This window comes from Girardinichthys multiradiatus, chromosome 8, assembly GCF_021462225.1.
Source record: "Girardinichthys multiradiatus isolate DD_20200921_A chromosome 8, DD_fGirMul_XY1, whole genome shotgun sequence".
NCBI classification, from domain to species: domain Eukaryota; kingdom Metazoa; phylum Chordata; class Actinopteri; order Cyprinodontiformes; family Goodeidae; genus Girardinichthys; species Girardinichthys multiradiatus.
Genome location: NC_061801.1, coordinates 42,067,761 through 42,139,177, shown reverse-complemented (window position 1 = coordinate 42,139,177; position 71,417 = coordinate 42,067,761). Strand labels below are relative to the sequence as shown.

The window sequence follows — 71,417 nt, the reverse complement described above, 5'->3', positions numbered from 1 at the left end:
TCTCACTTTGCTCGTCAATAAGCAAGAGAAAATGAGTCAAAACAAATTAGAAAGTGTCACAAAATGAAATAACTTTGTTGCGCTGTAACTGCAGAGATGAAAAATCGAGAGAAAACCAGACCTCTCTCTCTCTCTCCGGGTCAGAACCTTATATTCAGTGGTGACTGGACTTTAGCTCTGCTGCTGCTGCAGGAGAGGAAGTGCCGCAGATTTCCATGTCTGCTTCCCAGGATTTAGCGGCAGGGTTTTCGTCTGTTCACCTGCTGGGGTCAGCGCGATACAGAGGATGAGGAGTGTGTTTTCATCCAGCTTTTTTCAAGGAACAATCAGATCTGCAGAGAGAATCTCCAGGGCTGACCTTCCCTCTATCCAGGACTTACACAGGTCAAGGGTCAGTTTCTCTGATCAACATAAAGATCACCTCACACCCTGAGTACTCAGCTGCTCTGCTGGAAACAAAAAAGCTTATTTGCACTATAACACTTTTTTTTAAAGTGTTTTTACACATTTTGCTTGTTTGGATTAAAGTTGATGTAAAATGTGAGTTCTGGAAACAGAATTCCTTGTTTGTGCTCACAAACTTGGCCAATAAAGTTTCTGAAAACGCAGTTGTTACCCCCGTCAAGCAGGTTAAGTTTCTGTTGCCGTTTGTCTGTTTAACTGAAAAAGGTCTGAAAGGAGTTGATGCCATGTTGAGACAATGTGTTTATTACGACAAACAGGTGATTAGACTTTGGTGATGATGTGGAGCACCATCTGGGTCCGGTTGCATGTTTTTAATGGATTCCTTATCATTGCCAGACATGGCGGATGGTCTCTTGAAGTTCCCACAGGGTTCCTCATCCTTTCAGCAGCTGACAAACGGTGGTGGAGGTCTGCCCCCTCTGGGTGCTTTTCTAGTTAAATCATGAATTAACTGTGATTAAACAAATTTTTTAGAAAGCTGAGCTCAATTTGACATCCAAACCTAGATTATTACCAGACCTACAGATATAATAAAACATTTAAATAAATAATCATTTAAATAATTTCAATAAATAAAGTTCTGATTCCGATTCAAGATGCTATTATTTTCCTCCACCAGGGTAGAATAATGCAGCAGTTCTGGACCAGTTCTGGACCAGTTGACTTTCCTTTACTAATTGTACCATCTGGTCCTTTAACAGAGCATCTGGTCAGATCCAGAACAGGTTCTCCAGTCTCCAAAGCACTGATCCACAGTCAGGTTCTCTTAGTTCCACATGAAAACGTCATAACTTATGTATAGAAATGTCATCCTCATATCCATCAGATCCCAGTAAAGGAGTTAAACTGGGAGCATTTTCCTCTGGCTACAGATAAGGTAAGTGCAGAAACCAAGAAAATGGACCATGGAGTTCTGCTACTGTCGCTGAGCTCAGGTGGGAGAATGTTAACGGTTGGAGGAAAATCTCAGATCCTAAATGCTGCATTTATAACTGCACGGAATAAAACAAAGGAATGAGAAATATGTGTCTTTATTTCTGCTGTGATGTTTTCTGAATGTTTTAATCAGTAAAATAATTCATGGAGATCATTTTTCTGACCATCCTGGACGCCTGCAGGGAGAATATACATCTGTCCAGCAGGTGGTGCTCTCCTCCTATCTTAGGATCTTAAGGAGAACCACATTTGATGGTGTCACATGACCGCTCTGGGGTGACCCTGAACTTTGACAGGTCATGAGAACCTGGACTCCAGTTGTCCTAAAGTGGGTCACAATAAAACACTGCTCAGAACCTGCTCCAGGTCAGGATGCTGAGGTTAGATTCATGTCAGGTTCAGGCCAGGTCCGGTTGCTGAGGTCTCAGGGTCCGGGTCAGGAACCAGCAGACAGGAAGGTTTTCTGTCCTTCAGCAGGTTTCTGTGAAGTCCTCCTTTAACTCCAGTGGATACATCAGGGTTTGATAAACAGGCAAATAATGGAGAATAATTGATCAACACTTTAGGTTCTTCACCACGGACCCATTAGTTCTGATGTGGTCTGCAGCACATCTGATCCTGACAATGTGGAGTGACCTGTGAGATGAATCAGTCTTCTGATGTGTTTTATAATTCATGAGTCATTTCAAAGACAGACACTGATGCTGTGATTTTTGTTCTCAGACTGATCTTGATGTTGTGCAGCAGCAGCATCTCTGTGATCATCCTGTTAGACCTGCAGCACAGAACGGGTCCAACCGGGTCCCAGTCTAAAGCTGCAGGAGAATGTCCATCATTTAATCTGATAGAAAATAGCAGATTTTTAATGTTTCCACCTGCTAAAAAAAAAAGCTGCTAAAATGTCTGCAGACCCCACACACCCTGCACATAAACTGTTCAGAGTTTTACCTTCAGGTGGCGCTACAGAGCACTGTTCAGTAAAACCAGCTGCCACAGAGACAGTTTCTTCCTCCAGGCTGTTTCTCTGATGAACATTTAACAGAGTACCAAAGTTGCAATTCCACCTTGTATATGTGTACATTGTATATATGTATTTATGGACATAAAGATATATGCAGAATATATCTTATAACGCAATAAATAAACCCAGAGAGCAAAGGGTACCGGAGTCAAATTCCTTGTTTGTTGTATGTACGAACTTGGCAATAAAGCTGATTCTGATGATTCTGCTGAAAACCTCTGGATCTCCTGTCTGAGGGTCATTATAGGTTCAGTGTCTCAGTGTTTCAGTTCAGAGACCTTTCTCTCTGCTCTACACTGCTGATTTCAAACTGTTGCCACATCTCATTATACATAAAGAAGCTCTTGTTTAGATAAAAATGTGAGGCATTATTACCCTCTGGCAGACAGTGGTTTTTATTTCCTATATATTTCTACCTATCTCTGTAGGTTCCTGTAGGAGCAGACCGTATTTTAAATGATAAATCTCTGGTTTTGACATTCAGAGCGCTGCATGGGCAGTCTCCTCCCTACATCTGTGACTTGATCCAGCCTTAGACCCCAGCCTGTAGCTTGAGATCCTCAGAGCAGAACCTACTGATGGTTCCTGGCACTCGCTTTAGGACCTGAGGAGACAGATCCTTCCAAGCTTTTGGACCAAGACTGTAGAATGAACTCCCCCAACACTTGTGATCAATGGACTCTGCCGACGCTTTTACAAAGCAAATCAAGACATTCTTTGTTAAACAAGCATTTTAAACTCACTGGTGCCTGGGCTGCTGTCCCAGGACTGTAGGTTGATATTGTTGTTATTGTTGTTTTTATGGAGGACCGATCCTGCCATACTTAAGAATAAATATAGAAATAAATAAAGGTCTCAATAAAATAATTCATGGGCCAAACATTAGCTAAAAATATAAATTAGTGTGCCATTAAATGCAAAAACATAATCAAAAGAAGAGATTTATTAAATTATTGATCAATGTATCAATCTAATATACCCCCGTTGTATTTTTTTACCCAACGGAATTCCCTGAGCCTATTTATTTCCATCTTTATTGGTCGCCATGTTGTCTTTTCCTCCTCAACGTGAGGAAGAAATGTAAATCCGAACAGGGCGGGACTGAGACAGAGGGGGCGGTTCTTTGGACCAGCGTCACCACCGCAGCTTCTCTCCTATTGGCTGAGGTCCAGCTTCCAGGAAGTAGCTGCTGAGCCTCCGCCTGGCTCTGAAAAGGAGCTAGCATAAACGGCTAACTTAACTTCCGTCACGTTGCTGAAGAAGTCAGGAGTTTGTGGATTTGGTGGTAGATAGCGCTGTTAGTTGGGATAGTTTACTGTATCCTGTTAAGTTGAACTGAGAGAATACTTCAGTTTGCTGACGTAGTAAGAGGAAGTCACATTTTTGGACGCGCTTTCAAAGTAAAAGCATCACTCAATGACGGACTTCTCACAAACTAGAGGAAACATACTACAAGAACTTCAACGTTAAATTAGCATCTTTAAACATTGATACAATGATACTTTCTGAATAATATTAACATATAACATTTTCCACAATAAATCCTAGTTAATATGGCCAATATTATTCAACATATGAACCTTTTTAAAGTAAACTGTCATTCAAGGATGATTTCTGTCCTGATTAAGAGTTCAGTTTCTATAAATGTCACTATGTTTTATTCATATTACATGTGGCATTTTTAAATTAAAGCCTCATAAACATGGGAAAAATTACCTACATCAGCATTTAATGTGGGATTCCAGAATTAAAGCAATACTAATATGCCAATATCTCCTAATCTTTTAGTGTATTCATAACAACACAAAAGAAAATCGTATCTTTGTAGAATTAAGCTTCATCATCTCTGTATGTCACTTCATTCATATCTGATGTGGAAATTCAAAACGAGACCTCTGGGATATTCTAATATTACTTATATTTACACTATAATGATCAGCTTAAAAGAGAAATGTCTGCCAATGATCAACTCCTGTTAGGAGTTAGCTTACGAGTTGACCATCAGTCACTAAAAGAATACATATCTGTTAAAATCTGAAGCCGTATTTCTCAGCATACATGCAACATTTTGTCCAGAGGTGTAACACCTGTCGGTGCCAATAGGAGAGAAGCTGTGGTGGTGACCCTGGTCCAAAGAACTCTCTGTCTCAGTCCCGCCCCATTCGTATTTAAATTTCTGATAGGTATTATTTAATCAACTCAGAGGTAAGGAAAGACACCGAGACAGTTTTACTTGCAAGGGTAGCTGTGCACTACAGACTACGAAGTATTAGCCCCCTCTCTCTTTATTTATACATGCTTGGTCACACACAGTTCAAACATCATTCAGGATGGGGTTGTATGTGTGTGTATGTGTGTGTGTGTGTGTGTGTGTGTGTGTGTGTGTGTGTTGGGGGGGTCAGAAAGGTTAGGGTTCATCTGTCTTGATTATAAACAAACAGAGGAAGTGGGAAGTGGGCACCTGGGATGATCCAAACCACACTGAGATGGATGAAGACAGGACAGACTGAATGATGGCAGTGGAGAAGATGACCAACAGCTCCTGTGGAAGGTTGAATTTCTTGAGTTGCCTCAGGAAGTACAGTCTCTGCTGGGCCTTCTTCTTCTGAACATTGTCTATGTGTGAAGACCATCTCAGGTCCTCAGAGATGGTGGTTCCTAAGAACCTGAAGTGGTCCACGGCCGATACAGTGTTATTGAGGATGGTGAGGGGGGTGTATGGGGGTGGTGTTCTCCGAAAGTCCACCACCATTTCCACAGTCTTGAGTTCCAGGTGGTTCTGAACAAGGAGTGGACCAGCCGATCCACCTCCTGTCTGTATGTTGTTGTGGTTAAATGTTGTTTAACAAAGGAAGAGATTGATGATCTTCAATCAGCTTTTTATAACCGACCTTACAAAGGAGAACAGCTGACAGCACCAAACATGCACCAGAGGTGTCCTGTCTCTGCTCTGACTGACAATGGAAAAGGACTCCTCTCTCTTTTCTCATCTAGCCTGGGCCCCTCAGGAGCAGCAGAGGTGGGAACTGTTGTAATTCTTCCACAGACACGTTGGCTACTCTGCACCAAGTGTCCTCCTGACCTCATATTTCACAGGCCCAGAACCATCTGCAAGACTGGAAATTCTGTCCCACCAAGTCATTGATATTATGGACACAGTGACTCAGTGAGTGTAGTGGACTAGTGGCTGGTGGTGACACCGAGCTGAGAACTTGTGTGGCATCAGCATATATATGGTAGGAGATGCTGTAATGCTCTATAATCTGAGCTAGTAGGATCATATAGATGCTAAAAAAAAAGTGGCCTGAAATGGAGCTTTGAGAAACCCCACAATTCAGTTTTATTTGCCAAAATTGAAAAATATAAAATTACAAATGGAGACAAAATAGATCCTGCCTGACAAATAAGATCTGAACCAACTTAGGAAGTTAAACTCTCTTGACAAAAAAGGCCAGTTAACCAGAAAGTCTGATGGAAATCTAGTTTATATCCATTCGGAACCTCATTGCTCCAACACAAGCATTTATTCTCTGAGGGGATGTTTTCTGTATATCATCTGCTATAGTTTTCATCCTCCCTCAGCTGAACGCTTCCAGCTCTGCAGCTTGTTTCGGGTCGGTTCTGGGGACATTATCTGTTGGTGGTCTAAAGAAAAGTTGTTCTGACACAATGAGCCTGTTTTTATGTGTAAAATGTTTGAAGATCTGTTTTCATTCTCCTAAACCCCTCAAAGACTCTCTCCACCACCTGAGCCTGCTGTAGATCCCAGTGTAGAACCGTGAAGGTTCTGAGTTTCTCGGTGATGTAGAACTGCTCCAGGATGTTGATTTCCAGTCTGATTAATTTAATGGCTTCAGCGCCGACTAATTCCCTCCTAAGATCTCCACAGGAACACTTTACTCTTTCCAGGGAGTTCTTCAGTTGTTTCACAATCAGTCTGAACTCTTCTGTCAGTTTGATCATTTTATTAACATGAGGCTGTTCCAATAGTTTCTGCTTTATAATAAAACAAAGCAGAGCAACAACGCCACAAACAGCAGCAGCTCCGTACACAGCAACACTCACACCATTTGTAGCTGAAGCTCCTGCTACAGCCAACAGAGCTCCAAATGCTGCAACAGCAGCTCCGACCATAGTCCCAGTTGTTGTCTCTTTCTGAATGCGTTCCACTGTAGCAGTGATGTCCTGAAGCTGGTCCAGGATCCGTCTCATGCTGGCTTCATTGCTGTCACACAGTTGGATGAATGAAGCTGTGTTCTGGGACAGGTTCTGCCTTGACACACAAAGGTTGGATGGTTTTCTATTGTCCAGTATTCCCCCAAAAAATAAATTCATTATCAAAATAAAGAATCAGGACTCTGGTAAATAAAAATCTGCTCTCAGATCAGCTGCTCTCAGACATCAAACCTTCTTCCTGACAGGTTTAGATCTTGTCCTGTTCTGAGCTCAGTAAAGAGTTTCCTGTGTCTGAATGTAGGTGTGGCAGGATATAACATCCACACCCTCAGAGAACAGCTGGCTGTTTCACACCCTCTGCAGGTTAAACCAGACGAGCAGCGCTGCATAAAGTTGAGAAGAACCGCCAATGCATACTTGAACACGATGAGCTATTTCCTCTGGTTTGTGATGTTGTGTCAGTGAACTGAAAATGAACCTGTCAGAACTTTTATTGTGCAGATATCAGCTGCAGCAGGTTACCTTTCATTTATCTGTGTCCTCGAGTTACCTGTGATCATTCAGAGTTCTGCACGTCCAGAACTCAGCTGGAGAACAGATTTATGGCAGAACAGGATTTACCAACAACCTGTGTGACTACAGAGGTCAGAGGGCAATGAAAGAACTCAGCAGATTATAGTGATCAATAAAATCCACTGAAACTAAAATCAACAGAGACTGCCCAAAGACCAAATAATAAGCAGTAGGTTGACATCAGTGAACTTTGCCCTCTGTGCAGCAGGTGTGTCAGCTGTGCCTTCAGTGGCCAGGTCTGGCAGGGAGACAGAAGGACGCACAACACCTGCTGGAAAACTAGCCTTTAGGTAGCGTCTGTTATTTAGAGTAAAACAATGAACAGTTATTACTGTAAATACAACAGTTTTCATTGTAGTAAATCCTTCCAGTCTGTTATTTCCTGTTTCTGAGTCTTTTCATCAGCTTTGTTGAACATCCCTGAACTCATTCATCTCTGGGTTTTAGCTTTAGAAACATTTATTCCTAGAAATGGACTATCACTGAACCAACAGTCTGATCTCTGTTAAATTCCTGTATGATAAACAGACAGAACAGATTTATTCATGTATGTGTTTCTATTCCAGCACCTGAAGGACTTCATCTTCTATACTGCTGATTCCAGTGGGTCATGGGGGAGCTGGTGCCTGTCCGAGGGCAAGAGGCAGGGTAGACTCTGGACAGGTCGCCAGTCCTTCGCAGGTGTACATAATTATTTTATTTGATTCTATTATTACCACTTGTTTTTGCACATTTACCTTGTTCTTTCAGTGCACATTTGTTCCTAACTATCTGCACCTTGCTTGTGTGTTACTGAGAGCTGCTGTAACAAGTTAACGTCTCCATTGTGAGATTAATAAAGTCTATATTATCTTATCTTCTGCTCTTTGTGTGTTGGTTCAAGTTCTCATTTTAATGTTAGTCTTTAGCTTTTTGTTGAGATTCAGGTTCTCAACTGGCTGCAACACACTTTCCTGATTAGTTTTTTTTGGTCCTCATGTCACCTCTCCAGGAGTCAGTTTTTCCTCCTCCTTGCCAGATCCTTCCTTTGTTCATCATCTGGATCCGTCCGTGCAGCTCGCCTGTAATCTGGTTGCTTTCAATCAGAAGATCTTCAGTTCCCCTCCTGCGTGTTCCTTCTAATAATCCTCTTCCCCTGCAGGCTGAGTCTCCCGTTCTCTACGTTTGGCCCAGAAAATATCTCAGCTCCTTGAGGTTTCAGGGAGCTTTCCAGGATGTAGAGATCTTCTCTGGGTCCGTTCCCACATCCTTTTCACATACCCATCCACTACAGGACTACATTACCCAACTGCCCTCAGGACGCAGACATACAGGGGGGAGAACAAGTATTTGTATGATTTTCTGGATTTTTGTTTTAGGTTCTGTCACTCACAGTAAGATAAAAATTAAAGACTTTTACATGATTTGCAAGTAGAACAACTTGCGAAATCAGCAGCGTATCAAATACTTATTCTCCCTACTGTAGGACAGTGAGGTGCAGAAGGGAAAAGCCCAATGCTAGCGGCCATAGCTGTCTTAAACAACAGGCCCCGCTCAGGCTGCGTTTTATGGGGATGTAGTGCTCTGTGCAGTATTATTATGATGTGTTCTGGGTAGTAAGATTATTTTGTGCCCTGTGCTGTATTGTTGGGAGTGCAAGGTCTGGACAATAAAGACAATAAAGTCTAACGTCTAAACACAGAGCTGTTCTAACCACATCCTCTCCTGCAGCCGCCTGGATTATTACATTTAACACAAACTCAATATTTTAACAACAGACTGCATTTATTTAAATAACTCATTCAGTTATAAGCATAATCATATTTAAACTCAGGTATAAATCAATGTTTAATTACACAGTGTTTGCATGGGAGAGATACTGATGCATGCTGTAGAAACAGAAATCTGAATAAATGCATAAATAAACTGAATTTCATTCAATCAGATTTGAAATGACTTATGGTGTAGCTGGAAAATAAGATGGTGTTTATTGGATGTTTTTTTTTATTAAATACTGAACTTTATCGTGTAAAAGACAAGCCAGACATCTTAATGAAATATTACAGTTTTTTATGACGTTTATTGAATAAAGTTCAAATCAAATCTTAAAAGATGACAAGTTTATCCACAAGTTTCTATGAAGTAAATGTATATTTAGCCGGAAGCTGTTGGGTCCAGGTTTTCTGTTCTCTAAATATAAAACTGACCCGGTGGGGGCGCTGTATTCACACATAGACAGGTGTCTGCACAGGTGAGACAGAATGTCAGCAGGTAAGAGTAAAACACCTTCACTGGTCCATCTGCTCCTCCTCTGCCTCACCTTACGTGTTTCCATGGAGATTCTTTCCATAAGTCAAACATCACCTTTTTAGATTTAAAAGAGGAAGAAGAGTTTAAGATTTTATTGATGTGGTTAATCTGAGAGAGTTAAAATAAAGTGTGAACTTTTTTCTCACCTTGGTTTTGTGTTCAGCTGCAAGACATTTTTCTGGCTTTTTCCAGACTGATCATGTCGTTTTATTTCTTTAGGTATAGATGGCAGTCGGACTTAAAGAAAACGATCAAAAAATGATTTCCTCCAATCTAATAAGGCAGAAATAAAAAGAAAGAGTTACTGTTTTTACTCAGTTTCCTTTCTGTAATGAATATTTCTGTCAGACCGTAAGAAAACGTAGAACCCACTGGAACAGTGGAGCTCATCTCTGAACCGTTGCCCTGAAACAAAAGACATTTTTTAGGATTGAAAACTTTAAATTATCCAATTAAATTCATTGCAGTATGTGACATTATAACTACAGCACTAAAGCACACCAAATGCTTCCTGAGAAGGTTTTAATTGAACACTAACGAGTCTGATTTATATCAGCTGCAGGCAGAAATATGTCAAATTAAAGATGTTTAATAAATGAAACAAACAGAAAAACTTAAAGCAATGAACAGGAAACAGAAACATGGACGAGGCAACAGAAGGAACCAGCAAGGATGTTTGTCACTCAGAAATATTTTGGGTCATCAGACAAATTTAAATATTAGACAAAGAAAACTCCACCGTGCAGCATTTAAATCAAGGTATTTATTTTGAAGGGAAAAAAACCCAAAACAACCAGGTTCTGTGAGAAAAAGTATTCACCCCCTAAACCCGTCTAACTGATTGTTCCTCCTTGGGCAGCAACCACTGCCACCAAGTGTTCATGACAACTAGTAACCAGTCTTTAACATCACTGTGGAGCAATTTGGACCCATTCTGCTTTGCAGAACTGGTTTAATTCAGTTACACTGGAGGGCTTTTCAACTGGGTCAGGCTTCAGCATCTCAATCAGATTCAGGTCAGAACTTTCTCTACACAAAGTCCAATATATCATGACAGCATTCATTTCAGTCCCAGAAATGTTCATATTCTGTTGAAAATGTCCAGAGATCCAGTTGAAGTTCTAGTTTAGGCTGACATCTCCCCACTAATCCTACTGGGACCTCCTCCTGAGGTAGCATGGCATTTTAAAGGACGAAGCTCTGGGACAATTCCACATCTAGCTGGAAATAAGTCATTTATATTTTTGTCATTTACAGGTGAGATATAAATAGATGTTCTGTGTTTTGAAGAAACCAGGTTTTCCACCTGGGCTCCATTTTCTAACAGCATCACTGTAAACATCCTGGTTCTGAAGAGACGAAGCTGATCCTGTTCTGATTTAGATGTTTGTGTGCACATGCTGAACATGTAGTTTAACCAACATCATCGTCTTTTGCTCTGACAGCTTTGCTTACCTTCACAGACAAAGTTCCAGTTTAATTCAGGTTGAAGGTAGAGGTTCTCGGACCTCCACTTCAGGCCCACCTGCAGCTGGACCCACAGTGGCACCTCCTCTCATGTCTGCACTGACCTCATTTAAGGTGCTGATGTTCTCCAGCAAACAGCCTCTGCTGATTAAATCTTTCATACAGGTTCAACAGAAAGGGGTTAGTTAGTTAGTTAGTTAGTTAGTTAGTTAGTTAGTTAGTTAGTTTGTTAGTTAGTTAGTTAGTTAGTTAGCTAGTTAGTTAGTTAGTTAGTTTGTTTGTTTGTTTGTTAGTTTGTTAGTTTGTTAGTTAGTTAGTTAGTTAGCTAGTTAGTTAGTTAGTTAGTTTGTTTGTTTGTTTGTTAGTTTGTTAGTTAGTTTGTTTGTTAGTTTGTTAGTTAGTTAGTTAGTTAGTTAGTTAGCTAGTTAGTTAGTTAGTTAGTTTGTTTGTTTGTTTGTTTGTTAGTTTGTTAGTTAGTTTGTTTGTTTGTTAGTTTGTTAGTTAGTTAGTTAGTTAGTTAGCTAGTTAGTTAGTTAGTTAGTTTGTTAGTTTGTTAGTTTGTTAGTTAGTTAGTTAGTTAGCTAGTTAGTTAGTTAGTTAGTTTGTTTGTTTGTTTGTTAGTTTGTTAGTTTGTTAGTTAGTTAGTTAGTTAGCTAGTTAGTTAGTTAGTTAGTTTGTTTGTTTGTTTGTTAGTTTGTTAGTTAGTTTGTTAGTTTGTTAGTTAGTTAGTTAGTTAGTTAGTTAGCTAGTTAGTTAGTTAGTTAGTTTGTTTGTTTGTTTGTTAGTTTGTTAGTTAGTTTGTTTGTTAGTTTGTTAGTTTGTTAGTTAGTTAGTTAGTTTGTTTGTTTGTTAGTTTGTTAGTTAGTTAGTTAGTTAGTTAGTTAGCTAGTTAGTTAGTTAGCTAGTTAGTTAGTTAGTTAGTTTGTTTGTTTGTTTGTTAGTTTGTTAGTTTGTTAGTTAGTTAGTTAGCTAGTTAGTTAGTTAGTTAGTTTGTTTGTTTGTTAGTTTGTTAGTTTGTTAGTTTGTTAGTTTGTTAGTTAGTTAGTTAGTTAGTTAGTTTGTTTGTTAGTTTGTTAGTTTGTTAGTTTGTTAGTTAGTTAGTTTGTTAGTTAGTTTGTTAGTTTGTTAGTTAGTTTGTTAGTTTGTTAGTTAGTTAGTTAGTTAGTTAGTTAGCTAGTTAGTTAGTTAGTTAGTTTGTTTGTTTGTTTGTTAGTTTGTTAGTTAGTTTGTTTGTTAGTTTGTTAGTTTGTTAGTTAGTTAGTTAGTTTGTTTGTTTGTTAGTTTGTTAGTTAGTTAGTTAGTTAGTTAGTTAGCTAGTTAGTTAGTTAGCTAGTTAGTTAGTTAGTTAGTTTGTTTGTTTGTTTGTTAGTTTGTTAGTTAGTTAGTTAGCTAGTTAGTTAGTTAGTTAGTTTGTTTGTTTGTTAGTTTGTTAGTTTGTTAGTTAGTTAGTTAGTTAGTTAGTTTGTTTGTTAGTTTGTTAGTTTGTTAGTTTGTTAGTTAGTTAGTTAGTTTGTTAGTTTGTTAGTTAGTTAGTTAGTTAGTTAGTTAGTTAGTTAGCTAGTTAGTTAGTTAGTTAGTTTGTTTGTTTGTTAGTTTGTTAGTTTGTTAGTTAGTTAGTTAGCTAGTTAGTTAGTTAGTTAGTTTGTTTGTTTGTTTGTTAGTTTGTTAGTTTGTTAGTTAGTTAGTTAGTTAGTTAGCTAGTTAGTTAGTTAGTTAGTTTGTTTGTTTGTTTGTTAGTTTGTTAGTTTGTTAGTTAGTTAGTTAGTTAGCTAGTTAGTTAGTTAGTTAGTTTGTTTGTTTGTTTGTTAGTTTGTTAGTTAGTTTGTTAGTTTGTTAGTTAGTTAGTTAGTTAGTTAGTTAGCTAGTTAGTTAGTTAGTTAGTTTGTTTGTTTGTTTGTTAGTTTGTTAGTTAGTTTGTTTGTTAGTTTGTTAGTTTGTTAGTTAGTTAGTTAGTTAGTTAGTTTGTTTGTTTGTTAGTTTGTTAGTTAGTTAGTTAGTTAGTTAGTTAGCTAGTTAGTTAGTTAGTTAGCTAGTTAGTTAGTTAGTTAGTTTGTTTGTTTGTTTGTTAGTTTGTTAGTTTGTTAGTTAGTTAGTTAGCTAGTTAGTTAGTTAGTTAGTTTGTTTGTTTGTTAGTTTGTTAGTTTGTTAGTTAGTTAGTTAGTTAGTTAGTTTGTTTGTTAGTTTGTTAGTTTGTTAGTTTGTTAGTTTGTTAGTTAGTTTGTTAGTTTGTTAGTTAGTTAGTTAGTTAGTTAGTTAGTTAGTTAGCTAGTTAGTTAGTTAGTTAGTTTGTTTGTTTGTTAGTTTGTTAGTTTGTTAGTTAGTTAGTTAGCTAGTTAGTTAGTTAGTTAGTTTGTTTGTTTGTTTGTTAGTTTGTTAGTTTGTTAGTTAGTTAGTTAGTTAGTTAGTTAGTTTGTTTGTTTGTTAGTTTGTTAGTTTGTTAGTTAGTTAGTTAGTTAGTTAGTTTGTTTGTTTGTTAGTTTGTTAGTTTGTTAGTTAGTTAGTTAGTTAGTTAGTTTGTTAGTTAGTTTGTTAGTTAGTTAGTTAGTTAGTTGGAGACCCAGAGCAGGTATCTTTGGTCTGTGTGTGTTTGCAGCATGTTGATCTCCTGATAGATCTTCTTCAGGAACCCGTTCAGTTATGAGATCCAGCAGCATCAGATCCATGAAGCTGTACTTAGTGGTCGATGAGGATTTCTTTTTCTTGATCTTGACCAGAGAAAACATCTCAATTTTATCATTCAGATTTTCGTTATACATGAGATCCTTTTCTGCACCAGACATCTGAGAATATGTTTCGTCTTTGCAGGAAACATCTCCTGCAGACAGAAAATCTGAAGTAATTATTTAAATATGATATTTTTTTATCTTCTCTGCCACTTTTTCAGTGAATTGCAAGTTTGAGGTTTAGAAACTGCAGATCCCATTGAGCTCCAGCTGCTGTCAGTCTAACCTCACTGACCGTGCTGCGGTTGGAGGGACTGAGCTTCACCTGCAGCTCAGAGGAGCAGCTGCAGCCTTTCATACTTTCTCACCTCTTCATCATCACAGTGAGGCATCCTGTAAAACATTCCTGACACACATCCTCCCTTCGCTGGAAAACCAAACGCTCACAGAAACTCCAGTCAGACTGGAAGGTATTCTACTCACCTCGACCTTTTACTAAAAACGTGTTGTTACCCCTGCCTATTATCTCTGGTTGTAGCTAATAATGAAAGTAAGAGTGCAGTTTGACTTTTTTGCAAAAGCCAATCTATAAAATGATCAATCTGACCTTCTGACCTTTCTACTGCTTGTTATTTTAACCATCTAGTGTCTCAGACTTTTTTCTCCTCGTGTGTCTGTAATAGAGGCTGACATTTTTTCGGGATTCCCACGGGATTCCCGCAGGACGGGAGACAGCATCAGTAAATTGGGACGGTACAGGATAAAACCTGAACTGGAGCAGACGGGAGCGGGAGCTAACTAATAGGAGGGAAAATAAACTAGGATCAATTGTCTTTGGAAATGTAAAACTGAGACTTTGTTATAAACGTTAAGAAAAAAAAAACTTGGATCAACGCCGCCATTGTGTAGTTTTTTTCCAAGAAGCCTAAACTATAATGCGAGTCAAACAAACTACATGACCCACAAGCCAACAGTGCTTCTGATCGATGTTTTCCACCTGCGTTCAGGATGGAGGGAACAAACGCAGGTGGAGAACTGGACGTGGTAAAATTATATTTGTAACGTAAAGTCAGAAATAAGGACTTATCTATTAAACTCATAGAGTTGACAGGAAAGTCTCAAATATTACCGAACTTCAGGAGAGTTGAATGTAGCGGTTTTAACACGCAGTCTGCTGGTTGTAAAACGTGTTTAGTTGTAATCAAGTTCACCAGAGATTAAAGGACACTTGTAAAACATATTCTGGATTAAATCAGTCCTGCATCTCTTCATTCATCAAACCAAAAGTACCATCATGTGTCAAGTCTCATCTGACCAACAAAACTGCTGCACTAAAGATTTAAGAGGTAAGGTACGGAAGCCCATGAGGGGACATGAGGAAATTTATTTATTTTACATTCGTCATTTTGGAGCAACAGCACAGATGATAAACTGCTCATAAAACAAACACTGATATGTCATTGATATGGTTTATTTATCATATGCAGGTTAACACGCAGTCAACAATGTGATTAAATGTTTAGGATAAGAAGAACCGTTCAAATCACGATAAAAACAAAAACACTAATGGTGTACAAAGAAAAGTACCCATCATGCAGCAGTAATAAGGAAATAAAGTGTCACAGATGTGGTTTCATGTAGTTTTATTGTTCAGTAGTTTGTTTGACAGCTTGTGGATAAAAACTGTCTTTTAGTCTGATTTGAAGATCATTTTATTTAAGGCTGATTTCAAAATAAAACTCAATAAATCTCAAAACGGGTGTAGTGTTTGTTTCATTTTTGCAGTTATCTGGTTTGGAAATCATCCCACAAAGTATTGCGAAATAACGTAAAGACTATTGCGTGGGGACACAAAAAAGAAAAAAATTCCCCCATGTCCCCTCGTGGACCTCGTAGAAAGACTTCATCAAGGGAAGATATTAAATAAATATGTTGTGAAATAGAAAAAAATGTAATGTACCATTAAATGTACAATTTATTTAATACAACATTAAATATTAAGTGTACCACTAATTACGTCATGTCGTCTTTAAAATTATACTTAATTATTCAGTGGCACATTTAATTGCATAATAGTCCATTTCATGATATAATGGTACATTTATTGTTTCTAATGATGTATTAAATAAATAAATGGTACCTTTAATTTAATGGCACATTTAATGTTACATTTCTTTCATGTTACATTTACTTCACTTATGAGACATTCACAACATTTATTTATTTAATGATGATTTTATTGTATTAATTTTGTCCAGTTTGACCCTCCATTCTTGATGCCTGTATAGGAGGTCATGTTAGAATTTAAATCAGGTGTTCTGGAGCAGACAAACATCTAAAACCTGCAGGGAAGGGGTCCCTGAGGAGCAGGACTGTGAACCATTGAGGTACAGTTTCTAAATTATGAAGGTTTTGTCTTTTTGTCCTTTTGTTCAACAAGTACAGTTCTCTTACTAGGTGCATTTTTCTTTTGTTTCAGCAACTTGAAACATAAAAGTGATGTCATTATTCAAAGGAAACAATCACTTAATAAATAAGTAAAATACAACTAAGATAGACATGGTCTGTTTCCTTGTTTAATATTTTATTATTTCTTCATTATTATTCTTTTTACTTTAACTGGCCTTTACTACAGCTAAAAACAGGGACCTAACTGGTCCTTCAAAGAAACAAATTACCAAAAGACTAAATGAAGAAAACTAAACTGGGAGAGTCACAGGAGTGGGAGTCAATTTACCAGGAGTGGGACGGGACAGGATTTTTTTCATTATGCTGGCCTGGGATTGGGATGGGACAGGAGAGAAAATACACTCCCGTGTCACCCTCTACTCTGTAACCACTGTTAAACCCAGAAGGTTCAGACACCGTTCTGGAGGTTACATCAGCTTCGTAAGACCAAAGATGAGGCTTTCTACAGTCCAGACTCCTACATTAAGAAATTAAAAAACAGCGTCTCAGCTATCGACAGCACTTCAGTGTGAAGGAGTTTGTGTATTACCAACTGTTGTGGCCATTTATGTTGAATTTTGTAAATCATAAGTTCTATTTACTTATAGGTTGTTAGAATATATTTCAGTTGGTTTGGAACGATGATATGAAATTAATTATTTGGAATTATTATGATTTCTTTGGTAACTTTTAAGCCCCTCCCAGTAATTTAAGAGATTAAGAACACACTGTGCGGCGCTTGTTGAAAACAAAATGTCTGGTGTGATGACGGGAAGTTTTTTACAATTACTTTTCTACCACTTTTTGTCCTTGTAAGATGTGTTTAAGCCAATTTTCGTTTACATTAAAGTTGTAAGAATTTTTTGGTTATTATTTCGCCTATAATTTTGCAAGAAATAAAAGGATATTTGTTCAAACAATAAAGTCGGAAATGCGTTCAAGAAATTAGACCACCTGTTGCCACCGACGGCCTTTTTTTGGAACTATTTTGGCTTGGAAACAGAAAGGCCGTGACACCAACTATAGGAGCCCTACCCTCCATGCTGTGATGACACACCGCCTGGTTGAGGATCTCAACCGTTTCTTTTGTAGGTTTGATTACCAGCCCTTCACCTCTTATCCTCACACAAAGGGTAAACCTGTATCTATATCACAGCCCCCCTGCTGGACCCCTGCAGTTTGCTTACCAGGCAAACGGGTCAGCAGACAATGCAATCTAGGGTCTACCCTTCATCCTGCACCACCTCGACCATCTAGGGACATAGGGCAGGATCCTGTTAGTGGACTTCAGCTCGTCCTTCAACACCATAAACCCAGACATCCTTCATCAGAAGCTCACCCAGGTCTCAGGGCCGGCTTCCACCTGGATCACCAACTTTCTGACCGACCAGCAGCACCAGGTGAGGCTGGGAAGAATCATCTCCTGCTCAAGAACCGTCAGCACTGACGCCCCACAGGGATGTGTTCTCTCCCACTCCTCTTTTCTCTGTAATCAAATGGCTGCACCTCAGTGGACCCATCTGTGAAACTCCTGATGTTTACAGCTGACACCACTGTTAGTGGTCTGATCCAGGAGAAATCTGCATACAGACAGGAGGTGGACAGGTGGGTCGCTCACCTATCCCTCTTTTTTCTCAGCGGTATTCCATGAACTTCTGCCAAAGAAACCCTCTCCTGGACTAAACATTCATCCTTCATTTCATAAAATGTGTTTTCTAGTTTTTATATCATTTTAACAATGCTAAATGTCCACAAACTGACGCAGTGCACAGGTGATATATTTGCTGAAATTAAATGTCCCTGTGGTTCAGATTACAGCCAATAAATGAAAGAGCCTGAAAAACTCAGATATACGTGAGACAGACGGCAACTCAGCACAGAATAATAGCATTTTGCTCCAGACACAAACAGATGGCTGCTTTTCTTCCGAGACAATGTGTTTCCTCCAGTGAGTACAAATGTCGTTTAAATATCAGAAGCCAAATGTTCAAATGCATGCTGGGATGGAACAAATCTATTTCTCACTGAGCAACCTTCTCTAAATCTGGCGTGACTTCCATGAAATGCTGCTTTGGCTTCAAATAAACGTCACTGAGAGTCAGAAACAACAAAACAGAGAATGGAGTTTATTTCAGTTTTATCAAACAAACATAAAAACTTTGCCTTTATTCACCCACCATCGTGAACATTTCATTCAACTCAAGTCACCAGAACTTGATTTATGGCAGCTCCATAGTCAGAAATGTGGCGCTATAGAAATGTTTAGGCATCAATCCCGATCTGAACTGATTAAGAGAAGCATAAATACAGTAAGATTGAAAATTGTTCCTTTAAAACTTTACTGAAGAGTGGGATTTACATGTGTGTCCCATCAGAACACAGTAAGACAATAACGAAACAAAAACACCACACAACTTCCTGACAATTAAAAAGTGACGAGTGAAATCAAGAAAAAAACGACCGTATTTTCCGCACTATAAGGCGCACCTTCAATGAATGGCCTATTTTAGAACTTTTTTCATATATCCTGTACAACTCAAGCTGAACTAACCCGGTCGTAAACAATGAAGCTCAGAATTATTCATACCCCAGGCGGATTTTGATTTAAAATCTTCATTCAACCAAGAAATTCATACGTAGCTGCGTTCATCTTTCCCTCCAGGCTGGCTGCTGTGTGCCTTTTATTAAGGAGACGCTTTCATCTGGTCACTATACAGGCCTTATTGGTGGCTTTCTGCAGAGAGCGTTGTCCTTCTGGAGGTTCTCCTCTCTCCACAGAGGAATGCTGGAGAGCATGAGCGACCAGGGGGTTCTTGGTCACCTCCCTGATTAAGGTTCTTCTCCCCCAATGAACTCAGTTTAGACGGCCGGACAGCTTTAGGAAGAGTCCTGGTGGTTCCAAACTTCTTTCATTAATGATTGATGGAGGCCACTGGGCTCACTGGGACCTTCAGAGCAGCAGACACTGTTCTCTATCCTTCCTCAGATTTGTTCCTCAAGACATTCCTGTCTCAGAGGTCTCCAGACGGTTCCTTTGGCTTCATGCTTAGTGCCTTTCCTAACCACGTCCAATCAGCTGAACTTACCACAGGTGGGCAACATTTCAGCTGTAGAAACATCTCCAGGTCGATCCTGGTGAAGGCTGTGAATACCTACATGAATGTGATTTATTAGTTTCTATTTCTAGTAAATATGCAGCAATCTCCGACTTCTTCTACATGCTCATATTGGGGTGTTGTGTGGAGAACTTGGAGGAAAGAGATGAATTTGATTCCATCTGGAATAAAACTGGAACAGAACCTAATGTGGAAAATCTGCAGCGTCCTCAATACATTCTGGATTCTCTGTAATGACAAAAATGCCTCCATGTTATTCTGGCAGAAATAATGTTGGTGATCCTGAAACAGGAAAGTCAGATTCAACATCAGACTGGAAGAGGAAACAGACATGTTTCTGTTTATATGGAGTCCTGTATGTAAACTTCTGGTTTCAACTGTTTTTATATTAAACAGCACTTTAAGATCTTTCATTTATTCATATCACAAAAAGAGAACTGCTGCATTTCTTCACCAGTTTTTATTTTCTGACAGAACAACGTTAGCAGAGATCATGAGCAGAAATACTCTGAGCTCCAGAACTTCACATCACCAGAGGCACCATGAGGAACAGACAGTAACAGGAGGAGCTGCTTCTACAGGAAGGAAGCCTTAAATACAAAGTCATGTGATTAATTAACCCATATCATACAAAACATGTATCATACATATATACACAAGACTGATGAAGATCGTTCCATCATCTTCTGTTCTGCTTGCTTTGTTTTTCCTGAAGCTCAACAAGACAAATGATCCCATGAAGATGTGAAATAATTTGCCTTTTCTCTACAGTAACTTCTTGTTTCCATTAAACAGTGGCTGCAGAAATCTGGAGTCCCTCAGGGCTTTGTAATGGGCTCCTGTTTTTAGGTTACCATCAAAGCAGTCAAAATGCAACCGTTAACAGAGCGTTTTAACGAAGTTAGTGTCAAGTTTTAGGTTTTTACTGAGTTTCTGATCAGATTAATGGAAAAAGGCTGAGAGGAGAATGAAAATAGGCAGAAAAACACGTCAAAACTTTCATTTTTAAAGTCATTACAGTTACTCTTTAATGTGACGTGCACAGAGTTCACAGTCAGAACGCCACATGATGGGCTGCAGCAGAACCTTCGGGACTGCAGCAGAACCTTCAGGCCTGCAGCAGAACCTTCAGGCCTGCAGCAGATGGAAGCCTCTCTCCCAGTAAGTAATTCATACATTTCAGCTCAAGTGCAAACAGTTTTAGAAACATTTTTACAATTAAATTACTCTACAACATGAACATGGAGGAAATAACTAAAAATATAAATAAAGTATAATGTGACCTTCATCAGAGAGCAGCTGCTGTACATTTGTGAGCATGCTCAGTCACTCAGCAGCAAGTTCAAGAGGAAATCAGCTTCATTCATAAATTACAAAAACAGCAGTAAAATTCCTTCACAGCGCCTTCATGGACCTGCAGTGATGCTGGAGGTGATGACTGAGCAAAGTGTTGAGAAGGTTTCCCTCAGACAGTGCTGAGATGTTGGGTTGTTAACATGCATGTTGGGAGGAGAGGTGGGTTCATCTCTGCAGGCAGCCAAATCAGACGTCGTCGAATATGCGGTTCCGAGACGAGGACATGGACAGATAACGCCCTCCTGCAGGCCTGAAAACACAGAATAAACAGCTGCTGGTTCTGTGTTCATGATGGAAACTTCAGGTCCGCTAACGAGTTCTTCTCTGAATCAAACCGGTCAAGAATCAAAACTGGGTTTCCTGTGTGGAGGATTTAATTCGTGAAATACAGAAATGCTAAAAATCTGGACCTAAATATATTTAGAGAAGTTAAAGGAAACATTAGAAACATTTGCTGACATTTTGTTACTTTACAGCCGATAACTTCAAGAAGGAAAATGATCCAAGCTTCTCAGCATGTTTTACCAGTACAGGTCCAGGATCATGGAACAAAATGCTTCAACACAAAACACATTCAGTACCACAGAGTCCAAACGTCTGCCAGGCTCTGATCAGCAGCTGCACCATTAAGACCAGGTGTGTGTGTGACGGACGTCCCGTTTACCTGCCGGATTCGGCGTCCAGAGGGTCGTCTGTCAGAGCATCGGCGTTGAAGTCCAAAGGTTCGGCATCCTGAAGCAGCTCGATGCAGTCCCTCTCCACCCGGGTCCCGGAGCGGGAATATTTAGCCTCTGATGGTCAGAAACAAGGAATAAGTTCTGTTAGGGTTCTAAAGAGGCCTGGTGTGATATATGCCTATTTTCTTCTTTCTTCCATCACTCTGTGACCTGCAGCCTTCTGGGTAATGGCGTTAGTGTCTGTTGCCAGGAGACTCTGTCCAACTGGCTGAATATGACATTAGCATGAACAATGCACTTGGAATATATAAGCCAACCGTGTCACGTTCCAGATATGAATACAGCCATGAGGATCTCCAGATCTAACGGGAGTAAAGACCCGACTCACGTCTGTCCCTGCTGGACTCGGAGTAATTGGTCTCCTTCATCTCATGGCTGCTCCGGTTCCTCGCAGTAAAGTCCTCCCTCTGGTTTCCATAACGTTCCTTCCACTCCTGAAACACACCCACACACACACACACACACACACCGTGGGCTGTCAGACCTACACTGAGCAGCTTAACGGGCTGCTTCAAGATCTCAACAGAATCGTTCAGCTATCTTCTCCACTAGATGGCAGCAAAACATCAACAGCTGATGTAAAGCCCGGGTTTAACCTGGTTCTGAGTTGGAACTTTTCTATTATCCACTCACTCTCCGTCGGTTCTCTCCATCTTCCATCCTCTGCCGCTTCCTCCTCTCTGTGGGAAACAAAACCCGGTTTATGGATCATTAACAGTTGGTTTGGTTCTGTCCGGACACAGTGATCATTATTCCGGTCTCACCGCGTCGGATCAGCTCCTTTCCCTCGTCGATCAGGTCAGAGGTCATCTCACTGTCGTCCATGAACTGCTGGAAGCCCAAGAGGTTCAGGCACCGTGTTCCCAGACTGATTCAGAACAATGAAGAACATCGTTAGTGGATCCTGGCTGCTTTATGCTTTTAGGAGAATTTTGTCACATTTGAACCAAAAACGTACAAATTATTCATCTTAATAATATTAATTTCTGCCTTTAAAGTCTCACTGAAATCTGAAGACCTGCTGACCTGAAGTATGTGGCGATGCAGAGGATGACGATCAGCATGGGGTAGTAGATGTAGAAACCGTTGGCGATGAAGGACAGAACTCGCATCGATCCCATGATCTGAAACACAGGATCAGAAGAGCTAAAACTGGATCACGCAGGTTCTTCTAATCATTCATGAGACTTCATGGGTTCTTACAGAGGTGTAAGCCGTCTGCAGCTTCTGCTGGTGGGAGATGGCTGAGTCCATGTGGATCAGACCCAGGAAATTCAGGCACAGAGGAGGAGTCAGGCGGCAGAAGAGCCTGAAGATAAAACAGCCTAATTAATTCAACTTATTTTACCATGTCTGGTTCTGCTCCTCCTGTAATCGGATCACAGACATGTCTGTCTCATTCAGAACCTGCGTTTATGGACAGCACCAACATGTGACTGATTCTGTTCATCTCTAACATGTAAATAGTTTCCTCGTGCTGAAACTACTGCAGGGTGACGGCTGCTGCACTGACATGCCGCTGAACTGCAGGCTGTAAGCGTCCGTCTGGTGGTGGGAGGCCAGGTAGTAGTAGTTAAAGACCCGGATCCGGAACACGGTGGAGTAAACACAGGTGCAGAGGAAGAAGATGGTGATGAAGCACGCCATCTGGTGGAGAAACAACAGATTACTCCTAAGGAACCACCTGAACAGAGGAACTATTACAGGTCCTTCTCAAAATATTAGCATATTGTGATAAAGTTCATTATTTTCCATAATGTCATGATGAAAATTTAACATTCATATATTTTAGATTCATTGCACACTAACTGAAATATTTCAGGTCTTTTATTGTCTTAATACGGATGATTTTGGCATACAGCTCATGAAAACCCAAAATTCCTATCTCACAAAATTAGCATATCATTAAAAGGGTCTCTAAACGAGCTATGAACCTAATCATCTGAATCAACGAGTTAACTCTAAACACCTGCAAAAGATTCCTGAGGCCTTTAAAACTCCCAGCCTGGTTCATCACTCAAAACCCCAATCATGGGTAAGACTGCCGACCTGACTGCTGTCCAGAAGGCCACTATTGACACCCTCAAGCAAGAGGGTAAGACACAGAAAGACATTTCTGAACAAATAGGCTGTTCCCAGAGTGCTGTATCAAGGCACCTCAGTGGGAAGTCTGTGGGAAGGAAAAAGTGTGGCAGAAAACGCTGCACAACGAGAAGAGGTGACCGGACCCTTAGGAAGATTGTGGAGAAGGGCCGATTCCAGACCTTGGTGGACCTGCGGAAGCAGTGGACTGAGTCTGGAGTAGAAACATCCAGAGCCACCGTGCACAGGCGTGTGCAGGAAATGGGCTACAGGTGCCGCATTCCCCAGGTCAAGCCACTTTTGAACCAGAAACAGCGGCAGAAGCGCCTGACCTGGGCTACAGAGAAGCAGCACTGGACTGTTGCTCAGTGGTCCAAAGTACTTTTTTCGGATGAAAGCAAATTCTGCATGTCATTCAGAAATCAAGGTGCCAGAGTCTGGAGGAAGACTGGGGAGAAGGAAATGCCAAAATGCCAGAAGTCCAGTGTCAAGTACCCACAGTCAGTGATGGTCTGGGGTGCCGTGTCAGCTGCTGGTGTTGGTCCACTGTGTTTTATCAAGGGCAGGGTCAATGCAGCTAGCTATCAGGAGATGTTGGAGCACTTCATGCTTCCATCTGCTGAAAAGCTTTATGGAGATGAAGATTTCATTTTTCAGCACGACCTGGCACCTGCTCACAGTGCCAAAACCACTGGTAAATGGTTTACTGACCATGGTATCACTGTGCTCAATTGGCCTGCCAACTCTCCTGACCTGAACCCCATAGAGAATCTGTGGGATATTGTGAAGAGAACGTTGAGAGACTCAAGACCCAACACTCTGGATGAGCTAAAGGCCGCTATCGAAGCATCCTGGGCCTCCATAAGACCTCAGCAGTGCCACAGGCTGATTGCCTCCATGCCACGCCGCATTGAAGCAGTCATTTCTGCCAAAGGATTCCCAACCAAGTATTGAGTGCATAACTGTACATGATTATTTGAAGGTTGACGTTTTTTGTATTAAAAACACTTTTCTTTTATTGGTCGGATGAAATATGCTAATTTTGTGAGATAGGAATTTTGGGTTTTCATGAGCTGTATGCCAAAATCATCCGTATTAAGACAATAAAAGACTTGAAATATTTCAGTTAGTGTGCAATGAATCTAAAATATATGAATGTTAAATTTTCATCATGACATTATGGAAAATAATGAACTTTATCACAATATGCTAATATTTTGAGAAGGACCTTTATTAATAAAACTAAACGTATAAATATTAAAGAATCTTTTATTTTATAATGGAGGGAAATGAGAGATTATCCAGAGATTTAAATATATGTATATATTTTATATAAATTATATAATTTATATAAAATATATTAAATATATTTCACATGAATTGATCGATAGAAAGGAACATGATGCATCTCATTATAGGTCCAGTGTAGAACATCTCACTGAGCTGGAGAACATCTCACTGAGCTGGAGAACATCTCACTGAGCTGGAGAACATCTCACTGAGCTGGAGAACATCTCACTGAGCTGGAGAACATCTCACTGAGCTGGAGAACATCTCACTGAGCTGGAATGCCAAGACAGAAAGACATCAGCGATGGACAGCTGTCCACGTGTCTCACCTCGATGTAAAGGTAGTTGTAGTCTCTCTCAGCCAGCTGGATGAAGACGGCAAATAGAGACAGGACGGGTCGGGTGCTGAAGAACGTGCACTCGGACCAGACCACGGCCACGCTGAACAGAGTCAGAACCACTGAGAGCAGCCGGTAGAACCAGGGCTTCAGGAGACACTCCCAGTACCACTCTGGGACAAAAACACAGGCAGGTCAGACCCGTTAATGAGCTGTGGGTCTGCGGACGGGATAACCTCTGGTGTTTCCCGTCTGCCAGTGCCGACCCACCTACGGTCGGTGTGTAGATGTATCTGCAGAACCAGCCGGCTGGCTCACAGGACGGGAAGCTGTGGACAAACTGGTGGCTCAAACTGGTCTCGTTCTTGGCTACGTCCTCCAGGTGGATGGCCTGCTGCAGGAGGATCTGCCACTGGACCCGGGTCCGGTTGTGCCTCTGGACCACGTAGATGACCTGAGGACAAAAGGGTGGTAATAAGATGGCAGACACCAGAACTGAACTGTCAGACGTCCGGTCCAGGTGTGTCTCTCACCTGTTTGTGCAGCTTCACCAGGCTCTTCTCAGTCGGGTAGGTGTTCTGTTTGTCATCAAAGTCTTCATAATCATCCATGTTCCGACCCATCTTCTCCTGATAATCCACGGGACACTGGAGGGGAAGGGGGGCAGTCAGCTGATTAACACAGACTCCACCTGACCCACCTTCATCATGAACAGAACCGATCTGTCCTCTTACTTTTCTCAGAATCGTGTCGATGCATTTCCTCAGCGGATGGTTGTACTTGATGGACTCGCTGACCTTCCTCACCTCCTGCAGCAGACCACATTCACAGTAAAACCCAGGACCCAAACATCTAACCAAGCTCTGACCTTCACAGCTGCTCACCTCCATCACGTCCTCCAGGTTCTCCTCTGCGTCCGCCTTCTCGGTCATCAGCTTGGAAGCCTTGAAGTAGGTCTTCATGAGGAGGTGTCCGTGTCGCGAGGCGTTCCAGTAGGAGCGCGGGATCTCCACCAGTCCGTAACCCAGCAACAGCACGAGCAGGAACAAACCCCAGGTGTTGGCCGCCGTGATGCCGATGGTCTGCAGCTCGTACCTGAGGGACACGTGGGGAAGGAAAACTGGGTCAGCAGCAGGTTCTAGTCCTTCTCCCAACACTGGAAGCAGTTCTGTGTCTGATGGTACCAGCTTTCTGGATGGCTCCACCAGAACCTTAGACTCAGTCGTTCCCACCATTGATGAGGTCCTGGTCATTTCATCATTTAGTACCTTTGTGGTTTTGGACCTGACTTGTTTTATGTAATGGTGCCGTTTCATACTGACTGGGCCTCAGTTCATACATTTTACTCATAGTCTGCAGCCGGGTTCTACATGTGGCTCCGGAGCTGCGAGCGGTTCTTTGGACTGAATTTCCACAGCAGCGCGATACTAAAAGTACCAGCAATATTTTTTAAATCATTTCTTTCTCATCATCAGGTTGGAAACTTTTTATATCCAGGATTTCCATAAACATCCTGGTCCCATAGAAGGAAATGTTTCCATCTTGATCTGGTAAAACTTTTATGGTTTTTTTGGTTTTAAAACCTAAAAACAGAAATAAAATTATTTTTAAAATGAAATTTCCTACAGTAGATATTTGAGTTTTCAGAACATCCTTTAACATTAAAATGAGTTTTATTTAGCTGGATTGCTGGTTACTGTATGACTAATAAATAGTGTCTAGTTTCTTCCTGTTAAAAGGGAGTTTTTCCTCTCCACTGTCGCTACATGCATGCTCAGTATGAGGGATTGCTGCAAAGTCAACACCAGTGACTGTCCACTGTCTCTACATGCTCATCCAGGAGGAGTGAATGCTGCAAGTCACTGACTGGATGCAATCTGCTGGGTTTCCTTAGATAGAAAAACTTTTTATCCAATTTGAATAAATAACTGAATCTGACTGAACTGTTCAATGATTAGGATTAATTGGAATGTATGAACCTGACTGTTGTGAAGAACCTTGAGACGACATGTGTTGTTAATTGGAGCTATATAAATAAACTGAATTGAATAGTAGTCAAAGTGGCATTTAATACTCCCTCCTTGAACCGCCACCTTAACGTGGTGGAGGGGTTTGAGTGCTCAAATGATCCTAGAGGCTATGTTGTCTGGGGCTTAAATGCCCCTGGTAGGGTCTCCCATGGCAAACAGGCTCTAGGTGACGGGTCAGACAAAGAGTGGTTCAAGAATCCCTCATGACGACTACTAAATCGAGCCACGTGACGTCGCCCGGTACGGCAGAGCCGGGGTCCCACCCTGGAGCCAGGCCTGGGGTCGGGACTCGTCGGAGAGCGCCTGGTGGCCGGGTTGCTCCTCGCGTCTCTCGTCCGGGCCAAGCCCGGACGAGAGACGCGGGACCATCCCCCAGTGGGCCCACCACCTGCAGGGGGAACCGTGAGGGACCGGTGCAAAGAGGATTGGGTGGCGGACGAAGGTGGAGACCTCAGCGGCCCGATCCCCGGATGCTTAGGCTGGCTCTAGGGACGTGGAATGTCACCTTGCTGGGAGGGAAGGAGCCTGAGCTTGTGCGGGAGGTCGAGAGATATCGACTAGAAATAGTCAGGCTCGCCTCCACGCACAGCGTGGGCTCTGGAACCCATCTCCTTGAGAGGGGTTGGACTCTCTTCTACTCTGGAGTGGCCCACGAGGAGAGGCGGCGGGCTGGTGTGGGTTTGCTTGTTGCCCCCCAGCTCAGCAGTCTTGTGTTTCTGGTTTACCCCAGTGGATGAGAGGGTCGTATCCCTGCGCCTCCGGGTTGGGGAGAGGTCTCTGACTATCATTTCAGCCTACGGGCCGAGTGGTAGTGCAGAGTACCCGGCCTTCTTGGCGTCCCTGTCGGGGGTGCTGGATAGAGCCCCTCCCGGGGACTCCATTATTCTGCTGGGGGACTTCAACGCCCACGTGGGGAACGACAGTGACACCTGGAGAGGCGTGATCGGGAGGAATGGCCTCCCCGATCTGAACCCGAGTGGTGTTTTGTTATTGGACTTCTGTGCTAGTCACGGATTGTCCATAATGAACACCATGTTCAAACATAAGGGTGTTAATCAGTGCACTTGGCACCAGGACACCCTAGGCAGGAGGTCGATGATCGACTTTGTTGTCGTATCATCAGATCTTCGGCCGCATGTTTTGGACACTCGGGTGAAGAGAGGGGCGGAGCTGTCCACTGATCATCACCTGGTGGTGAGTTGGATCCACTGGAGGAGGAGAAAGCCGGACAGACTTGGCAGGCCCAAGCGCATAGTGAGGGTCTGCTGGGAATGCCTGGCGGAGCCCTCGGACAGGGATGTATTCAACTCCCACCTCCGGGAGAGCTTTGACCAGATGCTGAGGGATGTTGGAGACATAAGAGTCAGAGTGGACCATGTTCTCCGCATCTATTGTCGATGCTGCTGCCCATAGCTGCGGCCGTAAGGTCTGCGGTGCCTGTCGCGGCGGCAATCCCAGAACCTGGTGGTGGACACCGGCAGTAAGGGATGCTGTTAAGCTGAAGAAGGAGTCCTATCAGCTGTGGTTGGCTTGTGGGACTCCTGAGGCGGCTGACGGGTACCGTGAGGCCAAGCGTGCTGCGGCCCGGGCTGTGGCAGAGGCAAAAACACGGGCCTGGGAGGAGTTCAGTGAGGCCATGGAGAAGGACTACCAGTTGGCCCCGAAGCAATTCTGGCAAACCATCCGGCGCCTCAGGAGGGGGAAGCAGTGCTTCGCCAACACTATGTACAGTGGGGGTGGGGAGCTGCTGACCTCGACTGAGGACATTATCAGGCGGTGGAAAGAGTACTTCGAGGATCTCCTCAATCCTGCCATCACGCATTCCGTGGTGGAAACAGAGGCTGGGGACTCGGGGTTGGACTCTTTCATCACCCAGGCTGAAGTCACCGAGGTGGTTAAAAAGCTCCGCCATGGCAGGGTTTCGGGGTTGGATGAGATCCGCCCACACCTCTTCAACATTGCGTGGCGGTTGGAGACAGTGCCTTTGGACTGGCAGACTGGGGTGGTGGTCCCCCTACATAAGAAGGGGAACCGGAGGGTGTGTTCCAACTACAGGGGGATCACACTCCTCAGTCTCCCTGGTAAGGCCTACGCCAGGGTATTGGAGAGGAGAGTCCTGCTGATAGTCGAACCTCGGCTTCAGGAGGAGCAGTGTGGTTTTCGTCACGGCCGTGGAACACTGGACCAGCTCTATACCCTCTACAGGGTACTCGAGGGTTCATGGGAGTTTGCCCAACCGGTTCACATGTGTTTTGTGGACCTGGAGAAAGCATTCGACTGTGTCCCTCGTGATGCCCTGTAGGGGGTGCTCCAAGAGTATGGAATCGGGGGCCTTTTATTTGGGGCCGTCCGGTCTCTGTACGAGCGGAGCAGGAGTTTGGTCCACATTGCCGGCACTAAGTCGGACTTGTTCCCGGTGCATGTTGGACTCCGGCAGGGCTGCCCTTTGTCACTGGTCCTGTTCATAACTTTTATGGACAGGATTTCTAGACGCAGCCAAGGGCCGGAGGGGGTCTGGTTTGGGGACCAGTGGATTTCGTCTCTTCTTTTTGCGGATGACGTGGTCCTGCTGGCCCCCTCTAGCCAAGACCTACAGCATGCGCTGTGGCGGTTCGCAGCCGAGTGTGAAGCGGCTGGGATGAAGATCAGCTCCTCCAAGTCCGAGGCCATGGTACTCGACCGGAAAAGGGTGGATTGTCCTCTTCAGGTTGGAGGGGAGTTCCTGCCTCAAGTGGAGGAGTTTAAGTATCTCGGGGTCTTGTTCATGAATGAGGGAAGAATGGAGCGGGAGATCGACAGACGGATCGGTGCGGCTGCCACAGTAATGGGGGCGCTGTGCCGGTCCGTTGTGGTGAAGAGAGAGCAGAGCCGAAAAGCAAAGTTCTCGATTTACCGGTCGGTCTACGTTCCTACCCTCACCTATGGACATGAACTTTGGGTCATGACCGAAAGAACGAGATTCCGGATATAAGCGGCTGAAATGAGCTTCCTTCGTTGGGTGGCCGGGCACTCCCTTAGAGATAGGGTGAGGAGCTCGGAGTAGAGCTGCTGCTCCTCCACATCGAGAGGAGCCAGTTGAGGTGGCTCGGGCATCTATACCGGATGCCTCCTGGACGCCTTCCTCGGGAGGTGTTCCAGGCACGTCCCACCGGGAGGAGGCCCAGGGGACGGCCCAGGACACGCTGGAGGGACTATGTCTCTCGGCTGGCCTGGGAACGCCTTGGGCTCCCCCCAGAGGAGCTGGAGGAGGTGTCTGGAGAGAGGGACGTCTGGGCGTCTCTGTTGAGTCTGCTGCCCCCGCGACCCGGTCCCGGATAAAGCGGAAGACGACGAGTACGAGACATTTAATATAAAGTTTTCAGATAATTATATACAACTGATTGAAATTTTACATGATATTATAGATCTGAGCTTTTCTGTCCACAGTTTATGGGTTTCAGGCACCAAATAGTTTGTTTACAGGAGGTAAGGATATGAAAATGAGGAACAAGCTGAAATGAGTCGCATTAATAAACAATGAATGTCTTCATGGCTCCACTCATTTTTATTGTCCCGTTTATCCAGAAGATGCCATCAGATGTGGGAAAAGATTTCATTACAGTTAATAATCTTCTTTAACTAACTTTCTTTAAAATAATCCATAACCGACTAGAACTTCTAAGGGATTAAACTGGGAACCTGGTTTTTATTCAGTCGAATGTTTGAAACGACTGAATGAGAAAAATTATCCCTGTATAGATGGTTAACATTTCTGGGTCTGAGAAAAAGTCTGACATCTAATCAAGACATTTTAGAATAAATGATAGAATTAGTTTATCATTGGCTTTATAACGTCCAACGATACCTAAAACTCAGACGAGACGAGATTTTAATCAAACTTTCAGGTCAAACATCGGCTGAGATGCAAAGACATTTTCAGCATTGTTTTTCCTTTCTGAATTATCTTCACAGGTGCTGTCATGGTTCTGAAGGTGTTGTGCCATTGCTAGCTGCAGTTTACCCTATCATCTTTTACCTGCGCTTACATATTGCTCATGTCTTGTCTGTCACCATTTACTGTTTCAACTTGAAACCCAAAATGCTGCCAAACACGTGATTTAAGAGAAGTTGGGGCTTCTTCTATTAGAAGGTCATCAGGAGAGGCCCTGCTGACCACAGCTGGCTAGCACTCGCAAGACAGCAGTTACCTCAACCAGAAACATTGTGATGTTTTACTATCGCTATAATGACAAATGCAGGTTTTAACACCCCTAAAAACATGGCATAGCTCTCATGTTATCCCAAGTCTGTTTCTGATTGGTTGATCTATCCCTGTGACGACTCCTTCCCCAGAACCACTGAGCCAGAAAAGATGAGTAGGGAATCACAAGCCAAACCTAAGGCTGTATTCACACTTGCCACTTTTGGTCCGCTTTAAACGGACCAGAGTTCATTTCCCCCCTTGGTCCAACCGGTCCAAGACCCACTTTTTGAGGTGGTCTCAGTCCGGACTCTGGTGCTGTTCGCTTATGGTCTGAATACAAACCGGCCCCGATCCGAACCAACTACAAATACGTACGTCTCTTTGGACATAAAAAGCCACCATAGCCAATAGCAAAGGTGTGTGTTGTAAGGTAATCATACCTGATGAGCTGTGTGTTGCTTAGCAACGCTACCGGCTTGTTGCACGTAGAGAACGTCGGCGTTCAGCAAGCAATTCTCCGACAGGTTCCAACATTATAAATGGAACAAAGTCTGTTGAATGAGCTGCTCTTCAGCCTCACAATAATATTGCATCTTTAATAACGGCATAAATATGCAGAACAGAGGAGCTGAACGCAGAACGTCTACAGATGTTTTCCTACATTACAGATTCACATATGGTCTGTTGAGGCATCAGTTCCCTTTCAAATGGAGCGCTTCTGCTGTTAGTTTGCACTTTCTGTTTTCCATGTTTTCCCTGTTTGACCCCAATGATTACTATCTTTTAACAGGCAACAGAGACTTCATAATTCATTTTATTTATGGTTTTTGGTTGTTTATGTTGGATATTTAAAATGTCTTCCAGTTCCTGTGGTAAATGTTCTTTAGAAATAAAAGTTTATTGATCTTGAGAGGGTGGAGCTACTCCCATTAATTATCATTATATTAGTTTAAAATGGCCTCCAAGCCATCCATGACCTGGGCCAGAACTGGAATCCTGTCGTCACCAGAGGGACCTCCTAGCTGACAGAACCAGCTGTTTGTTCAGTTTGTCCTGGAAGCTAAATGTGGAAACCGCTAAATCACCAAAGTTGAACCCCTTGTTTTACTTGCAGTGACAACACTGACATGTAACCAATATTCAAGAAACCCAGTCTGACTGCAGAGATCTCAACACACTGTTACCAGGGTTAGGGTTAATGGCCTCACCAGGAAAGGTGCCACTCAGGATGGACCGCCACGTAGATGAGCAGAGAGCCGAAGATCAGCAGATAGGTCCCGTAGTAAATGGCATTCTCGATGAGCGCTGTTTTGATCTTCCCAGTGATGGAGAACCCTCCGGAGCGAGCGTACGACTGCATGAAGGGCAGCAGCAGCCTGGGAACAGCAGCAGAAGGTCAAAGTAGGTCCTAAACCAACCAATAGGTGATGGTGAGTCAGGGTCCAACTGACCAGGTGAGGCACTGAGAGGTCCAGTACACCACTCTCCAGAACACGGGCATGATACCTTCAGGAATGTAGCTCCACGGCTTGTAGCACAGCGTTGGAACACTTCTGAGAAACATAAAGCATAAACATAGAGCTGTTCTGATGAAAATTAAAAAGAGAGATCATATTTCTCCTATTTTAGCTTCCCTTCATTGGCTCCCTGTTAAATCCAGAATATAATTTAAAATTCTCCTCCTCACATATAAAGCCCTTAATGATCTAGCTCCATCATACATCAGAGATCTGATTGGTCCATATGTTCCTAACAGAGCACTTTGTTCTCAGACTGCAGGTTTACTGGTGGTTCCTAGAGTCTCTAGAAGTAGAATGGGAGGCAGATCCTTTAGTTATCAGGCTCCTCTCCTGTGGAACCAGCTCCCAGTTTTAGTCCGTGAGGCAGACACCCTGTCTACTTTTAAGGCTAGGCTTAAAACTTTCCTTTTTGATAAAGCTTATAGTTAGCTCAGGATAAACTAAGCCACTCTATCTTTCTTATTTTTTACCTCCGCCTTCTTCCCTCCCTGTTGGTTGGAGTAAGGGGGAGTCAGGTTTAGCCTAAACCGGCTCAGTCATGGTTGAGGTGCAAACACACCCTCCATTTCTGCTACCTGTATGACCCCTTCTCTTTTCCAATGGTTATAATCAGTCTGACAGAGAGGTATCCCCAATCCTTGTGGTTTTTAGTATAACAATGACCATCAGTGGGACCCTTTGTGGGGTTCCTTGAGACGACATTGTTGTAAATAAGCGCCGTTTAACTAAATAATTTGAACTGAAACTATCTGTGTAGTTATGCTGCTATAGACTTAGGCTGCTGGAGGACATAATGACCACTTTCACCCTCTTCGCTACATTCTCATACTACTCTCCAATTTTGCATTATTTGCTGTTATTTCAGTTTTTAACTTTGTTCTCTCATTTCTCTTCCTAGAAGCTACACCTGGCCTTCCCATAGAAAGTACTCCTGGATCAGTGCTTCTTTGTTCTCTTTGTGTCTCTGCTCTGTTCTCTCAAACCTCCAGTCGGTCGTGGCAGATGGCCGCTCACACTGAGCCTGGTTCTGGTTCTGCTGGAGGTTTCTTCCTGTTAAAAGGGAGTTTTTCCTCTCCACTGTCGCTACATGCATGCTCAGTATGAGGGATTGCTGCAAAGTCAACACCAGTGACTGTCCACTGTCTCTACATGCTCATCCAGGAGGAGTGAATGCTGCAAGTCACTGACTGGATGCAATCTGCTGGGTTTCCTTAGATAGAAAAACTTTTTATCCAATTTGAATAAATAACTGAATCTGACTGAACTGTTCAATGGTTACGATTAATTAGAATGTATGAACCTGACTGTTGTGAAGAACCTTGAGACGACATGTGTTGTGAAACCAGCGCCGCTTCAGCCTATGAACCTTTCATCCCGTTGGGTTTATTCTTGATGAAAATAAAACAGATCACTGCTGTATTTACTAACCAGGAGCCAGATGACTCATCTACAGCTAAACCTAAAGAGTCCACTAGATGTCTCTGTTACCCCGCACAGAGTGAACCCTGACCTTTTAGTTGGAGCCATGGTTGCGTTGGGTGTGGTGTGGTTGGTCGGGCTGATGGTGGAAACAGAAATATGTTCTTCATGGTCTTCGATGCACTGCCTGTAGATAGTCTGTAGGGGGCAGAAAGACAAAAATCACCTCAGGGTTTAAAAGAGCCCAAACACTCGTCTTCATCACAGCCGTTTCTCCATGTTCTGTTAAAAGCTGAAGATTATTTTACTGTTTAACCACAGAGAATTATGCACCAGTAAGACTTACTGGTTTAATAGAACTGAATTAGAGTGACTGCATCAACTAACTGGAACTACTTTCCTGAAACCGCTGAACCTTCTGCAGGTTGGTACTGACCGTGCTGACGTCCAGGGGTAAGATGAAGACGATGAGGAAGCACAGGTACCAGGCCAGCAGCGTGCCGAACAGAACCATTCGTTGCTGCTTCTTGAAGTCTCCATACCGGTGCAGCAGGAACAGGGCCAGGAAGAAGACCAGAACGATCTCGATGCCGAGCGCCGCCCCGCTCATGGTGCTGCAGCGACCCCAGCAGGTCCAACAGAAACCTGCAGGAGGTGATACAGAGAGAGACCAGCAGAACCAGTCATAGATCAGCAACCGAGTAACTGGGTCAGAATGAGAACATCTTAGCTGTTGCACAAACAGAACCAGGACCAAACTACAGAGTTTCTGACTTTTCTGTCCAGGAGACATATTTGTGTCTGACTGGGCCACAGTTTAAGAAAACTGGTTAGATTCATCTCTCCTCTGGAAACCTGACCCGTTTCAGGGCTCAGCAGGTTCCAGCATCAGTTACCATGGTGAAGGGAACAGATAAGAGGTTTGTAAGATGGACCTTCATGGTGGCACCTGGAGATCTGGACCATGAGAGAGCAGAGCTGTGTCTTCACTCCACATTTCCCAGTGAAACCAGTTCAGAACCCAGGTCTGTGTGACACTGTGCTGGTCTGCAGTGGAGATGATGATGACGATGAGCTTCCTCACTAGAAGACTGAAGCATTCCAGACCTGAAGGCCTCTTCGTGTTCCTTCTCTGTCCCACAAACACAACGGACCAATCAGAGCCAGGAGACACAGGACGGCCAATCAAACTGAAGAGGTTACGTAACAATCTGCTGAAACCTGTAACCATGGGAACGATTCATCCAGCAAAGCACTAGGCAGCATAAGTTGGTTCCTCACCATCAATCTGAGCCTGACACCTGCAGGATTCATGACATCACAGCCAGAGCACAGCCAATCAGGTTTCAGAACAGGTACAGGCCTGTTCCCAGTGTCCAGGTGTCAAAACAACAAAACCTTCCTGTCATACCAGCCCACGCTATAAAGTCAATGAGACCCCAGACTCCATGCAGCATACAGTACTTTCCCCAGTGCTCCCCTCCCCCACATGTTGCTACAGACTTCTGGTCAGCAGAAAGAAGGATACCAGATTTTAATAAACAACAACGAAGGTTATCATAACTATGCAGACGACACACAGCTATACGTTACGATGTCACCAGGTGACCATGAACCCATTCAAGCGCTGGGTAAATGCTTAGAAGAAATCAATGCATGGATGGGCCTAAATGTTCTTCAGATGAATCAAAACAAAACTGAAGTAATGATCTTTGGACCAAAGGAAGAGCGTTTAAAAGTTATCACACAGCTTCAGTTAATACAGCTAGAAACCACCAGTCAGGCTGGAAACCTGGGTGTAGAGATGGACTCAGACCTGAACCTTTAGAGGAACATAAAGACAGTAACAAGTCAAACAAATAAATGTCATGACTAACATTAATGTGACTCTAATTATCAATATTTTATATTATTAGTAAGAATATTTGTTGCTTCATATTAAACATTTAGCTTTCAGTTTTGTGTGAATATTGTGATGCATTCAGTGAAAATCTCATACCAAGCCCAGAACGTCCAAGTGCTTTCTTCACTCTTTCAGGAACAGTTCTGGGTTTTCTGTTCAGGACTTTACTGCAGATTCCTGATTTTCTTTCCATGGATTGTGACCTCCAAACGTTTCTTAGTTGTAGTTTAGAATCAAACTAATTATTCACATCAACATGATGCTTTATGATGCATTTACAGAGCTGAAAATGTGGGAGTTTTCTGTTTTGATGCATTGAATGACTTGCTGATCACTTGTCAGACCAGTGTTATAGAGATTCTTTCAGCTGGGAACCAGTTTTGTCTGTGATCATGTGATCTCCTGATGGTTTGGAGGGGTCATGTGACTCAGATCATGTGTGTCGTGTAGCTTCTCTGTCAGTCTAAAGTAGTCCAGCGATTGATGAAGCCAAATGATGAAGGTTTAGAACCAGATACCGTTACTTCAGTTTATTCCCTTAATGATCCAATAATCTTTCTACTCATCTCTCTGATCAGTTCTGTTTCCATGGAAACATCCCTGATCCAATGATGTTAGAATCATCCAACATCCATAGCTTCTGATTGGCTCCTCACTGTAGAAGCTTCCATCTGGTGTCCAATCAGACTTCCTTCCTCCTGTAGGAGAAGATGTGGAAAACCTTCAGTTGTTCTGGTGAGGTTCTCAGATCTGGGTCACACATCAAGGGGTGGTATAACTGGGTTTTCAAGCACATCTGGTTCCAAAGAACATTCAGTGTGTTCCAACATCTGGACCTCAGTCCCAGAAAGGTTTAGGGTCTGTTTGAAGGAGAATTAAGAGAGTTTGTCTCCAGAGGAGACCAGAACCAGACATTTACTGCATACGGTTCTGGGTCAGGCTTTTTCAGTTGACACAGATTTCCGATTTTCTGTAAGATCTGACTTGTCAGGTCCAATTTGGACCGACTCCAAAGGACCATAAAACAGAAAAGGCACTGAGGGCAGTTTGATAGAGGTTGGAACAGAAAAGGACAAGATGTTCTTCATTTTTGGTTTAAAGGATCTGTTCATGAGCTTCAAGTTTTTAGTTTGATCCATTTAAGTTTATGATTTCTTTATATCTGACCGGCTGAGAACCGATCAGTGGATCACAGAAAAATTGGTCTAATCTCTGGTCTTTAGATCTGACAGAGAAATTTAAGGGAAACTGGGTTTAAAGTTGCTGCTGGAGACAAATTCATCAAACATTAATTCCAGATACATTAATAATGACCCCAGCACGCAGCAGCTGTGTTTAACTGGACTGTTTCTGGTTCTGATCATCTTCATCACAGTAAACTGATCACCAACATGCTGTCTCAGTATCCTAATAAAAAAGTTCTCAGAGAGACTCACTGCGCATGACTGGTCTCAGAAAACGGAAGTCCAGACTTCCGGGTGACTCAGTAATCAACTGATCCTGAACTCGGTCTGAAACCCAGATCCAATAGACCGAACCGAACCTGTCTTGCTCAGACTCAAACCTGTCACAGACTGTTGATGGTTTGGATCCATCCACCTGAGCCCACCTAGCTGGGGTTCCGTTCAATAAACTGGTCTGAGCAGAACCACCTAGCAGTCTCCACTTGGACCAGCTGACCCACCTCAGCCTTTCTCAGGTGACGGTCTCAAAGCACCAGATCCTCCGCTGACGTGTCCTCTCTTACCGCGGTCTGTGTGACGCAGTGTCCGCCTCCGGGGGCTCCTCGGACGGATAAAGATCTCCAAGCTTCACGCTGTGCGGGTGTTCGGCTGTGTTCTCCCAGACAATCCGCCGTTCTCCCGGAGGACATCAGCGGAGTAGCATCCCGATTCTCCAGGACAGGACGGTGACGTCAAGGGAGGAAAACACAACGTCTTCCTCTTTGGTTCCCGGCAGAGTGGGCACTTCTGGGCTCCTTACTGCCCCCTGGAGGTGAAATGAATTTACAGCAACAATTGGAATGCTTAAAATGGACCTGAGCCCTCTAGAAACTTGGTGATCAGTTCGTGGTTCATGTTGGCCCGGTACAGATTAAATAAAAAACTAATTCTGAAATCTGAAAGTATTATAAACAATGTTTGGTTCTACTGATCCAATTCTAAGGAAGTCCTAATATCCTGCCTGGTTTGTCAGATAAAAGATGATATCAGGGTATTTATGAAGATGAGAAAGATGACTTGTTTAAATGCTCTGTCCTTCTGTCTTTTGAATAAATAGTGAAACATAATGTCCCTAAACAATATATAACCTGTTTATAGGTACAACCGAGGTTCTGGACTTTGCAGGCAAAAGTCCATCCATGACCCTGCGTCGCTGTAGGGTTGTTCATAAGCTTAATTTAAAACATTAATATTTACTGATAACGTTTCAATCTTAAAACATTTAATTCAACAAAACCTTACATTATTACATCCTATTTCCCCCATTTAGAAATATAAATATACATTCTTGTTCAAAGAAAACTTATAGAAAGAGATTCAAGTTTAGTGTGGAATTTTAAATAAATGAAAACAAGTGTTTTTATTTAGTATCTGTAGCTACTTAGTTAACACATGTTAATAGCTACTGCACTATAAAGGATTTTCTTCTCAACACTCAGTGTTTTTTAATGTTACTGGTGAACTACGGGTCTACATTTATATTTAAAACCTCTAAACAACAATCTTTTCCCAAAGGAATTCCAACATAATGAACAACATGCAGTCTGGTGAAGAAATGAGAAGAAACATCACATTTATTTTAATAAGCAGGAAGGGTCATTGTAATTACCCAGCTGGTTTATAACACGGTCTCATTTTATACAGGATTTAACTGAAGAGACATTTGGTTATTATTATGAAGCTACGTCTAACATGAACAGAATGCATAAACCCTTAGATTTCCAAGTAAATCCTTTTACTGGAGAATCTCAGGGTATAGGGCATCCTAAAGCTGTGCTCTGTAGCTTACACACCGGCTTCCTTTCACTGCTGTGATGACATGAGAATTTTATATGGGACTCAAGTCCCACACCACAAGTTTAAGTCAAGCCTCCAGGTTCCAGAGTCTGACTCAAGTCTGAAGTCCTTTTTTGTGGCTTCAGGTGAAACTTGGGTCTAGTTTTGAAACTCAAGTCTTCATCTCTGGTTTCAGTTGATCACAGAAAGAAATCTTTCTGTGAAATTTTAAAAAATCTGCACTGTGTGTAAATCCTCAGGATCTCAGAAAGGAAGTTCAGGATCTCAGTGGGAACCCACACTCTCACTGGTTCTGTCCAAAGATTCTGTCCCTTTGGACAAACATTTGACAGGACATGGAAAGGATTCTTTTAATGCCCAGGTGTTTTATGTTGAGCTATTTGTTACTAAAATGTACAAACAATTCTAACATTCATGATAAATCGTGAAGTATCTTATATTTAAGATAACAGGGTAAAAACTATCCCTCCTGTTCTCTGTCAGAATATAGTGTAGAGTCTCAGGTAGGCTACATTCACACAGCCTTTAGCATAGCTTAGCATAGCTTAGCTTAGCTTAGCTTAGCTTAGCTGGGTTGTCAGCAGCCTCATTCCCAGTGAGTCCAGAGTTTCCTGGTACCAACAGAACCTTATCAATAATGACCATCTGGGCTACTCTCTACAAAGAAATGAATATATCACCGAAGAGATCTGATTGCATTTCCCTATTAGACACTATTGTGTGATTTGTGTGATGCAACAAATCAATTAATCAAGCAAGGAAACAAAGCAATTTTGATCCAGCTAAATGAAACACAAAATGCCTTAAAGAGACTGAAACAAAGCCTGTAAACAACAACCACCTCAAAGACAGCTAAAGTAGCCATCTTTAGTTACAGTAATAAATAATTATTACTAGATCAAGAAATAATTATTACCAGACAGCACAGTGGATCCCACAGCTGGTCTTCAGGACCTACTGTCCTGCATGTTCTAGTTGTTTCTCTGCCCCTGAAAACCTGACTTAAATAATTGGGCAATCAGCAGGTTTCTGCAGCATCTGATGACACCTGAGAAGGTGGTGTGATCATTTGGATCAGGTGTGAAGGAGCAGAGACACATCTAAAACCTGAAGGACAAAGGCTCCTGAGGACCAGAGCTGAACCACTGCTTAGAGTTTTGTTCTAAGATGTAGAACGAAGCAAAACACCAGAAAAAAATATAAAACAACATGAAGTTCATGTTTTATTGTAATAGTAATGTAGTTTCATTCTGTGTTTCTTAATCCTGGTCCGTAGGAAGTCCTTTATGCTTCAGGTGTTTCCCTGCTGCCACACACGCCTGAATTAAAATAATTGGTGACTGAAAGGCTTTGATTTCATTCTGAGGTAATTCAATCATTTGAATCTGAAACATGAAGGAAATCAGGCCCTGAGGACCAGGATTGAGAACCACTGCTTTAAGAAACAGACAAAAACAACATTAATGTTCAGTTCTTATAGTAGAAAAAAACGTAATAAAACAGAATAAAATGATAAATACCACCGAAAGCTTTGGGATCAAATAAAAAAATAAAACCAAACAAAGAACAACAACATTTGATGATAAACAGATAAAGAAATACAGTAAAATATGTATAGAATAAGACAGAATAACAGTAATACTGATTAGACCAGGCTCAAAGATGGGGTTTAGTTTGTTTCTAAAACATCAACGTTCTCATGTGCCTGTCAGTAAATGTCAGAACCAAACCCGCTGGTTCATGGTGGTTTTGTTTTGTGTGTTTTGGGGGGAAATGTTTGTGCCTCTGAACAGCTGATTTTATGTGTGATCAGCTGGTTTAGGATGTTATTAAATACAGCGCCCCCTACCTGCTTGTAATTCAGAAAGCTGATATGTTGTTTTTCTTTTCTTTTAGCCTTCAGGCTGAATTATGATGAAATCGTAAAATTATATTTGGGTTTGACCCGCTCTGACCATTGTGGTCCTTTATATTAATCTGGTCACTCTTGAGTTCTATTATCTTCTTCCTGCACGACCTTTTGGAAAACCTTCTCATTTCTCCTGGTCCCAGAGCCAATCAATGAACAGCAGTCACATGTAGTCCCGACCCGACCCCGGTTGGACCTGCTCAGGAGTAGGGACCAAAAAACTTGAACTATTCTGTAAACATCTTCCAAGGTTTAGGAGTGAGTTCATAGTTAGATCAGAACCAGAACTGCAGCCTCCGCTCTAATTCATCCCAAACATGTTCAAGAAAGTTGAGGTCAGGACTCTGCAGGCCAGTCAAGGTTCTCCACACCTGCAGCTGTGGACGTTACTGGAATACCAGAACTCATTGATTTGGCACTGGGATGCAATACTTTTGGCAATATAATGTATGTGGACATGTTTTAATTGACAAAAACTACAATAAAATGACCTTCGTAGTTTATGTAAAGTTTTGTGGTGTACACAAACACATCAGATGTGATATTTCACTTACCAGAACTTGCTGGATCTTTGGGATCTGGCCGTTATAACTTCTTATCTCTCTCATGTGGAGTACAGAAATGTCCAACAGTGACAGTCAGTATATGGCAAAGCTCTATTTTAACAATGATGTTAGTTTTGAAAGTTCAGAAAACCTAAAAACAATCCAGAATTAACCCTCACTTTAAATAACTTTAAACTTTTGATGGATTTAATCTACAGTAAAGGCTATTTCCATTTTTGGTCTCTCTCTAGTCTAAAGTTGTGGTTTAGATAAAAATAATAAAGAAATCAATTTTTCCTTGGCTGATTTCCTGCCTCTGATTGGTTGATCAATCCCTCATGATGGTTCCTCTCTTGCGATAGTAATTTTAGTTTCCATCATATGCTTTGCTTGATCTGTGCATGTTCTGTGTAAAGGTCATGGCAGATTTTTGTTAAATGATCAAAGATGGTTTCTAAACTTTGAATTCCTCCCCCCGCTGTTTATTTCTTCCTTCCCCTTCAGATTATCGTTAGGTTGCCTTTTTGTGGTATCGTATTGCTGCAGAATAGTTCTTGTTCTATGGATTTGTTTGTTCGTCTGATTAAAACCTTCAGGGAATAGACTTTAGTGTGACCAAATTCATTCTTGATTTTGTTGATGATCAGTTTCAGATTTTCACTGAAATCTAATTATTTTATTGCTCATTATTGATCATTTTAGTCTAAAAAACTTCCTGATCTTTAAATTCATAAAGCTGAGAGGGAAAAACTGAAGTCATTCTTTAGATTAATGTTGAGATTATGAGATTTATGCTTTGTTGTTTAATGAAAGTAACTGTTTTTTGAACATTGTTATAACTTTATGTAGAAATTCCATGCTGCACATTTTAATGACAATTTAATGAACCAAAAATGCTTTTATTTTCATTTCATTCTGAAACAGGAGAACTGACAAAAAACAAAACTAATTCCTTTTCCTTCTGATACATTACTAACATATAAATAAAAATAAAATCTAAGTGAATAACTGCTGAGATGTGTTGACATGATCATCATGTGGCCTCTGGTGCTACTGAAACGTGACAGCTACATGAGCTTGAATGGACCTCAGATCAGTTCTGCTGCAGGAATACGTGTTTTCAGTCACGCTGATGAAGAAAGAGTGTTTTCGTGTACATGTGGTCCTGCAGACAGGAACTGAGTCCTTATCAGAGGCGGTAAACCTGGTCTTTCCCCTCCTGAACCTCATCAGGCAGTTGGATTTACCCCAGAACAAATATTTACAAGATAAACCTGCCAGAAAAGCCAGCAGGTTGAACTGGGTTTAGTGCTACCTGTGGGTGATTTAAAATGTTCTGTTCCAGTGTTCTTACATAACTTCTTCTCCTGCCACAAACCACTGTGGGAAACAGAACATGTAGGTCAATAAGTGCTGACTCGTCTCAGTGAGAACCTGAAGTACAGGAGGAACAGGAAGCATGAAGCTGATGAAGGTGTTAACCTGATGCATCAGCTGTTGTTTCTCAGGTGACCTCAGGAGATGTTTCTGCAGTGGATGATCCTCCCTGCATGCAGCTCCTCTCATTTAGAGCTGTGGAGATCATTGCAGCACCGTTTCCTCTGTAAAACGTCTGAAAACCCAGATGTTTAGCTGCTAGTTTTAATTTGCAACACATTGAAAGACTTTAAAACGCACACAAAGAGGCTACTGGTTTAATGATAATGGTTCATAAGGATGAGGAAACCAGTTAGTTTATATCAGTCTGTTTAAGATCAGAAAAATCTAAAATAAAGTTGAATTCCTTCTAAAGTAAAACAGAGTCTGAGGGGGTTCTTTCTGAGGCCTGTTTGGTACCATTTCAGATTCAGTTTACATTAGCTGAGGTCCAGCTGAGGATGGGCTTTCAGACTTCAGTACAGTCAGTAACTCTGTGGCAGTATTTGGTACTGACTCTATTTAAAGGTCAGAGTACATCAGGTTCTGTGCTGTAGTCAGATGACCCTGAAATGGGTCAGCGGTGCTGGTGCTCTGACTGTCATGATCTGCACCGCCATGTTCTTCATTTGCTTTATTTAAGTTCATTCATGTTTCTTACGTCCATTCTGGTGTTGAGGTGTTTGTTTCATCCTGGGTTCCTATGTTAGATGTTTTAGTATTTTCTTATAGATCTGTTTCCTCCCGGTTCGTGTTATTTTGCTATTCTCATTGTTTCCTTGTTTCTGTTCACTTAGTTGCTTCTGACACCACCCTGCAACCCCTGCTCATCAGTTCCCTTCAGTCCCTCATCATCCAGTTGCTTCTAATTCCCTTCTGATTGGCTCCCTCGGATCATTGGTTCATTCTCCACTCTTCCTCAGCATTTGAGGTCTCTATTGCTACCTGCCGCCAGGTCCGTTGCCCAGTCTTTGCTACCTTTGTAAGTCTTAGTTGATTTTATTTTTATAATTAAAAAGCTCTCACCTCACCACTTCCGAGCATCGTTCTGCACGTTGCTCCGACAAGAACACAAACCAACATGACAATATCTCCTGCTGTTTGACCTCAGGGCCGGGAGCCATGGTAAAAGTTACACAAAACCACAGCAGAGATGAAGAGTTAAGATGTTAAAGCTGCAGATTTTTGAACCGCTTTTTCGCAACTACACGATTGTTGTAATTTGTTCTTCTGGGAAATAAGATCATAAAGGATGAAAATCCAACATGAATGTGGATAAAAGTAGATTTATTTGCCGCCAATCATTTCAGTTTAAAACTATACGTTTCTAAAAGTAGGAACACACTCCTAAACCTTGGAAGATGCTTACAGAATAGTTTAAGTTCTATTGCTGGCAACAGCAGGTCCATCAACAAATTAGACCTTATAGGTTAAGGATGTCATCAAAGTTCATGTACATGTAGAAGCAGACACACAGTAGTTTTGGCACCATGGTGTAAAGTGCAGCATTTCTGAATGACCTGGAAGGCAGAAGGGTGGATGGCAGGAGAACCTACTCAGAACGTTTTAATAATGTTTGACCCCTGCTGTAGATGGATCCTATTTAGAGCCACAGAAAAATCTTGATTTATCTTCTGTTGTAGGAACATCATGAGTTCAGAGTCTCACTACAGATGCATCTGACTTGGTTCATTCTGCATTCTCTTCAGGATAAAGTTCTGTACTGAGAGAAGAAGATCCATTTCAGAAACGTCCTGGACTGATGTTGCAAAGGCCTTAAACACTGTCTGGTTTTACTGACTGAATACCGGGCAGCAGAAGAACTGATGCGCATCAGAGGAAACCAGAATATCTCCTGGGTCTCATGGTGTTCGGCATGTTGAAAAGTAGTTTCAACTACAATGTTAGGTTTTATTCATGCAGAGGAGGCTTTCATCCAAGGTGGCGTCCAGTTGAGGAGATGCACTGAAGACCCAGTTCAGTCTGAAGGATGTTAGGGGAGGAAGTGTTCTTTGAGAGGAACCCCACCTTGCTGCTCAGATAGCTTCTAATAACTCGTTCCACAATGCTGAAACCACCAATTAGAACTTTCTGGCCTTCTCAGGATGGTGGTACCAGAACATTGTTCCTGAGAAAAACCCAGCAGTCCAGGGAGGCTGGGTTTAAGCAGCTGCTGCAGATCCAGAAGGCCTTCAAAAGGCAGCATTGAGGACTTGCCCACAGGAAGACCAGGAGGAACAGCAGACACTCTGCCACGTCCTGAACCATCTGTGGGAGTCTCACCCTACATGCGGACCAACTGCTGGACCAGCTGAGAGATCCACAGTCTGTAGATTATTAATGATGAGTTTAAAGTCCAACATGCAGTCTGTTTGTTTTGTCCTGTCAGCAGAACCGAATCTTAAAGTAGCTCTAAAATGTTCAAATCTTTACAAAGAAAACCTGTAAACCACAAGAGCTGAGGCTCCAAGTGTCACTGGACAGGCAGATCATCTAATAATTCATAATTAACATCCACATCTGAACCATCACACCCTTTGGTCTCAGAGGTTCTTTAGAGAACATTAGAGAACAACCAGCATCATGAAGACCAGGGGACACAGCAGACAGGTCAGGGATGAAGCTGTGAAGAAGTTTAAAGCAAGCTTTGAACATCTCCCAAAGATCTGTTCAATCCATCATCTGAACATGGAGAAAGGAAGGACCAACTGTAGACCCACAAAGACATGGATGTCCACCTAAACTTTCAGGCTGGGCAAAGAGAGCTGACCCTGTTGGATCAGGAGGAGGAGCTGATCTGAAGGTTGCCTCAATCATCGGGGTGTCCACCCCCTGAAATGGGACCCAGCTGCTGCCTGAACTCTGCTTCATCAGCAGTCTGTCAGCCCAGTTTAACTTCATGCTGAAGCCATGAGGGAAACAGATGAAAACTAAAGAGCAGTTAGGTTTAACAATGTGAGAAAAAAATTCAAACCTAATTCTACTTTAGTTAATAAAAGTTCATCAAAACTTCTCATATGGATAAATATTTATCGTCCTGATTAATATATATATAGATGTATATATATATATATATATATATATATATCTATATACAGTATATATATACACTACTGGTCAAAAGTTTTAGAACGCCATTCTCACTTGATGCTTTGCTCTCTTGGCGTTCTCTCCATGAGCTTCATGAGGTGGTCTCCTGAAATGGTTTTCCAAAGAGTCGTGAAAGAACGTCCCAGAGGTTCATTGAGAGAAGGTCAGAGGTTAATATTTCAGTCATCACAGCAGAGGGCGGCTACTTTAAGGAATCTAAAATATAACATATTTTAAGTTCATTCATCCATTCAACTTCTATACCGTTTATTCCATAGTGGGTCACGGGGGAGCAGCAGTCTATGGGCGAGAGGCGGGGTTCACCCTGGACGGGTCGCCAATCCATCGCAGAGCAACACAGAGCAACACAGGACAAACAACCAGCACATACTCAGTCACACCTAAGGGCATTTTAGAGAAACCAATTAAGCTAACAGTCATGTTTTTGGATTGTGGGAGGAAGCTGGAGAACCCACACATGCATGGGGAGAACATGCAAACTCCATGCAGAAAGACCCCCAGCCGGGAATCGAACCCAGGACCTTCTTCCTGCAAGGCAGCAGTGCTATCAACAGCCCTATATTTTAGGTTTTTTGCAATTTTTGGTTTGCTACATAATTGCATATGTGTTCATTCACTGTTTTGATCCCTTCATTGAGAATCTACATATAAATAAATACAATATATATATATAAATGTATATATGCTACAAAAAAGTTCAGTTCTGATTTACAGGAGCCAACAGTCTGTGAACATCTCAGGTTTTCAGGCAGTTTGTTGCAGAGCTGGGGAGCGGAGAAACTAAATGCTGAAATTATAGCTTTATTGTCACTATATGAGATATCGTAAAATCACAGATCGTCTGTTACGTATCAATGTGGATGGAGAAGACAGTTATAATAATAATAATAATAAATATTCTAATTATTATAGCAATAATAATTATAATAATACCGGCATCATGGAATAGCAGTAGTAACAGTGGAAGATAGTAGCAGTATTGTAATTTTGCAAATACTCGAGTCCAATTTGTGACTCCCTAAGATTAAGTTCCAACACAGGTCTGATGGATAGTAATAAATTAGGACATTCGGCTTGTCTGCACAGATATTATCAAGAATTTAGTAGAATTTACAAGAATCTTTTAAAAACACCGCATAAATGTTAGGAATCAGGAAGGAATCTGTTGGGAATTAGTTGACAATAGGCTGAATGCATCTAAAAATCAGGGACGTTTAAATTTGAATTTGTTTTTCTTGACAATTGGAGGGATTTTCCATAAAGATATAATGAAAAGTGATGATGGACCAGCAGGAGGGAACGTTATTGGAATGACAACAGTTGATATTTAGAGGTAAAAATGTTTTAAGTGAAGTAACGTAAAATGTAAAAAATAAAGTGATTGTTCTCGTACTCGTACTCGTCGTCTTCCGCTTTATCCGGGACCGGGTCGCGGGGGCACCAGACTCAGCAGAGACGCCCAGACGTCCCTCTCCCCAGACACCTCCTCCAGTTCCTCCACGGGGAGCCCAAGGTGTTCCCAGGCCAGCCGGGAGACATAGTCCCTCCAGCGTGTCCTGGGCCGTCTCCTGGGCCTCCTCCTGGTGGGACGTGCCTGGAACACCTCCTGAGGAAGGCGTCCAGGAGGCATCCGGTATAGATGCCCGAGCCACCTCAACTGGCTCCTCTCGATGTGGAGGAGCAGCGGCTCTACTCCGAGCCCCTCCCGGATGATAAAGTGATTGTTTTTGGACATAAAATGTAATAAGAAACACAATTAAAAAAAATTAAATTTCATTTTCATAATTTCTTAATTTTCATTTGATTCCAAGAGCAGAAGAGATATTTGAGCAGTTTTAGGATGTACGGCAGCCCTGAGGGGTCAAGCTAGTGCTGATGGAGTTAAGAACACATAGAAATGCCTAAGAATCAATTAGGTATCATTTATGATGCCTAAGAAGGAAGTAGGAATTTGTTAAGAATTAACTCAAATGTTTTGGAGTTGGAAGCTCTGCACCAAACTTTTGAAACGCTCAAAACCACTGCGTTAAACTCCCGATGGCTGAAGAATTACAAGAACTGAGTAAGAATAAAATACAAACCAGTTATGAATTGAGGAACTGGTTCTGATATGATCCATTTTCCTGGTGTGGGTCAGGACACTGGTTGATTTCTTCCAGAGACCAGTACACACTGCGGCAGTGATCTGACCTGCAGAGGATCCCAAGGATGATGCTGGTATTTTTCAGCAAGGTTCTGTCTCTCCGAGAAGGTCTGGTTCTTCACCAGGACAATAATCGAATTTATTCTGGAGAAGATCCAGATAGTTCTGGATAAATGGGACCAGAGAAGCTGTGTTTGATTGTGTGAGCTGGTGTCCGAACACAGTGATGTAAAAAATGTCTGTTCCAGCTACACAGCCTCAACATACAACTGACAGTTTAGATTTGTTCTGGTCCAGGAACACAGACGGAGTAACACAGAGTCCAGTCCTGCCCAGTTCAGCATCACAACATATTTAAATCCAGGGAGAATTTAATCCGTCAGATCCGGAGGTTCTGAAGGTGTCGGCAGGAAGTGCTATCTGTAAATCCAGCTCTGATTCTCCAGTTTCCAACATTTTCTGCAGCTGAATGGAAAGAATTTGAAACGTGAGAAAGAAGAAGTCTTCCTGATCTTCCTGACGCCCTCAGCTGTTAGACGGACTCAGCTCCCAGCTCCTCCTGTCCGGTTCTGGCTGCTGAGTTCAGCCTGAAGTTTCTCTGTGCAACATCCCTGAAATAACTGCTGCTAACATTTGATACGCTAAAAATGTTTTTTTTTTAATCAGTTTGGATTACAAAAGACAATTTTCTCTTTGGGTCTTTGGGAGTTTCAGTGAAATTTAGCAACAAATTAAAAGACAGAACCAAGAGGGACAATAAATGGGTTAGTTTGGGGTAAAATGGTTGAAGGGTTGCAAGGTGTTCTGATTGAAACATTAGGTCCAACATTCATAAAAATGGTACTTTAAATCGTTTTCCGACGGTGTGATTCCTTGTTTCTAAATGTAAGTTTTAGAGACGTGTGTTTATCAGCTAAACCTAATTTAAATCCAGTTAGTTGGGAATGACGTTACTGAGACCCGCTTCTTGGTTCAGTACATAAATGCAGCTTCTAGCCCCACAGACCCGACGTGGACTGAACCAAACTCAGTTGGAATGAGGAAATAATGGAATCACTGAATCCCAAAGGAACTTTATTCTGGATTATTCCAGTTACTGAATGAGTTCATAAGAAGCTGAGGCAACAAAACGAAAGAGATTTTTTCTTCTGGTAAGAAATCTGTAGATGTTTACTTAGGAACCATCTCACCGAGATGCAACAACCCGGTTTAAACTCAGAGCTGACAGAACATTGGTAAAACCCATTAGACATCGGAACCGGCTTGTTCAGTGACTGTTTTTAAATCCCACTTTGAAGAACAGCAGACCTGACTGGGATTATATTTTTTCATGGATTCTTTTAGTTCTCTGTGCAGCATAGCGGTTGTTTTAGTGTCACACTGTGAATGAGTTGAAATAGCAGAATGTTGCGGTTCTGTTGGTACCTCCATATCTGAGCTGTGTTTCAGGCCCGGCTTCGTCCGGCACCAGATTCTTTGTCTCTGAGCTATTCTTGCTCTCCTTCCTTCTTATCTACTCTCTCCATATCACTGCAGGAAGTTTATGCCGACTGTTCCCAGAGTTCAGAACGATGTTGGAGTGAAGAACGGTTCAGAGGAGAGAAACATCTGTGTGGATTCTCACAGAACTGTTGGTTCTAGGTCTGTTAGAACCTGCTCTCAGAAACTCTGTCTGGACTTGCTTCACTGCTGCACCGTGTGATCTGAGATGTTCCCTCTAACTGCTTGTAGGTTAACTGCTGAAGGTGTGTCTTCAGGTAATAAGGTGGAGGGATATGTGATTAAATGTGTTCCTCGTTTATGTGCAGGAATGAGTTGGATCTAGATGGAGAACACGAGCTGAGAACAAAATGCAGCTCTCAGCTGTCAGTGACACCATCCACCAGGAGGTCGTTGATGAAGAGGAAGAGGAGGGTTATTCACACACTGCTGTATCCAAGCATGTTAATAGAAGGTTGAGTTGAAGGAGAAACTGTGATGGGAAAAGGTGCACCAGCAACAGGTAGCTTTGATGGGATTATGAAGCAAAGTCCTATCAAAACTTTGGGGTCACAGTCCTTGTGTTGGGCCACTCCTGAGCTGAGCAGAAAAAGAACTGGACTGTTGCTCACTGGTTCAAAATCATCTTTACAGTTTACATTTCATTTGGAAATCAAGGTACCAGAGTCTGAGGAACATGTGAGAAGCACACCCTGATTTCAGGGTGTCAGTCCACACTGTCAAAAATACCAATACTTTAATCTCCATGGTAACACCAGCAAACTGGTTTGATCTGAACTCCATATAATCTACAAAGGGAGACACCAGAACCAGCAATGCAGATGAGCTGAAGGCTACTATTAAAGCATCCTGGACTTCTTGAACATCTCAGCAGAACCATAGGCTGATCCCATCCATGCCATGCTGCACTGATGCAGGAATTCATGTAAAAGGAGCACATACCAAGTACTGAGTATACTGAACAGTGGTCATGCTGTTTAGTAGGAACACATTTCTGGATTCAAATACTTTTTAACTAAGAAATGCTTGAAATATTTCACTCTATGTGGATCTGAAGCTATGGTTATCCCTGTTGCTTGTGTGGCTTTTCTACTACACTTTCTCCTTCCACTTAACTTTCCATGTATATGATTGGATACAGATCATGAGCAGCTAATTAGTAGCAGGCATTCCCTTGATTCTGTCGACCATAACATTAATACATCGTAATATTTCTGTTTAGAAAATCCAACTTTTTATTAACAGATGTAATATTTTCATTTTGGATTTTCAGTAGCGGGAAATAAAGTGACATGAACACTTAAAGTATGAAATGTTTAATGTCTCTATGTAAATACTGAAATAGATTACCTTTTTAGATGCATCTGTTTTTGACCTATAGTGTCTAAATATCACCACATGAAAGTAATTCATGTTTCTTCAACAGAACTTCAGATAATCCAGGATCTTCAGCAGTTTGGACCTTTTACTCATTTTTTTGATTTGTAGCTTCTTAGTCATTTTTAACTGCATATTTCTCATGAGTGTATTTATCCTGCATATTTTCTTCTGAACTGAGGAATTGAGTTTGAGGCCAAACGCAGCAGGAACGGAGATCCTGAGGAACCTGAGGAACCTCCTGGTTGTTCTTCTCTGCAGCACCTGATCATTGGATTTTCCACCAACCCGGGGCTTCGATCGAGGACAAAGACTGCTCATCCTACACAGCAGACCCCTCACTCTGTTGATCACTCCGCCTGCCCGCGCCCTCATTGGCTGCGTGGAAGTGTTCACGTGAAACCTGCGTGGGTCTTTGAACGGGAGGCAGAAGCGCAGCGGCTTTTAGTTCCTCTGTGACAGGAGAGAAGGGCGACCGGCTGCTTCTGGTGTGTGGGTCAGGAAGGAACCAGGACCGGCAGATGTTTCTCCGAACCTGCTCCAGGTAAAAGGCCGCACCGAGGCCCTGCGGACTGTGCAAACTCTGCGGATTATTGGCTTCACGGAGTGCGCTGTTTGTGTGCAAAGGTCGGGTTATTTAAAGACAGGAGATCTGCATTTAAACAACGAATTTGCGCCAAAGTTAAGAAAAAAGGTTCCAAAAAACCAGAATTTATTGAGCTGAAGGCGTTCTTTTAATTTAAAAGAATCAGCTGAAAAACCAGTTGATCTCTGTATGCTGTTGTTGGTGAAGGTGAATGAGTTCATGTTCTTTTTACGCATCATTAGAGAGTTAAATCTGAAATCCGGATTAAGTTTGGGTCAGTGGAAGGTGGCGTGGTTCCGCAGCTGTTTCAGCCCCAGGAAGTCTTTCAAACAGTCGGAAAAGCGGCATTTAAAGACCCGCAAACAGCCGCCATCATATTAAACGCAGGCATGTAAACATGAAACCTGTTTGAGCGCAAACATGGAAGAAAGACGCAAATGTGGTGGAAGAGCGCAGACATAGCGGAGGCCTGGCCGCAGCGGATGGAGGTGTGTGCAAACTGCGCAGCTTTGTTTCAGGCTCACTGAGAAGTTCGGGGTACTTTTGGACCGATGAGGCTGAAACGGAGCTGCCTGAGGAGGAAAACCGCAGCATTTGGTGTGAAATGAAGCTGGATGGAGAAGTCCCTGTTGTGCTGAAGAACCCTGCGGAGAAACGAGTCTGGGTCAGTTTCATGGCGAGGAGGTGATTGATGGACCTGCAACTTTTAAAGATGTTCTAATAGGTCCAGTTTTCGACCTGGAGGCTTTGGTCTCCTTTCATTCTGCTTAAATATTCTGATTTAAAACGTGTTTGTTGTTTGGTTCATGAATCAGAGACAAATAATCCTAAAGTCTAGCTGATGAAAATCATGTTTGGTTTTCCTGATCTTTAGTTTTTATTATTTTATTCCTTTTAAATATAGGGATGAATCACATTCATGTTTAAAACTTCTTATTTCTGTCTATTTTCGCTCCTTTGATCCAAACTGGATCAGTGGTTCTGGTTCTATGAAGGTCTCTTGAGTTTTTTTTTGGAACCTGAGCTTCAGTCCGTTTTCAGAGGAATCATTTATTTTGACCCATGAGTGATTCTGTGAGGTGTTGAAGCATAGAAACAAATTGAAATTGGATCTTTTAAACTGTCCATCTCCCACCAGTCCCGTTTGACTCCTGGATCTAATTTGCTGGATTATTTTACCCTGGTTGTTTCTGCTGTGATGGTCCAAAACTGACCCGTCGCCCTCATTATTCTTATTATCATCATTATTATTATAAATCTGCTGACGCTGTGAAGGTCCTTCTCCTGCAGGATTGTAGCTGCTTCAGTGATCTTGGTGAAATCAGCCCAATAAAGCCTAAATATCAGATTGTTTCATAACACTTATGCTCTAAAGGCGAGGTAAGGTCACTCCCAGCTTTGTTGACCTATTATCAAACCAGAAGAGATTTTAAAGCTGTACCAATCCTGACCCCTGGGTGGGAGGGAGCAAACATGTCTCAGTTGCCCAAATAAAGTTAGGATTTTTGGTGATTAAACTATAGCCACTGTTATAGTGGTTTCAATCCTGCCACTTTTGGTCCGCTTTAAACGGACCACGGGGGAACTCTTGGTCCGGACCTTTTGTACAGGTGTGAATACACTCTAGCGACCCTAGTCTGGACCGAGACCCACTTTTTGACCTGGTCTCGGTCCGTTTCCAAATGAACTCTGGTGCAGTTTGCTTATGTTGTGAAGACGAATTGGCCTCGATCCGACCCAACTACAGAAATCATGGGGTTCTTTGGACCTAACAAGCCACCGTAGCCGGTAGCAGAGGTGTATGTCGTACTGAAATCATACCTGATCAGCTGTATGTTGCTTAGCAACGCCATGTTGTGGGACAGGGCCCACAGAGCACATCGCCTCCTTCGGCTCGCAGCAGCATTCTCTGACGCTGTTGCAAAATTATAAATAGGACGTCACAAAATCTGTGCTGAATGAGCTTTTCTAGACTCTCACAATGATACTGTAGCTGTAATAACGGCACAAATATGCAGAGCAGAAATGCAGCTTGCAGGACATTCACAGTCTGCCCTGTCCGGCCCCCATTAGTTCTGTCTTCTGGTAGCAATGATCGTCACCTGCTTGGCTTTCTTTACTTGGTATAGTTCACTTGGAAAAAGTGCAACGTGAGAGCAAACCGCACCATGTCTTCTTTCGGTCCGGACCAAACAAGCGGACCAAAGGACTTCGCTGGTGAATTAAGAGCAGTGTCTCTGTCGCTAAGTTTAAATGACAGGGGTTAAAGCACGGCACCGTTGGTGAGTTTCCACTGCAGGAACCTGAGCCAAATCTGAAAAAGCAGGCAGTAGTTAATCCCAAAAACCGGTTCTGGTAAGTAAGCAGTACTTTAGTTGTGTGACGATAGGGTGTTATGAATATAAACCATTTCAGGTCCCACCCAGGATAAACCCAGTTTATACTATATGTTAATTTTACATGAGATGACAGGAATAATTAGTATTTTTGTTTGTTAAAACAACATTTAAACCCATTCACTTGAATAATCGGTGTTTATCAGTGGAGGGCAACCTGCGTTATAGAGATCCAGTCAATCAGTTCTCACATCTTTAATTTTCTCTGCTGGAACTGTTAATGATAGAAAGGTTTAAGTACAAAGATAGAAATTTCTAAAAGCAACCACCACCATATAAGGTTGAGAGTCACTGTGCGTAAGGTATACAGTGTATCCGCTGGGAAAGAAATAAGTGTTCACAGTTTACTGTTGACAATCACAGCTTTTAAATGTCCCAACGGGAGCGTCTTTCCCATCTACTCTGCATATCTAATGCTCCTTTTCCACTGGTTCTATTCAGCTCGGCCCGCAGTGCGAGTGTTTCCATTCCTGTTTTTTTTCTTAGCGGTAGGGCTGGGCGATATGAACCAAAGATAACATCTCGATATTTTTAAGCTGAATGGTGAAATACGATATATATCTCAAAATAATTTCTTATATATTTTAGTATAGTTCTGAGTCAAAGCTTTGTCCCAGATGCAGACACATCTATTAAACAGCTGTAGATGTACATAAGAAATGGCTCAAAATGAGCTACATGTATACATTAGTGGAAGCACTTCTCTGGCAAATTGATTCTGACTCGGTAGCTGGTATCTTCGGTCAAGGACTTGTAGCAGTTGTACAAAGCCGTCTTGTTCCACAACTGAGAGCCTTTAGCTTTAGTAATCTGGCGTCACCGTTTCTCTCATAAGCCAGAGCCCAGGTGTCTGAGTTTTGTAACGTGGTTTGTTTCGGTACAGGAGGCTGGGAAGGCTGCCCAGTCTGAGCTGCAGCACGCAGTTTAACTCACTCTTTGTATTCTTTTCATGCTGCTGTTTTAAATGCTGGAAGAGATTTCTAGTGCTCAAACCTTTTGTCGGGACTTGCTTTCGGCATTCTCTACAAAATCCATCTTTCTGTTCATCTGAGATTTTGAATCCGAACCATCTCCAAATGAGTGACCCGTTGTTTTTCGTTTTGTTCACCAGGTGCTCTCAGATAACCTCTCCTGTGGTTTCATCCTCACCTTCCACCTCCTGGCTGCTTTAGCAACAAACCTTCTAGCTTAGCGAGCCGCTAGGTGGCGCAGTGGGGAGGGATGGTTTGTCTTCAGTGAGAGGGAGGAGGGTCCGTGGGAAGGTCGACAGACATGAGGAAGAAGATAGAAGAATTGGTGGATCTTAAAGAATAATTAATATGCAACGAAGACCATTTCAATATAAACGATAAACTCTCATCCTATAACTCTTTTGAAAAAATCTCGATAGTTTAAGCCCTACATACCGGTACCTACTTTTTTGGTCCCTGCTCCTGAGCAGGTCCAACTGGGTCTGAGTCGGGACCACACGCGTGACGTGAACACACTGCTGTTCACTGATTGGCCGTGGGACCAGGAGAAATGAGAACGTTTTCCCAGAGGTAGAGCAGGGAGAAGATAATAAAACCCAAGAGTGACTACAATAATATTTAGGAGCATAATGGCTGCAGCGGGCCAAACCCAAATATAATTTTACTGTTTAATCATAAACCAGCCTGAAGGCTGAAAGAAGAGGACACCATGTCAGCTTTCTGAATGAGACGTGCCGCGGTGCGTTCATGAATCATGGTGAAAGTTACAAAGATATCCTGCTGCTACTGTGAATCCTGCTGTTCGTTGAGGTTGACATGACAGAGAGTTTCTGTCTTGTTTCCATCTGGTTCTTCTAAGGTCTTTGATGGTGGAACAAGTTACTAAATACAGACGTTCTGACTTCTTGGAAGATTCATTTCTTCAGATACCTCCTTCCTCCATCATTTCTGATAGAGCTGATTGACATAACTTCCACTTATTTTCTACATTTCTGCATTTTATTCATTTTCTAAAGTTTAAATGTTTAATAATGTTTAGATCTTAATCCAGTTTTATGCTGTATTGAAACATTTGTTCTAGAGGACGAAAACAAAATGAGACAAACATAAAAATTCGTTTTTTAGACTGGTCTCTATTTGTTTGTTCTGTTCATCAGAAAGTGAACAACGAGGAGGGAAAAATCATCACTCAAAACCTAAAAAGACCTAATGTGATTTAAATTATGAAACAATCAGATTTCTTTTAGATCATAGTTCTGCAATAAACCTCCAGTCATTTTCTCCTTTCACATCATACCAGATGATTGGTGGAGATCATGGCCCTGTGTGCCTTCAGTCTGCTGCTGCTTTGGTTTGTAGTCTCAGGCCGCCTCTTACAGGTGATGGTGGTCATGGATGAGTGATTTCCTCCAGAGGAGGATAATATCATTTCTAATTTGTCACGAACATCTTGATGTTATTAACACCTGGTTAAAAAGCATCACGACGACTCATCACATACACCCAGGAAGAGCTTTAATGAGCCTCATTTAATGGATGAATTGTTGGATTTCATGCTTGGCTTTATAATCTTCTGCCATGTGTTGCTGTTCCTTACAACATGATGAGGAATTTGTCCGTTTTCATAGATGAAGCCACGTTAAGCATGTTGGAAGCTACAGATCAGATCTGTTGAGAAAACTGATCAGCTGTTTATGGGCTGGACAGTTCTTCACCGTGAGGTTTTGTTGGGATTGAAGTTCATTCAGAATGTTTGCTGAAAGTTTGTCCACCTCATGTTTCTTTTGGGGCGTTCCTCCTGGTGGTGTTGGGCCCCTCTCTGCGTAGCAGTGGGTGGTGCGCGTCCACAGCAGGGTTTTAGTTTTGAGTGCAGGTTTTTGTTGACCTAAATGCAGAGACTTCATCGTCCTGTGTTTGCACAGCAGGGTCCAAACAACGCAGCTTCTTCTCTCTGATGTCCTCTTGTCTGAATTCAGTTTTCTGCTCAAACTTAAAGGTTTTTCATCACGTTGAACCCAAACCACGGAGCAAAATGTGCTGAGCTAATCGGTTTATCCTGTGTTGTGATGAGCTGGCTCAGATGAGTGGTAGCAATGAGGAGAACAGGATAAAGTCTTCTGTTGGTAGTCCTGATCCTCGGTGTTTGGGTGTAGGTCGGGTAATGTCTGGGTCAGAATGTGGACCACTGATGGTGTAAAGACATTTTTACAGATGTTCATGGGTTGATGCATAAAACTGTTTGCTATTGTCTTTAAGTTGGGGCCCTGGGTTACCAGAATGTGTTTAAGGATGTCTGAATAAAAATGGCAGAATATGAACTGAAATTGGACCAAACAGATTTCTGAGCACTCAAGAACTTTGTGAAGAGCTACTGACTAAACTAAGTAGGATAAAGTCCTTGGGTTAAAGAATTAGTAAAAAAAAAAGTTTTTAAATGCAAGCTTTTCTTTTTCCTTAGATTGTCTGGAACTGACGGATCAGGCCTGAATATCATAAATCTGTTTTGTTTCCAGAGGCTTATTCTGGAGAGTTTTCAGTAGATCACCTATGAATAACTCTCTTTTTAAAAGCAACATTTGACCAGATGTTACAAGCTCACTGTTCATGGTGGCTTCCAGAGTTTTGCTCTTATATTCACTCACCAGTGAGGCCCTTCATGCTGGACCTACAGGTGGAGCTGGATCATTCCTAGTACAGTTCTGAGGAGCAAGAACTTTCTTCTCATCATGCTTTCACTCAGTCACTCACTCATGCCCTAACAGTCTGACTTCTTTCTGTTTCAGTGCTCTGTGCATGTTTCCTCCCGAGCCCGACATGCCGATGGACGTGACCATACCCCTCTACCTGTCCAAGGAGGAGTTTGTCTTCACCACCACCTCCACAGTACAGAAGTCGGTGCGGAGCTCCTGCCTGAGGTTCCAGCCCCTAAACTGTGTCAACAAAACTGAGCCTGAAGATGGCGCTGTCACCAATAAAAACACGAAGAAAAAGAAACGTGTTACTTTTGCCGACCACAAAGGTCTGTCCTTGACCAGGGTGAAGATCTTCTCCAAGTTCACGGACCCAATTGAAATCCCTGTGAACATCCAGGAGATGTTGAGCTCCAAGCTTACTCTATCATCCAGTGAGGAGGGCAAACTGGTGCTGGACTTCACTCAGCCCTCATCAGACTACCTTCTGTTTCGCCAGAACCTAGAGAAGAACCTTGTGAGCCTGGAGCAATGTGTGCTGAAGGAGAAGGCCTTCGCAGGAACCATCAAAGTAAAAAATGTGTCATTTGAGAAGTCCGTGATGCTTCGGGTGACCTTTGACTTGTGGAAAAGCCACACTGATGTCAGCTGTGATTACATGAAGGACACGTATCCCGCGTCATACAGCGACACCTTCTCCTTCGAGGTGTCTCTGCCTGCTGAGATGCGGCCAAATGAGCATGTCGAGTTTGCCGTGTGTTACAAGGTGAGCGGGAACGAGTACTGGGACAGCAACCAGGGTAACAACTACCGCATCGTCTGGTCCTACATGAGGAAAAATGGCCACTCGGACTCGTCGCACTTTGGGATCCACCTCGACCGGTACGGCAGCCCCACCTGTTCACATGGGCTCTTCCCTGATTGGTCGAGCTACGCCGGCTACGAGAACATAGGCCCATACTACTGATCATCTGATGTCACCGTTTTTAAATTGCACGTTGTCAGTGATGACCTGCTTGTTTTAAAATAGTTTCTGTAATGTTGAGTTGCACGTGAAGTCCAGTTCGTTGTCGAAGCTGGATCAAACTACAGAACCAAGCCGGACCTTCTTTACCTCCTCGTCATTCCAGACCAGATTTTAAACCTCGTCTTCAGGGACTGTAACTAACCGACCAAACCTCCACTTGTAGGATTTGAAGTTCTCAGGTTTTAACTTTCAGTGTGATGATCCGAACAAACCGGAGCTGCTAACAGGAAGTCCAGTTGTTTTTAATCACACCAGTTAGAACGAATGATAACCAAGACACTGAGCACCTATGGTGTCCTGCTGCCAGTTAACCAATAAGGGACATTTTTAAGCTCGTTTATTTTCTGAAAGGTTAGAGTTCAGGAGCTTTGTTGTTGGGCGGCAGACTGGGAGCAGTGGGAGCTAAACAACATTCCTCATTAGTCATTTCACAGCAGGAAGTCACTAAAAGGATCAAAACATCCAGGTTACCACTTCCTGGTCTCACAACCCTGGATCAGAGTGAATTTACCTCTTCAGCTCATTGGTTGTGAACTTGTCTTTGTTTTCTAGCTGGGTTCGTTAACGAGCACCGTGTTAGCCAATCACAGGACATGACCAGACGTCCTAAAGCATTCAGTGGTTTTTGTTGCTGAACAGATGATCTCCGCTTGTTCCTGTGGTCGCTTTTCTTCTCCACTGTTGAAAGATGGCTGCTGGGAGACGGCCTGTAAACGTCAGAGATGTGAAGTTTAAATGTTCTGCTGTTTGGGTCAGCCGGTTCCCCCACCAGCCGACCCTGTTAGCAGCCGGAGCAGATGGAAAGTTTGAGTTGGTTCCAACAGTCTTGTTTTGTTGGCGACCTTGAAAAGACCAAAAGTTTCTTTAGTTCACCTTAATCTGTGCAGTTATTGTGAGAGAAATCAGAAAAAATAAGAACTTGAGCGCTGATGAAGTTGGCTGCGAGGACTTTAAAGTCAGACTGTCAGCTTCTCGTCTGCTGCGCCAGTTTAAAGTTTCATAGTTCTCTGAACAACAGAGACATGGTTGCTCTTTGTTTCACAGCTATGCAGAAATTTGCACATCAGTAAATGCAGCGAGGAACAGGTGACGATTGTGTTGATCGATGGTTTTAAAAGGAGAACGAGGAAGGTTGAAGCAGCCGAGTGACTGCACAAGTTTGACACTAACCAATCTTCCTCAACTTTCAGTGAATTTGTCTGCACACAAAACCATGAAATTAAATAAGCTATATTTTATTTAGTTGTTTGATGAGCCAGTGTGTGATTTTTGCTGTTGGCTCTGAGTTTCAGTTTTTAAAATGTCTGTGTGTGTTCTCGTCCTCAAGGCCTTCAGGGACTGAATGATCCTGAACTGAACTGTTATTTTTTTTTAAAAACAATAAAGTTCTGCCATATTTTACTCATAAAGATGAAATTGTCTGTGACAACAAGCTGCTGTCCTCAAAGTGATCAGAAGAACAATAAAAAGTATATTTTTATCTTGACTGATTGGTTGGCTTCTTTTTTTACATAAGAGTAAAATATTTGTTTGCATCTTCAAGGTCATTTAAATATTTAATGGCAGAAAAATGGCCTCCAGTAAACTGGATAAAGGGCTTATGAGAGTCGGACACGAGTCAAAACTTCTGACTAGATGACATGTATTCCATGAGAAAATGTGACCTGGGAACATCTCTGCTGGATCCAAAGCTGTGGTTTGTATAAAGAATGCAGTCTGACCTGGTAAAACGTTCTGATTGCTCTTGTGAAGCTGACAACTGATTGGGAAAAATTTGACATTTCTTCTTAAAATGGAGTTTAACCAACTCCTGAAGAAAAGATCATGTTGGTGCTGATGGAAGCAGTCCAGATGTTCGCTGGTCTTTGTGCCAAAAGTATCGAGCACTTTGAGGAAGAAAAAAGCGTTTTAAAGTCTATTTTTGTAATGATCGAGTGTTGGAGGACAGCTGTGTTTCATATGAGTTGAAAGCTCTGCTGAGGCTCAGTAAAACCATCCATGTGAGCATCACTGTGGTCCGACACCAACCTCCAGTAAAACCAGCATATTTTTAATGTCTGTCAGAACAGGAAGCCAAGCTGTTGTCAGTCATTCAGACGTTCTGCCAAACATTGAACTGATTGCTTTGTAAGTCGTGATAAACCAGTATAATTCTAATTTGAGGACTTGTGGAGAAGAGAAAATCAGACACCAGAAGCTTCTCCTCATTTCTACATTCCTGCTCATCTGGCCTGAGAGTGAGAACATCAAATGTCTTTGTTCCTCAACTGGAGGAGAGCAGAAGATGCACAGGTGATGTAGTGTTTGATTTGATCTGATGTTGGGAAATAGCTGAGATTTGGGCACGCCTGCAGTGTAATTCCACTAATGGCCGCTAGGTTGTGCTCAAAACATCAGTAAACATTTTTCTTTGAGTTTGATTCAGTCCCTCTGATTAATGAGTCAGTCAGTCATCTTCCATAGTGAGTCGTGGGGATGCTGGTGCCTATCTCCAGCAGTCTATGGGTGGGTTCACCCTGGACAGGTCGCCAATCCATCGCAGGGTGACACAAACAACCATGCAAACACTCTCTCTCTCTCTGTCAATGTTGTGCAAAATTAACTGTCTGGTGAGTCAGGACATCCAATAATGGCTTCCATAGCAACACATCCCCAAAGTTTTTGTTTCCGAGCAATGATCTGTTCAAATACATTTCAACAAGTTCCTTCCTCTTCCCCCTAGTGTTAACTGCATAAAAACCATCATTTCAGTTTCATACCAATGCTGAACCCAGTGCCAGCTTTAACATCAACAAATACAATTACAATGGGTGGGAAGCACTATATTATTGATAAAAAACAGGCATCAATTAATAACTAAACAAAAGAACTTATCTCCAGTAGATACAGTTTTGAAACGTTGACCTCACGAACATTGAAAACCGTGTGTGTGTGGTTAGGGAGGGCGGGTGTTGTGATTGGTCGATCTTTTGATGGATCATTTCTTGATTAACCCCACTGCAGCTGTTACAATATAAAATGACTTATGAAAAGCACATCACCCCTATAAGTAGTATGTTCTGTCACGTTTACCCAGTCCAATGTTGGTGTCATGGAGTGACATTTTTGGACTTTATGGTTTCTTTTGCTAGTCCTTAGATGTTGGGTTGTTGTGCTACCTCCAGTTCTCAGTTTCCTTTAGTTCATGTTTATTCTTGATTCTGTTTTATCTTGGTCTGTAGTTTTCGTTTAGGTCTGTTTCACTGTTTTGTTAATCAGTCCCTTTCCTCATGTCTTAGTCTTATTAGGTTCACCTGCTCCCTCTGTCTCCCTGCGTCCGTGTCACACCTGTTCCCTGTTTCTTTGATTACCTGCCTTTTGTTCCCCCCTCTGTGCTCTGTGTATATTAGTTGTTCTGTTTGCTGGTTCGTTCTGTTACTACCCCGTTCCCTACCATGTCTATGCTTTGTCTATGCTTCATTTGGAGACTATGCTACGTTTTTGCCTTAAGTGACCTGCAGAGTTCATGTAAGTTTAGGACTGTACAGGTCCTTCTCAAAATATTAGCATATTGTGATAAAGTTAATTATTTTCCATAATGTCATGATGAAAATGTAACATTCATATATTTTAGATTCATTGCACACTAACTGAAATATTTCAGGTCTTTTATTGTCTTAATACGGATGATTTTGGCATACAGCTCATGAAAACCCAAAATTCCTATCTCACAAAATTAGCATATCATTAAAAGGGTCTCTAAACGAGCTATGAACCTAATCATCTGAATCAACGAGTTAACTCTAAACACCTGCAAAAGATTCCTGAGGCCTTTAAAACTCCCAGCCTGGTTCATCGCTCAAAACCCCAATCATGGGTAAGACTGCCGACCTGACTGCTGTCCAGAAGGCCACTATTGACACCCTCAAGCAAGAGGGTAAGACACAGAAAGACATTTCTGAACGAATAGGCTGTTCCCAGAGTGCTGTATCAAGGCACCTCAGTGGGAAGTCTGTGGGAAGGAAAACGTGTGGCAGAAAACGCTGCACAACGAGAAGAGGTGATCGGACCCTGAGGAAGATTGTGGAGAAGGGCCGATTCCAGACCTTGGGGGACCTGCGGAAGCAGTGGACTGAGTCTGGAGTAGAAACATCCAGAGCCACCGTGCACAGGCGTGTGCAGGAAATGGGCTTTTGAACCAGAAACAGCGGCAGAAGCGCCTGACCTGGGCTACAGAGAAGCAGCACTGGACTGTTGCTCAGTGGTCCAAAGTACTTTTTTCGGATGAAAGCAAATTCTGCATGTCATTCAGAAATCAAGGTGCCAGAGTCTGGAGGAAGACTGGGGAGAAGGAAATGCCAAAATGCCAGAAGTCCAGTGTCAAGTACCCACAGTCAGTGATGGTCTGGGGTGCCGTGTCAGCTGCTGGTGTTGGTCCACTGTGTTTTATCAAGGGCAGGGTCAATGCAGCTAGCTATCAGGAGATTTTGGAGCACTTCATGCTTCCATCTGCTGAAAAGCTTTATGGAGATGAAGATTTCATTTTTCAGCACGACCTGGCACCTGCTCACAGTGCCAAAACCACTGGTAAATGGTTTACTGACCATGGTATCACTGTGCTCAATTGGCCTGCCAACTCTCCTGACCTGAACCCCATAGAGAATCTGTGGGATATTGTGAAGAGAACGTTGAGAGACTCAAGACCCAACACTCTGGATGAGCTAAAGGCCGCTATCGAAGCATCCTGGGCCTCCATAAGACCTCAGCAGTGCCACAGGCTGATTGCCTCCATGCCACGCCGCATTGAAGCCGTCATTTCTGCCAAAGGATTCCCGACCAAGTATTGAGTGCATAACTGTACATGATTATTTGAAGGTTAACGTTTTTTGTATTAAAAACACTTTTCTTTTATTGGTCGGATGAAATATGCTAATTTTGTGAGATAGGAATTTTGGGTTTTCATGAGCTGTATGCCAAAATCATCCGTATTAAGACAATAAAAGACCTGAAATATTTCAGTTAGTGTGCAATGAATCTAAAATATATGAATGTTAAATTTTCATCATTACATTATGGAAAATAATGAACTTTATCACAATATGCTAATATTTTGAGAAGGACCTGTACTTATGATTCATCCCTGCAGTGTTTTTGTTACGTTTTGGATATTTTTTGAATAAACAAGGAAGTACTAAGATGCAGCTACCGAGCTCTTGTCTGCGCTTTGGTCCGACCCACAGTCCTCCCCCGACAGTAGGGAAATAAATAACCGGTTCTGATCCATCAGCGGTTTAAATCTTGAGCTCAGAGTAACTTTATATATCTAAATAATATTCTTTTACTACTTAAAAGTAAAAACATTTAAAATTATATTTCTAGAATTCATGTTGCAGTTTGACAAGTTAACAGTCAAACGTTGACATCATCTTAAAATGGAAAAAATGGCAAATAAAAGTTAAAATATAATATTTATTGTCTGGTCGGTTTTATTTGGACTCCATGTAAAAATCTTTCTCTGTGTTTTAGTCCATAAAGAATTTCCTATGCAGTGTTTATGGAATAACGAACTAAAATCATATATAAATGTAATGTCATTATGGATTGGTCATATATAAAATCACAAGGTGTAATATTTTACATTACATGGACTAAACAGAAGCCTTTTATCATTACGTAATGAATGTTTTAAACCCACTCTCCCCGTTGGTACCGTTTTCTCATCTCGATGACTGAATTATTCGCTGTTGCTTTAACCTTTTGCTAAACTTTATGGAATAAATTTCAAGGCTTTTTTCCTCTCAGAAGGTTTTGGTTGATTCTAAACAGCGGCTCGGGCACAGACCCAATAAATAAACGCATCAGAACCTCATTAGGAAGTAATGGTGATGTGGAGTTATTTGTGTTAACGACTAGATGTTCTGGAGGGCCAGAACCTGCCTGTCCACTAATATAAGAACCTTTTAAGATTACGTTTAAACATCCAGGTTGATTCAAATATCTACAACTGCTGATTAAAGACATTAGTTCTACTTTTAAAGGCTAATAAATGCATGAAGTTGTAAATGAGAAGAAATTAGAGTGAAAATGACCACTTTAAGGGGGATATTATACCTTTATTTGACCTTCTTGTATGATGTGTGTACAGTTGTGTTGAAATAATCCCAAAGCAAATATCAAGCAGAGCTTTAAAGCGTATAGCTGTAACGCTTCACTTGTGAAAGTAAATCTGTTGGGTTTTTCGTGGCACTCAGACCATAATTCTGAGCTACTCTGCCGGACAGGACACGTTAAAAAAAAAGAGAAGAGAACAGGTAATTACTTTTTTTGAGATTATAGTATATAAATATTGGCAGTAATTACTGTATGACTATACTATATATTGCACCACAGTATACTGTAAGTAAATATATGTTTCAGTACATCACTGTGCCAATGTACTGTAGTATTGTAATGGAGGGTTAGTCTACCTGTCTGTAGGCCTAGTATTGCTTGTATACTTTTGTAACTGCATGTTCTCTTTATGCAGAATTATATCCAGCCAGTGTCAGTGTTTTGAGTTTATGTTTTAGTTTATTTCTCCTGGTCTAGTCCTTAGTTTACCCTTAATTCTGTGTTTTTGACTTGTTAATTGCTTTCACTTCCTCTGTCTCCCTGCAGTCTGACCCAAACCTGTAACTAGTTCCTAGTCCCCCTGATCAGTGTGGGAGAAGAAGGTTTACTAATTTAAAAATGATGAAGAGACAACTGGTTTCCTCTCAGAGATGAACGCGAGGGACCTTTTATTCGGAAAACATCTCTGAATACATCTTTATACAAAAATCCCATGAATCCCAGCCCTCAGTTCCTACAGAGCGTTTTTTTTAGACAGATACAAAGCATTGGTGTGTATTTGGTCCTCTTGACCAATTGAAATCATCATACTCATTTACGTAAACCTTTTGGCATCCACAACATTGATTCTCAAGAGCAGTTCCAGCAATACAAACATCTGCATGAAATCAAAACTGGTCTACGTTACAGTTTACAATAACAATTTCATCACTTATCTGGACCACTGAACTCTAATGTCAAAACGACCTGGCAGGATTCAGGATATCATAATTCTTTCCAGCCTACAAGTTCACTTCTACAATAACAAGTCCATCAGTCTTTCCTCAAGACAAAACCTTTTCCTCTTCACAGAATTCATTTTACATATGGTTAAAACAGTAATACACTGTTAATCTAACAAACAAAACTTTAAGCTTCCACAGGTCAAAACCTTGTTCTTTATGTGTTTTTATGTCTGTCTCTGTTCTGGGATCTAATCCAAAAACCATTTCCTGACCTTACTGGCCTTCTGAAAAATGTTTCCTGGACTTTCATTCTCAGCTAATATGTTAGAGGTTAAACTTCCCACAGAGTTTTTCTTGGGATCTAGGGTAACACCTTCAATCATTAAAACTCTCCTAATTTGCCATTACTATTGTTATATTCATTTCATTTGAACTTAGTTGTGCATTTGTCTTCCTAGCCCTAAATTATTTTATTTTATCATCCGTTAGTCTTCAACATGTAGTGTATAAAGTCTAATCTCCTTAATTTTATTAAGTAATTTAAAATGTATTCATGCAAGAGGATCAGGATCAAGTTATTGTCTCTTATCAGTCTTTTTGTTATAATTGTGGCTCATGGTTCTACTTCCAGATTTCTAGAAATATTGTTCTGTTGTCATAATGAAGAAAATAAGGTTGTTTCCTATGCAACAGTATTAAAGAGGTCTAATTCCATGACATAATTCATGCTTCCTGTCCTACAACACATGAGATTGAGCCAAATGCTGTCTGCTTCCAGTTGTTGTTGGATGATTTTATCACAAGAATGTTCATAATTCCTCAGAGTTTTAACTGAGTCTCTCTGTAGTTGGTATAACAACGATCAATCTGCATAATAATCTCAGAATGCACCATGATAGGATCTCTGTTTTATTTTAACACCTTTTTATGATCGTTATCCTTGAAGAAGTCTTATAATCAATAACCGTATGTTTGATTTTGTGCATAAATCATCGTTTTAATTTTATCCACTAAAAGTGTATATTTAATCAAGTCACCTCCAGTCTAACATCATAAAAAAATATCTGAAGTTGTAAAATGTTTCTCAATGTTCCATCATTCTCTTCCTCAACACATTTTTGATGCCTCTAATCCTTAGAAAACTAATGTTTGCTAACACTGATGTTTTTCAGCAATTTTACATTCAGCACAAATACTTAAAAGGTGGAAAAGGAAGAATATTCAAAAGTATAATTCTTTGTAGAAACTAACTGCTCACTGGTTTTTCCATGCATGTGTAATTCAAAGTTTTTAGAACACTTTTTTCATTTGGCAACTCAAGAAATATTTAATGAACTTATTTTTGTGTTATCCCAAACATAATGTGTAAGTTAAGTAGGTCTATAGTATTTGAATAATATTTATGTCCAAAGTCAGTTACTTCCATTAAAGGTTATTTTCTTGCCATGCCAAGATGTTTTAATTTAATTTATGTTTACCCTATTATATATTTTCCTTTTGTAAAGGTAACTATGTCAAATATTTCAAGTGATCCATGCCTAGTTTGCTATATAGTCTGCTTAGCAACTGAAAATAGTTTTTAATTGTCCCATCGTTTACTTGTTGTCCTAACTATGTGAATACTTTACTTTTCAAATGTACTCGACACATGGATTGTATTGTAGGAATAACTCACCAGTATCCTTATGGCCACCTCCAGTTTCAATTAGATAAATCATTGTTGTTTCTGGACCTTACCTTCCCTTATGTAACAGAACATTTGATAACATTTGTCTGTCTTCCATTGGAACAAGGTGGGTAGAACAGGAAATATTAGCAGCTTCTGATAAAAGAAAAGAGAAAACTTAAAGCAATACAGTTAGTAATTTGTTAGTCAGATTATAAATGCAACTTATGCAATCAAACCCTGGACCTGTTTGTGTCACTTAATAATGAGGCTGAATCTGTTCCACCATGAAACATCTCTGGTCCCATAATGTTCATCTGTGTCGCTGCACATAGTTCATAGTTGATAGTTTCATGGTAACGTCGGACATGAACCTATTTATATGCAGAAAGAACAAAGTAAAGAAATTAATTAACAACGAAACTTTGCAGAAAGTCACATTTCTTTTTATATTAAAATAAGATTCCCATAAATTAAAAAAAATTAAACAAACAACAAAGGATTCAAATTAAAATGAAAATAGTAGCTTAAAATTGAATGCAAAGATATATATGAAAGTTCCAATAATTAATCTGTTTCTAATCCTGTATGGTTACTTCTTTGATTATTGTCACATAGTTTTCTAGTCTGGTCAATAAATCTGCTTCTGAACTCATAGAAACTGTTTTAATATCAGTTCTTCAGCTTTTTAAGGTCAAAGCATCAACAGTGAAACATTTCTGTTAAATACCAAGTGTGTTTCGTTAGCGATTTTGCAACTTTTGACTTTGTTAGACTCTTAATTCCCATTACAGTATTTGTTCAAATGCAGTATAAATTTGTTTAAAATGTCTGGTTACTCTGAGCTTTTTAATTTGTTCCATTTTAACGTCTTGAATATCTTATTAACCGTTATAAAGCGAAAGTGTATTTATTATCTGGTTGGAGCTCAAAAGGCAATGAATTATTTTGTTTTTGATGGTCATCAATGTTTTGTTCAGTAGCTGTTTTAATTTTGAAACTTATTATAATTCAATTTCAGAAATACGTTATTAGTCTCCAAGTGATTAATAAACAAATTTGGCCAAATTGTTTTATTTTTATGTATTTATTATTTGAATGATTAAAAGATATTTGGTTATTCTATGTTTTGTAAACAGAAAAATGAATATAATTGATCTAAGTGAATCTTTTTCAGCACATCTTGCATTTTATCTCTTCAGCCTCTGGTCTGATCTGGTTGGTCTGTTCAGTGAAGCTTTGTGCTGCTCTGTCCAAAGCCTTGTTAACGTGTTTGGAGACCATTCCTTTGCTCGGCCTTTTATTTTATCGGCTCCATCGTTCTTCTCTGTCCTCTGAGGTCTGAGCAGGCCTTGTACCAGTGCTCTGTTGTCCACGCAGGTTCTGCTGCAGATGTTCAGTTTGGTTCTCCGTGTTAACAGGCTGTAATTCACTGAGTAATCATTCAGAAAGTCACAAAATACCAGGTAGCTTCTTTCATGAGACTTGATACAACAGACACAATATTTTCAACCCTTCTGCCATAACAGAACATTTTCATTCTTTAATGGCTGCATTATTGTTTCTGCAAGACGAGTTCATTTGTTTGTTTGTTTATTTATTCTTAAGCATAAAAACTTTGTATTTGTAAATTATTATCATGCCAATGATTATAAAACTTTGAGAAACACATAAAATTTTCATCTGTTTAATATTAATGTTGTTGAGGTACTTGGCAACAATTGGCAAAGTTCTCCCAATAGTAAAATCCATAACATTACCGTTGTAATTTTTAAATGATAAGATGATGTAGCACATATCATAAGCCAGTAACTTACTATTCATATGTTCCTTATTTGTTTAGTTTTTTCTGTCCCCTAATGTTTAATCTATAGAAACAATAATTCTTGGATGGCCCAACTAAAATCTCTAATAAAATCATTTTCTTCCTACAATAAATTGATTAAATTTAAATCACAAGTCATTTCTCTTCACCTGTCAGTCTGATATTGAACATTTTATCAAGCTGTATTCTCTGTTTTTCATTTCTTCCTCTTGGTTTGTTACACCTTCGACAAAATAAAATAACAGAACCTTATATTACACTAAAAACACATTTACATACTAACTAAAATAGGATAAAGCATAGACTGTCATATTGTATTATCCCACCATTAAGGTTAATGAAACAGTTTGAACCTGATCCAAGATTTTGTTCCACCCACAAGAATATTTTTAAAGTTGATGCTTTCTATGGTGTTTTTAAAATCTAAGAACTCAAATTATGCAAAAAATAATAATAATAATAATAAGGAATATACCTTGATAAAGATGAAGTTGTGATTCTATACATTTAGAGAATTTCTTTCCATCAAATTTCTCCACAATATGTAATAACTTGCATGATTAAACTTTCATTATTCTTTATAGAAGACAAATCATAATGATATGTGACCCATTTTATCAGTAAAACATTAATGAACTACAGTAAAATGAAAAGTAGACAGTAGAAGTTCTGGGCCCGGCCCACTTTGAGCTCCGTCCCTGTGGAGGGGAACTGGGAGCCCTTCTTCTGCTCTGCTCCCAACACACTCACATGTTGAATCCCATACAGACTTTCACAGACGTGCAACACTTTCCTTCATTTCAGAAACGATCTTCATTTAAACATTCAGTTAAACCCCATAAAGACTGAAACATACCAGTTGTCCTTTAATGGTTAAGAAAATATAAACACTTTACTTTGTATTTTCACAAAAGTCTTCCTGCATCAGGCTGTCAACATTTGAGCTTTGACTAGAAAAGAAAAAATTAGGTAAAACCTGGATTCTTACTTTAATTATGGATATCCTATCAATTTCGTGCGCATTTGTGAAGTTAATTTAGACTCCAAGGTAACTGCAGACCACTCCACGCTCGTTTGAATTTAAACTATTTAGTTGTTCAATCATAAGTCCGGACTTTGTGAGCACTAAGAGGCCTACAGCCCCAAGGAGTTCCTAAAAACCTGTCATTCTTCTGCGAATAAATTGTCAAAAATAAAGAAAAAAGGAAAAGAAAACTCGGATAAACAAATGTTAGTGACAACAAACCCACATTTATGACAGACGGATTCAACACTTAGATGAACACATGGACAGACATTTAGACAGACATACTTTTCTTTTAACATCATATATACATTTTGTTCCCCACATTTGTGTGTCTGTTCTTTGTTTCTGTGTGTGCACTCGTTTATATGTGTTGTGTTTGTGTGTGGGTGCTGCGTGTCACCCAAGCACACTCTTTCCGTCATACGCTGGTGGAGAGCAAGACATGGCACACACACACACACACACACACACACACACACACACACACACACACACACACACACACACACACACACACACACACACACACACACACACACACACACACACACACACACAACTTGCAACCAGAAATTAAATCCCTCGAGCCTGCAGAGAATCTTTCCTTTTTTCTAGCTTTCAGTCAGTTTCTACTAGAAACTGCTTCCCTATTTAAAGTATGCTTTAATTCTAATCCAGATGCATCATTTTCTTTAGGTCTGTCCCTCAAGAGTGAACAAAAATTCAAGCAGTTATTTTAACCAGTAACACAGCTGTATCTATATTTGACTTGGGCATAACTCAACACTTAACCCATAGGAACCATAAAACAAATTAAAGCAAAGCTTCTGGTGCCACCACAAAAGCTCATCTGCTGCTTTAACACAGCAAATGAAACAACCTGTTCCTGTCTGTGAGGAGTTCAGGGACGGACTGCCTCCACTTCCGGTCCCTTTCTCCGGGGAGCTCAAGAAAGAGAACGAAAGTTTGTGAGGATGCTGGTTTTCACACCGACTTCTTCGACCTTCTCAAGAAGTAGAGTCTCCGTCTGGGTTTCTTGACCTCAGTGTCTGCATGTACAGTTCAGGATAAGTCCTCAGTGATGTGAATGCAGAGGAAGTTGAAGCTACCGACCTGCTCCACCTTAGCGTTATTATTATAGATGCCTCCACACTGTCTCCTAA

General features: G+C 41.5%; 2 protein-coding genes and 1 long non-coding RNA gene across 8 annotated transcripts in view; 2 read left to right on the top strand and 1 right to left on the bottom strand.

Moving 5' to 3' along the window:
- LOC124872156 overlaps positions 1 to 608 on the top strand; it is a 1,714-nt gene extending 1,106 nt beyond the window's left edge. For both annotated transcript variants that reach the window (XR_007039202.1, XR_007039201.1), the window contains one exon: positions 1 to 608. This exon is cut by the window's left edge and continues 345 nt beyond it. This is a non-coding gene — a long non-coding RNA (uncharacterized LOC124872156).
- Positions 609 to 19,595: 18,987 nt separating this feature from the next.
- On the bottom strand, positions 19,596 to 41,425 carry lmbrd2b (LMBR1 domain containing 2b). 4 transcript variants are annotated; one of them, XM_047371819.1, is made up of 19 exons: positions 39,948 to 41,425; positions 37,696 to 38,000; positions 34,545 to 34,753; positions 34,200 to 34,306; positions 32,621 to 32,722; positions 32,378 to 32,545; positions 25,841 to 26,051; positions 25,691 to 25,765; positions 25,490 to 25,603; positions 25,227 to 25,410; positions 24,948 to 25,129; positions 22,761 to 22,894; positions 22,451 to 22,556; positions 22,274 to 22,371; positions 22,012 to 22,115; positions 21,881 to 21,927; positions 21,576 to 21,681; positions 21,175 to 21,301; positions 19,596 to 20,760 (listed from the first exon to the last, which is right to left on the bottom strand). In XM_047371819.1, the coding sequence occupies exons 3-19, from the start codon at positions 34,716 to 34,718 to the stop codon at positions 20,697 to 20,699; spliced, it is 2,103 nt and encodes a 700-aa protein (XP_047227775.1). In that variant the 5' UTR covers positions 34,719 to 34,753; positions 37,696 to 38,000; positions 39,948 to 41,425; the 3' UTR covers positions 19,596 to 20,696. The 4 variants fall into 4 exon arrangements, with proteins under 4 accessions (XP_047227775.1, XP_047227773.1, XP_047227776.1 ...); XM_047371817.1 differs by having other exon boundaries at positions 37,759 to 38,000; positions 39,948 to 41,419; XM_047371820.1 differs by lacking the exon at positions 37,696 to 38,000.
- Positions 41,426 to 51,363: 9,938 nt separating this feature from the next.
- ppp1r3b (protein phosphatase 1, regulatory subunit 3B) lies at positions 51,364 to 60,188 on the top strand. 2 transcript variants are annotated; one of them, XM_047371866.1, is made up of 2 exons: positions 51,364 to 51,576; positions 57,769 to 60,188. In XM_047371866.1, exons 1-2 carry the CDS (start codon positions 51,554 to 51,556, stop codon positions 58,640 to 58,642), a joined length of 897 nt encoding a protein of 298 aa, XP_047227822.1. In that variant the 5' UTR covers positions 51,364 to 51,553; the 3' UTR covers positions 58,643 to 60,188. The 2 variants fall into 2 exon arrangements, with proteins under 2 accessions (XP_047227822.1, XP_047227823.1); XM_047371867.1 differs by lacking the exon at positions 51,364 to 51,576 and adding an exon at positions 51,661 to 52,282.
- The last annotated feature ends 11,229 nt before the right edge of the window (positions 60,189 to 71,417 follow it).

Excerpts from the sequence above, each read along its gene's own strand:
- lmbrd2b (XM_047371819.1), bottom strand. The coding sequence starts at position 34,718 with ATGAGCGGGGCGGCGCTCGGCATCGAGATCGTTCTGGTCTTCTTCCTG. Across the intron at positions 25,411-25,489 it reads TGGTGAAGCTGCACAAACAG|GTCATCTACGTGGTCCAGAG; the intron begins GTGAGAGACACA and ends TTTTGTCCTCAG. Across the intron at positions 21,682-21,880 it reads ATGGAGAGAACCGACGGAGA|GAGTGGAAGGAACGTTATGG; the intron begins GTGAGTGGATAA and ends GGTGTGTTTCAG.
- ppp1r3b (XM_047371866.1), top strand. The coding sequence starts at position 51,554 with ATGTTTCTCCGAACCTGCTCCAG. Across the intron at positions 51,577-57,768 it reads TTTCTCCGAACCTGCTCCAG|TGCTCTGTGCATGTTTCCTC; the intron begins GTAAAAGGCCGC and ends TTTCTGTTTCAG.